Genomic DNA, 70,792 nt, shown 5'->3' with positions numbered 1-70,792 from the left:
AAGGTAGAAGATGATGACGCTCTTCTCGATGAGGCGAAGTAGTTCCCCATTTTCGTTTCGCTTTAAGAAGAGTACGCAGTAACCGTCCTGAATCATGACTAAAGCAAACAAGCACCAGGACAGCATAGCGAAGGCCAGGTATGGGCTCAGAATAGTAGCGGAATATCCAGACTCGCCATTCTGGTTCTTCCAGGAAAAGAAGGAGTAGCCAAGGTATTTGTGGAACCTGCTTATGGTGCTGAAGCCATCCACGAACGAGGCGTAAGTGGAGATCTCACTTCGAATCGATGGGGACCGGAGACTGACCATCACCGGAGCAGGCAAAAAGCGTGCTGCTGGATGACCTCTTCTGCACAAAACGACTGCAGAATGCAAGAATGCTGCGCACGACTGCTTGTATCCGTTGGACAGATAGTACTACCTGCGAGCAACTGCACGGCTTGGGCGTGGTGTCATAGTGTTCCCGTGATCACATGGCCTGGCTCTCTTCAATGTCACCCGCCCTGACAAAGCTGTAGACACGCACCACTGTCCATTAACTTAATTACCACGCAGAGGGTGGAGCTTCAGCCCTAAGCGGGGCCTCAGAATACTACACTTGCGCTTACGAAATTGAGGAAATTTCTAGAGACAAGCGCCAAAGCAACACAATTGTTTGTCTGTACAAGGTACGCTGGCCAATCTCCCACTGTGGGTATGTGCCACCCCAACAGCGCCACAGTGCCACCCCAACAACGACAACAACTTTGCGTTGTTGAAACTGAAAAGTGTGGCCAATATTTCGCACGTTCTTTTTGTATTGGAGTCATTTTAGCGCTTTTGCCTTTTGGTAATATTTATTACAGCTGCTTTTCTAGAGCGAAAGCAGTACTCCTTGGAGGTACAACTTGCGATTTCGATGTGGATGAGACAATGGCCTTTAATGTCTCACAAGGTCGAACCAAACTTAATTGCGTGGTGGTTTGGCCCAAGATTTGGTAGTTTGGCCACGTAATCATATGACTATGACCATTAGGTACCTGACTGTGACCATCACCTTTGACCTTGACATTTGATTCGAGACAGTGGGCACCAAATCGACGACGACCTTCAACGCCTCACAAAGTCAAACCGAAATTAACTTCGTGGTAGTATGGCCCAAGTTATGGTAGAATGACCACGTGATCATATGACTTTGACTACTGAGTGCCTGACCTTGACCTTTTACCTTGCGATTTGATATGAGACAATGGAGACCATGCTTAACAGAGCTGTGCTCGTATAATTAGGATCAAGCCATGTTTAACCCCAGCCATTTTTCAGAGTAGAGGGTCACTTGTCTTTACTGGTGGATAGAAAATTCACGAACATACAAAATATGGTGACCCATTATCCTCATTCATAAATGTTTAACTAATATGTTTTCGTTCCTTTTCGCTGTTTTTTCTTTGTGCTATTAATAAAAGACTTGTGAAAGTATTTGCAGTGACCGTACGAATATCACTACAAGCGCCAAAAAATCAGAAGGTGTTTGATTTTCACTCACACAAAAAATTGTGCTGTTGTGTTGTGTAGGGTTTCGTGGCACATAGAACTGAGACTATCGTGCACCTAACACGAGGTTTCCTCAAGGGAAAAACTAAATGAATTTCCTCAAGGCGAAAACTAAATGAAACGCGCAACGTTGCAAAAATTGAGTTTAAAAAGTTCTTGATTTTAAAAGGAGATTAAGTAAAGAGAGTAAAAAAGTAAGTAAAGAGAAAAATCACGTTTTTGATGCATAAAATTTTTCTGTCTCCAGTTTGATTTCTCAAACAACTTGCCTGAAAGTACTTACCGCGGAAACATAGAACATGAACAGTACCGAAGAGTCGCTAAATTGAGATGTAATTTTATGGCCTATACCCATGCAGAACGGGGCAGTGTGCACTGGCTGACAGAAAATCTCTGCCCATTTGAAGACAACGAGGAAAGGAGAAAATTTTTTTTCAAATCCGAATACTTTATACAGGGTGTTTCACCTAAGATTTTACACAATTTTTTAAAATATGCGTTTTGAGTTAGAAGAGCGCCTCGTTCGGCATCGCATTTTCAGCAGTGCGGTACATTAGAATACAGCTAAGATTTGCTAACTAGCAGGGTGATTAACGAATATTGAATAGTTAAATTTTAACGATTACGTTTAGGCTCCTTAATTATTGAGAGGCGTGTAGCCTATCGTAATTAATATGTATGTCAGTTTCTAGAATTTAAAAAACGTGGTTGCACTCGGCGCTGTGGCTCAATAAATTTTGGTTGTTTCGACCAGTTATGTGCACTAGTGAGGTTGCTTTGTAGGCATGCTCCTCATTGGAGCATGGATTTTGGCGCGATGTAGCCAGAATTTGTTGGGCGACATCGTCGAGGGTAACCGCGTTTTCGTAATTCTGAAAACTCCTCTCGATGTTAAAACATTGGTCTATTTACACGCCTCTGAATAATTAAGGGGCCTAAGAGTAGTAGTCAGGAAGTCAACTACTTAATACTAGTTAACCAGCCTAGTAGTTCCCATGGTTTAGCTATATTCTGGTTCATTACACCACTGACAATGCTATGCTGAGTAAAGTCTCATCTAACTCAAAACACCTCTTTAAAAATTGTGTAAAGCCTTTGGTAAAACAACCTGTATATTGAAAGATATTGGTGTCAACGAGAGTTTTTTTTTTCAGATAGCTGTACGAGAGGTAATTTCATTTTTTTGTCGTGAATGTCTACTTGTCAATGTCGTTTTCAGCAAGGAGACGCGTCGAAATGGATGTTTTTGTACTAATTCGGTGTTTCGCAGTCGTTCAGCGTGAAATCCGACTACCAAGCGTTTATGACTTCCACCTAAATAAAAATGCGGCCATTGTGTACGGGAGGAGTACCCGCGATCTCGTTCTGCATGTAAACGCTGCGCCTATTAAACTAGCAAAGCGAACCATAACGCTTTACTTAGCTGCGGACTACCTGTAGATTGCCCTTGGTTACGAGCTGCTTCACGGTACTGTTCTATTGCCATGAGATACGACTTTGAAGGAGCGACGTGTCTGTCAGATGTGTCTGTGTGCTGGCCTTTCCCAACGGCAGCGATATGCCCTGCATTCCAGTGCAAGTGAGATCACACCCAAATTGCAGCAGTCAGCAAGACTTCGGTTTGAGCGAGTTGGTGAAGAGACGCAGCTAAAGGTTTACAACGGCGAAATAAAAAAAAAATGACGCAGTTAAGGAATGGTTATGGTAGCCACATGGCGACAAACTGTAAAAATAGTCGTTGGTGTCCTAGCTTTGATACAGCATACATAATCAAGCAATGGGGCGCCATCTGCTTGAGTAAGTCGTTACTATCACTAACAGAAAAGAGATTGAATTTTTGTACCATTCAGTGCGCACGTTTTAATCTGTTTGATCTTTTTTTGCGCTAATTATGTTTGTTGTTTTTTATGTGTAATCTAAAATGGTTTAAGCGGTTTTACTTGCGATAAAAAATCGGCGGTTGGCGCCAGTCCTGTCTGTTGTGTGTTCTCGTCCAAGTTTTCTTGCTCGTTGTATTCCTTTAGCTAGGTAGTAACTATTCCGCATGGACCTAAAAACAAGCACGGGGCCGAGAAGCAAGAACACGTGAAACAATTGGAGCATACGAAGTAAATAAACCAATAGACGCTCGCTTTATCCTCCGGTCAGTCTTCCTTAACAAAAAAGCTGCTAATTTTTGTTTTCTAGCAGTTCGTTCAGGTTAATTTGCACAGTCGGCGTCAAAGGTATCTGACCCCCCTCCCATCTCCAATTGCGCCGGTCTCGACACCAGGAATGCATCATCAGGTTTAGTCCGCATGCAGCGCAAGGTGGTTCAAAACATAGAGGTGGGTCAGGCACTTCTGGCCCCAACTGTACCTGAAGGCAGCAAGTCTCACGTAGGAGGCTGCTGGCTAGGCATACCGGCCTCACAGATTCTAATTGCTTGACTAGACTGGTGGAGAAACAAGCAGATAATGTAACAGTGATTGCGCCCCGTTTTCGCGTGTACATCAGTCTACCATGTAATCAGACGGGATTCACCCAATAATTAAGATTTTCTTTGCCTCTCGATGCATCATTCATTTAGTCAGAGAAGAGCATCTCAACTCCTTAGAAACTTCGGATTCATTGAGCGCTGAATACAAGGTTTGCAATAAATTCTATCAAATGAACTCTAGAATGTTTACCTTGGTTTTTGTGTAAAAACGTCTGTCGCCAACTGCATACGAGAAACATTTGCGTTATCAATGCGCAGTAGTGGACTAACGATTACTGGGTGCGAATTCAAGGAGAAAAGTTATTGGTTGGTGGGGAGGAAAGTCCGGTGAATCAAAATACCGAAATAACAGGGGACATATGGGGTTTATCTGCTGAAACGAATACCAGCTTACTGGCCAGCGATGCAACGCTGAACTAATGTTTTCACCGGAAACTCGCTTTCCGCAAATTTTGTTCATGTCAGTAGAAATGAAAATCAAATTTTACTCACGTTGTTATCTAAAAGCACACTTATTCAAACGCCAGTACTGACTGATAAATGATTCTTTAGCTGCCAAGTTCATAGGCATGTCCTGTGCTCATGATTATTCAATGCTCTGGAGACGCTAGGTTAAGGTAAACACATTAAGTGAAGAACTGGAGATATAATTGGACTCACTATGAAGACTGCTACAAAACAAAAACCTTCAATTTTAAATACAGCATCCTTCTTGCATAACTGAACTGACCGGACGGAAGCTCTATGAGCATCACCAAACCAAAGAAACTGCCGTTCATATTTTTGCGTTCTTCTGTCTATTCCTTGCAGCTGTGAACGATTTGGAGTTTTGAACGCATTAAAAATAAGAAAATGCCTTTTAACAGTAGTGCCCTTCTCTGAAGTCATCATCAGCCAGCAAAGAGTTTATTGCTTATTACGTTGCACAACAGTGCTCTATCAAAGAAGCCTTAAGAAACGACATTTGTGGCGATAACCTGAGGAATGGGTTGAGGTGAACAATTAAGCTCTGAATTGTGAACACCAAGCCCAGCGTGATGCAATACTACCACAAGCAGTTGCCCTTTCAAGCGCATTGTCATTTCTCACATCTTACCTCTTCCAGAGCAGCGCTACCGTACGCCCCCAAGACGAAAAGTTCGGCACAGAAGGTGATCAACCCCACGATGTCCGTGGTGACGTTCAGAAACGACTTGTGTGATGTCAAGATAAAGTATCCCCATGGTGAAGCATTCAGGATGTTGAGTGGAATGGTGACCAGAAGTCCAACACTAAATATTTTGTCGCACTGCACGAAAGTGTACCACAGTTCACAGAACCGAGCGTGTTGAGCAGCCAACTCGGAGCGCGACAGCGGGCGGCCGACAGCCAGACTCTCGATGTCTTCATTGATGCACCTCAGAAACGAGGCAAAGGCTCGGCTAAAGTATATAATCCAGCTGAAACCCACCAAGCAGACTGTCTCTGCAAACACCAGGCTGAACACGCCGTAAAGAACTTTCATATGAACCGGCTCCATGTAGCCGTCGAACCCCGCGATGTCGTCGACTATTGAGATGACCGCCGCCACTGAGAAGATGACGTTGAGGTAGACGATTAATTTAGCCGTTGGTCGGAGACGCGTGGGGCGCTGGAACGTCGACTCGATGGCTTCCATGTTCTTCACGACTTCGCACAGCTCGCGCGAGTAGACAACAAGGGTCACGACGTTAGCGACTTGCACACCCACGCAACGGCCAAGGTAGAAGACGATGACGCACTTGTCGATGGCACGAAGAGGATCTCCGTTTTCGTTTCGCGCTAAAAAGACGACGCGGTAGATGTCTTGAATCATGACAAAAGCAAAGAATGCCCACGACAGCACGGCGAAGGCCAGGTAGGGAGTGAGAACTTTAGCCGAAATGCGGGATTCGCCATGCAGGTCCTTCCAGGAGAAGAAGGAGTACCCAAGGTACCTGTGGAACTTGCTGATGGTGCTGAAGCCATTCACGAAGGAGGCGTATCCGAAGATCTCGCTTCGGATGGACGCGGACCGGAGCCTGACCATGTCCGGAGCCAGCAGGAACCTACTACCGGGTAGTCTTCTTTCCAACGAATGGTCGCAGAACGCAAGGAGGCCGTGAACGACTGTTGTCTTCCGCTGGGCAAACGGTGTGTGTTGTATGCAGGCGCACGGCTTGGGCGGGACGTCCCAGTGTTTCACATGCGCTGATGTCCTGCCTCTCTCTATTGCCGCCCACCCTGGGCATGTTGCGGACAGGCCGTTTCGTCCATTAGCTTAATCACCCCAGTGCGGCTTGAGCTGTAGTCATAAGCGCGTCCGCTAGGCGCTTTGTGTCTGTTTGCTAATATGGGAAGGGGGAAGTATTCGGGGGACGACGGTAAAGTAATTTCGTGTATTCATTTATGAAAGCTCGTGGTTTTTGCCTAAAAGACGCGGACAATGTTTGGCTCCGTGTGTTTGCTGTGTGCTCATGATGTGTGCGTCCAGGTCGTTGTTGCCTTCTGTAGGTGTGACCGATTATTCGCATTGCTTTCGCATAACAAATTTCTGCTCGTGCAAAACACAGTAGCGTGGTATCCGTTTTTCGAAATAACTGTGCTCATCGCTACAAGAAATTTAAATATCTGAACTGTTTTTTGCGTCACAACGTTCTGACACATGCAGTCAAAGAAGCTTGTTTAGTTGCCGACGGCTGTTTCGATAGGAGTCCATTAAAAGGGTTTGAACTCCAAAGGGGAACAGAAATAGACAATCTCTTTTTCGATTCATGCAGTATTCTTTTCCGAGTTTCGCGCTTTCAATACAACTGTTCTGTAATTCTGAAAGGTTTCTAGGTGTTAAAGTGTGGCTTGAGGACTAGTAAGACGGTGCAAAAAAGTGGCGCTTGTGTATTGTTTGCATCCCTCTGTGAGCCAGGTGGCGATGTGCAGTGTTTGGATGGCGGCAATGCAAATTTTTTGCATACTGACATGCCCAATGCTCCACATTATTAGTTATTCATTATCTACTGAATTAGCGTCTTCAAAGTTTTTAAGTAGTAAAGCGTAACAAAAAGAGAACACAAGCTAGACACATGGGGCTAAGCGGTAAGAAGAGTTTATTATTTTTTAAGACACGCTATTTATGTATAGGCAGCTAGGCCTGTGATGTGTGTGTCTTGATGTAAACATTGACTTGTGAGTAGAGCATTGTTCCCTGTGTCTCGCTTGTGTTCGTCTTTTGTTTCGCTTAACCCATTAGAAGTAAAAAAATTCACTAACTACACTAGCTAACTAAGGTTACTGTTATATCTTCATTGGTATGTATAAGAAATGTGTTTTCTACTGTTTCCTTCTTCAAACTATTAAAATACTTACTGCTGTGATGTTAGCATGCGGTTTTGAACAATTTACTTGCATGTTTTGTTTTTCATTTACTTTTTAAGTGTATACATTTCACGTCGTTTTCGTAGTCATTGCTTTTCTATATATCTCAGGCTCTTTCAGGTAGTTGCACATATTCAGTTTCAAAATCCCAATTATGTTGAGCCTTTTTTTTTAGGGGGACGGTAGGACCTGGTTCGGTGTGAGGAGGGCCTTAATTCTTGTTTGTGTTGGTTTGCAGTCAACTATTTTCGTTACTTCAATCAAAAACTAAAGGAAAAGAAAAGCAAGAAAAACAAATACCATGGTAAAAATGAAGAAAATATGGATATCAGAGAAAGACGCAAACAAATGTAGAACATTATGCCAAAGTACATCATAGGCAAAGAACATTTTTTCTCCATTCAGCTCCATCTCTGTCCTGCTGGTAACTAAAAAGGTCGGGGCACTCAGACAGATTTCTGGTTGTCAAAACACTGTTTCCGGAAGGGACATGAGACCTTATGCTCGGGTAATGAGGCATGTTGTAGTGGAGGGTTACGGGCAAATTTGGCTACCTGGGGTGCTTTGCGTGCATTAACATCGCACTCCGCAGACACCTCTGCGCTTCTGGTTCTTGGAAAGGTGGTCAGTGTGGGCGCGGTATTACTCACGAGCTTGTTGCATGAGGAAACGCGAGAACCATTGGAGAACCACGACTGATCGGTACGTTTTACCGACCTTTAGGAAACTTCGAGATTACGTTTGCTAAAGAGCTGTTTCAAAGTCAAGGTCCACTGCGAAGATACATGGTGTTTATGTAACACCATGTAAGACTGCGCACTTTCTCTGTACTTTTCTTTGCTTATCCAGCTTCAGAAATGAGAAAGAAGCTCCAGTTCTGAGCTACCGTAATGTATTAGACAAACTTCTTGATTATTTTCGAAACGATGTTCCCGACAAAAATTGCAGTTATAAATGCATGGTAGTAAATTTGTGGTGGCAAACTACGCAAGGATGACGGACGGTGATAAAGACGTAAATAACTGTGTGCTCCTCTTTTCTAGTCATTCGTCTTAAGCGATACCTGCCTACCAACTCCCTTCCCCCTTCGCCCCAAGGAACTGCACGACGAAGGCATAAAGGTCAGCCTGTATTTTTCTTCACTTCCGTCAGGTTAAATTTTTATTCATCTTTGTTAGCCTTCCATATTTGCATGAACACAGGCATGCGAAACGGTTAGTACATGTTCTTAATCAGCGGAATGCAATTCAGAGCTTATTTTCTCTTGTCGTATGTTTGGTGCCTGCAAGAATAAATACCTCTTTTTCATCAAATTCAGATGCGATTCACCAGTTCATGCTTATTTCCGAAATCCGGCTTCAAGGTTCGATGGCAGATAGTTATCCGGCCGCTGTGTCCCAGTAACGTGCCTTACTAAATAATACCAAAAAACTATTATTCGTGATTAAGATGACCCTGATGCTCACAACTTGTCTTAACAAGCAGTAATTGTGTACTGTTCAGACAGAGACGTGCGTATTACCTTTATGTTCTTACCTGCAACTGTGCTGCGCTGGCGTACGCTCCTAGGACAAAGAGCTCGGCGCACATGGTCCCAAAGCCGACGACGTCCATCGAGATGTTTAAGAAAGACCTGTTCGACGTCAGGATATAGTATCCCCAAGGTGAAGCGTTCAGAATGTTGAGTGGTATGCTGACCAGCAGGCACATACTGAAAATCCTGTCGCACCGCACAAAGGCGCTCCACAATTGACAGAACCTAGTATGTTGGGCCTCCAATTCAGATAACAAGATCGGTCGACCAACACCCAAGCTTTCTACGTCTTCGTTGATGCACCTGAGAAAAGAGGCGAACACCCGGCTCAAGTACATCGTCCAGCTAAAGAATACCATACAGACAGTTTCGGCAAACACCAAGCTGAACACAGCGTACGCGACCTTCATGTGAAGAGGTTCCATGTAGCCGTCGAATTCTGCAATCTCGTCGCATATGGAGAACAGCGCTGCCACTGAGAAGATGACGTTCAGCAGGACGATGAACTTGGCCGTTGGCCGAAGTCCTGCGGGTCGCTGAAACGTTGATTCTATGGCTTCCATCTTGTTTACGATTTCACACAGCTCGCGCGAATATCTCACTAGAGTCACTATGTTCGCGAGCTGTATGCCCACGCAGCGGACAAAATAAAACATGAGGATGCACTTGTCTATGGCAGGCAGCGGCTGACCTTCTTCGTCTTGAGCCAGGGTAACGACGTGGTAGCCGTCCTGGATCATTGCGAGTGCGTAAAAGCACCACGATGCGACGGCAAAGACGAGGTATGGGCTGCACATGGTTGCTGACAGCCGTGATTCTCCGTGTACAGTCTTCCAAGAGAAGAAGGAATATCCGAGGTACCTGTGGAAAGTGCTGATCATCTTCACACCATCCATGAAGGAGGCGTAGCCGAAGATCTCGCTGTGGACGGAGGCAGACCTAAGACGAACCATGTTGAAGATGTGGTATACAGCTCGAACGTTCAATTCACTACGAAAGGATGAGACATTGGGATGTGCGGACGTGTCTAGCCTGTGCCGAAGTGCAGGTAGAACACCAACGGCTCCCTGCTCTCGTTCACTACTCGGGTCAGCCAAGACTGTGTTTCGCATGCTCGCTTGCGCTCTTGTTTCTGTTTATTTGCCTTCCATTGCAGCGACACGCTTCGCATTCCATTAGCGTAATGACGGCGCCATGGGCGCGTCCTTAGCGGTAAGCGGGGTCGCCGTAGCTTAGCTAACGTTTGCCTAAGGCGAAGGGTGTGAACTCGAGGTCATGCCTCGCGCCGCAGAATTTTTTTATCCTTATTTTCGTGGAACGCATGTCTGGCGCTTGCGGCAGCAAGGAATGCGTCTGATTCTAATATGTGTCTGTTTAGTTACAGTGGGTCAGGCTAGCTTGCATCATGTCATTAGCAGAGATCTCACTCTGCGAACAGTTGCACGATGTTATTAACAGCGCCTACTTCCGACATCCTAATGCTGATATTTTTTTACTCGGCGACTTTAACTTCCCGAACATTTCCTGGTCTTCCAGTTCGCCTACTCGTAATCCGTTCTCTTCTGTTAGTAACGATTTCTTAAATCTTTGCTCAGTCTTTTCGTTATCTCAGTTAGTCACACAACCTACCAGGTTAACGCAAGCTGCCGCAAACACCTTGGATTTAATACTAACATCACGCCCCGATCTCGTCCCGCATGTAACATACATGCCCGGGTTAAGTGACCATTTAGCAATTGATTTTGAAATATGTGCCCCACCTCCTGAAACTAACATGATAAAAAAGTGATCAGGGACTACAACAAAGCTAATCTCGAGGTCGATAACAATGAGCTGTCTCTATTCCTTGACACCTTCCTTCATGGTTTCGAAAACCGGTCAGTAGAAAATAATTGGAACATCTTCAGTAACAAAATCCAACAAATAATCGACAAGCACTTTCCCCTACGAACCATTTCTTGCAACTCAAACGCACCTTGGTATAACCGTTATCTCAAAATATTATCGAACAAGAAAAAACGCATGTTTCGTGGTGCTTCACGTTCCCCTTCAGACGCCCGGTGGAGCGCCTATACGGCAGCTACCGACGCATATGTAACCGCACTCAAGAACGCCAAAAGTAATTTCCTCAACAACACTTTACCCTCCATGCTTACGAATGATCCCCGAAAATTCTGGCGCACAGTTAACTCAAGAAAAGTTGGCTCAATTCACTTAACAGATCCTGACGGACTCCCTATACCGGATGCCGACTGTCCAGATGTATTAAACAAAACTTTCAGCAATAACTTTGTTATTTGTCTTATCACAGCATTACCACCCTCTCAGTCATATGCGTACCCGATAATGGACCCCGTCTGCATTGATCCTAGCGGCATCATGAAATTAATTGACAACCTTAAAACATCATCTAGCCCCGGCACTGACCTAATTAACAGCAAACTTTTGAAAAGCACCTAAACGTATTTATCACTTATGCTTTGCAAGATTTTTCAGCAGTCCATCGACTCCTGCACTCTTCCTGCTGACTGGAAAGTCGGGAAGGTGGTTCCGGTCCACAAATCAGGTAGCAAAAGTTCTCCTCTCAACTACCGCCCAATTTTATTAACCAGTATTCTCTGCAAATTACTAAAGCACATCCTATAGTCCCATATCGCTAACTTTCTGGAAACTAACTCGTTCTTCAACAGCGCCCAGCACGGTTTCCGAAAATTTCTCTCATGTGAAACGCAATTAGCATCATTCACTCACAATCTTCATATTATCATTGATAAAGGCTCAATAGCTGACTACATATTTCTTGATTTCAAGAAAGCTTTTGAAAAAGTTTGTCATCGACTCCTCCTCTTCAAACTAGCCAAACTAAACCCTGAACCTAACATCCTACTTTGGCTTGAACAATTCCTTTTAAACCGTTCCCAGTTTGTATCATCTAACAATCGCAACTCCTCATTATGTTCCGTTGGTTCTGGCGTGCCTCAGGGCTCTGTGCTAGCTCCTCTGTAGTTCCTAATATACATTACTGACCTACCTGACTGTGTATCCTCTAACATTCATTTATTTGCTGATGATTGTGTTGTCTTTCGGGAAATTAACCGTTCGGACGATACTAATGCCTTGCAACATGATATGGATGCTATTACTAATTGGTGTGACTTGTGGAAAATGGACCTTAATACTTCTAAATGTAAAGCCTTACGTGTCTCTAGAAATTACTGCAGTCCTAGCGTCTATTACCTAAATAACAGTGCGCTCGGATCCGTCACTTCCTATCGTTATCTCGGCATCGAAATCTCTTCTGATCTTACTTGGTCCCTTCACATTAACACCATAATTAACAATGCTAATCGCATGCTTGGTTATCTTCGCCGTAATTTTTCTTCTGCCCCCAGCTCACTTAAAGTCCTCCTGTACAAGACACTAATCCGTAGCAAACTAGAATACGCTGGATCCATTTGGGACCCTAGCTGTGCTAACCTAACCTATGCCCTGAAGCTTGTCCAGAATAACTCAGTTCGTTTCATTCTGCATAACTACCATCGAACTGCTAGCATATCATCAATGAAACGCATGTTAAACCTTCCTTCGTTAGCTACTTGTCGGAAATTTTCTCGAGTTTGCTTATTTCATAAATTTTTTCATATGTGTCCCAAGATTCTTAGCGCACTCATCCCTTCGCCTTCGTACTTCTCATCTCGTCTGGACCACGCACGCAAGGTTGGAATTGCTCCACTCAGGACGAAAACATGCAGCAGCTCCTTCATTCCTCGAACATCCAAAGACTGGAACCACCTTCCCGGATCGATTTCCAGCATTGTAGACATTACTCATTTTAGAACCGCATTAGTCACCAATGTATATGTAGATCATTAATTTGTCTGCTTTGTGTTATCTTTACTGTATTGTATTTATCTCATTCAACCACTCCCCTCTGTAATGTCCCAGGCCTTGAGGGTAAAATAAATAAATAAATAAATAAATAAATAAATAAATAAATAAATAAATAAATAAATAAATAAATAAATAAATAAGAAATCCAGAATGTTGGCATGTTCTAGGTCTTGCGATTAATTAGATTCTACATGTGCTGAAATTTAAAAAGATGAAAAAGCTGCAACTATTAAACAATTTGGTAAGGAATGGCTTCAGTACTGAATCGCTTTGGTACTGAATCGGCTTGAGCACTGAATGAAATCAAGAATTTGAGGAACGTTTGTCTGATGTGGCTACTACATTACAAATGGAGCCTTTTTAGCCTCAATCTCTAAGAATAAAACGCGAAAGCATTTAGGTTGCCTGCTATGCTGTCTGCAATGGGCATATAATATTCTTGCGATTTTCGCGAAAAAAACAGCGCTTGGAATCGGAACACTATGCATGGCTCATCAACTTATAGCATGTTCGAATACCTTCCATTCGATTATAATATGCGAATATAATAATCCAACCTATTATCTACCTTAATCTACCCACTAATCCCTACTAATGCACGTTAGTTTATTTTTGGGGGTGGGCCTTGTTCCGAAATTTTGGGGGTCTTGGAATTTTAGGGTGTGGGCAACCTCCAAGTATTGGGGAACCATCAGAATTTCAAATTTGGGGGTGCCCTACGATTGGTTCACTGGTGGTCACGCGGTGTTAAGACGTCGCAACAGTTTCAGTCGATTTCATAGATAGCGGCGAGTAACGATACCATTTCTGGGGCAATGGTGCAGCTGTCAAGCGATGGGCCACTGCTGTTTCAAACAAATTCACCCACCGGTGGGGCTTGTGAGTCCCAGGTTGCTCTTGCCGAGCTCCCTTAAGGCTAATGCGCAGGGGCATGGCGGGCACGCGATAATGGAATTTTCTTTCACTCCCTCCTTTATCCCTTCCCTTACGGCGCGGTTCAGGTGTCCAAAGATATATGAGACAGATACTGCGCCATTTCCTTTCCCCAAAAACCAATTATTATTATTAGTTGGTAACAGTGGGCAGTTAGATCACAAACCGGTGGGCATATTGCCACCTGCCATGGTGGGCAGGTTGTGATGACGTCACAAGGGCATGTGACCTCTCTCGACCGTTCATGGTATTTCTTGACAGAGAAGCTGCAAATATTTTCTTACACGACCGTCTAAATGCTGTCTCAGTAAAAATAGCCTACAGTGATCGCACGACAAAGCGTGTCAGGTTCAGCATGAAATTCTGAAAATCCTGCTGCATAAAATCCTTCAAACATTAAGCATGATGTAATTATATTAAAATTTTGCTGCTTTACACTAAAAAAACGAATATACACCGCAGGCCATGATCACAGTGACCGTGAGAAAGCAGATTCGAAGATATAAATGCTTGTTTTCATTTCAGTAGTTGCCCGTGTAAAATTTAAATTGCGATAGCAGAGTATGAACGGTTTGTCGTAATTTTCGTTTGCTTGCGGCAACTCTGATAGCGAGATCAGAGTGGCGTACTCTCTTCCTCAAGAGTGCTTCGCGAGGGCTCAGATTTCTGATGCGGTTGGTATCTCAAATAGGGTCTCCCTTTTGTGGCGATAGATACATTTCTGTAGCATTTCGAGCCTTCAGCGTGGCGCGCTGCCACGCTGTGGCTGCGTCCATTCCATTCCATTCCAAAAACTTTTATTTCCATCAGAAATGGAGACCCCCTACTCCCTACCCCTGGCGCGCAGGCCTAGGGGAAGGGGCCGGGGCCTCCGCGACTAGATGCAGGCAAAGAGATGCTGGCTCTTCGCGTCCTCTACCGCCAGATGGATGGCTTTCCTCTGCATGGCGGGGTCCGCACTTTGCAGAAGGGTCTCCCGGGCTTCTCTACTATTTATTCCTTCATTGACCCCTGGGGAGTGTGTGCATTGCCAGATTATGTGGTCGAGGGTCCCCCTCTCCCCGCATTCCTTACATTTATCGTCTATGTCTTCGTCTTTCAGGACGTGTGATGCCCATACCGGATTTATGTAGTTTCCTGGCTGTAATCTGCGCCAAGTTGTTGCCTCTCTGTTTCCGAGGTCTTTGTCCGGTGGAGGGACGTTCTTCGCTGTAATCTGTAGTTTTCTATTATCTCCGTGTATGTCTGTAGTCTCTCGTCAAGCTCCTTGCAATCGGGTGGCTCTGCTCTTGCCCGGAGGTAGAGATCTCGGGCTAAGAGGTGCGCCGCCTCGTTGCCTGGAACTGACGCTGTCACGCTGTGACGTGGTTGGTCACGTGGTGCGGAGCAGCTTTCGGCGGCGCGCGCCGTGGCTGGGCACGTGGTGCGTCACGTGGTTGGTCAAACACTAAATCGGACTTTGGAATTCGATGAACTTGTTCCACTCGGCCAGCTGTAGCTATCGCGTCACTCCCTGTTTAACCAGAGGTAAACCACCGACAATTTTTTACACATTATTAGCGTGTGCAAATGAGGTAGTGAGGCAACTGCCGTTCGAGCTGTGATCTGCAAATGAAGGAAGCTTGAGAAGGACTAGACTGCGTGTAATCGCACCAAGCCATCACGAAGCAGTACGAAATGAAGCGACGCCACTGAATTAAAAGACGCTCAACACAACCCCAACCAAGCATTGTTCCCATAGATATTGATTATCTCGCTCTTTCTGGCATCACCCTAGCAAAAGTGGTCTGTAGACTGTCTGTAGATTTCTTAGACTCTATAGCCTTCCTGTAGATATTTCCTTTTGTCTATTCTTGGTCTATAGAATAAAAGTGTACGGCCATGAATCTATAGGTTGTCTATAGACTTTCGGTGGGGCTTCTATTGCCTATGGACTAGGCTCTAGGATTTGTCAATAGAAAGTCTACAGACTTTATAGACAAGAGTTTATGGACAGTCTATAGACTGTTCAAAGAAGTTTTTTAATGGCAGTGGCGTTTTTTATTGAGGAAAAGACGCATTTATCGCTGAAAAAACTGGTTTTAAAAATATTCGACGCCGTCTAATCGAACTCATGGCGTCTTTATAGAAAAGGAGAGATTGGCGCTGGTTTGCGGTGAATAGCAGTCTAGCGTAGACTCTGGAATCTCTGGGCGAAAATAGGTGACGACGAATGCATTTTACTTTAGAAATCTGCCAGTGATGGAGACACCTGCATTTCGGTTCTTGATCTTTTCTAGGTTATAAGAGGTTCATTTCCGCTGACAGTGTTCTGTTTGTGATCCGAACGGGGTACTCCATCGATACAGACCAACAACTGTTTGTCCGCAACGTCCCTTAAAAGACAATTTTTTGCTTCGAGTTTCCATTTTAACGGGGCGTGGCGTACAAGTGCAAAATTCTGTCTTTAAAGGAAGGCAGCCATGTTGAAAAAGTGGTTAACTTTCTGTGTTTACCTCTGATCTACACAGCACATGACAAAGGAGCATCCGTCAAAACAGTGCACAAAAACAGCAGAGCGACAAAACAGCGCCGGGAAAAAACAGCACAGTTACAAAACAGCATAGCGAAAAACCACACGCGTCAAAACAGCACGTGTGATGAAGCGGCACACCAACAAAACAGCACAGCGAAAAACAGCACAGAGAAAAGCAACACGACGAAAGAAGAGCGCAGGGAAAAACACAGCACGAGGACAAAACAACATGTCGGAGTACGGTGAAGCGCTGCTGGAAGAGTGAACATTCATAGCCATAAACGAACGTTAAATCACAACACATACGGCAGCGACCTTTGGAGGTAGTCAGTGCTCGTTTCACAGACTCAATAAGGAACAGGGTAGGGTACTATTCGCGATCTCAAGTATACACTGTAATGGAATGAATAACGCGGAAGAAGTTGTTCTGGAAGGATCGATTCTTCTCGTTGACCATCATGATGCTGTATTCTGGCAAATAAGCACGAAGAATAGGGCTGTGGGTTTACCAAAAGTTTTTCTTCAGAACTCTCGCTCTTGGCAATTCAATCTTCAGCAATTTCGTTTGGAGGTCGCTATAGGGTTTTCATACACTGAAAATATCCAGCACGCGATGCTTACATTTACCGATGGCAGGACGGCCCGAGCCAAAATTTTCAGATTGGTGTTTAGTTAGGGCGCTGCACAGTGGTTGTCTGAGGCAGACCGGCGGTTATTTAGCGAAATGGGCTGCAGAGCGGACCTGTATAAATCATGCATCAGCGTGCATTTTCTGTGCAATTTCGGAGTGTAATTTTATATTGAAGCTTTTGTTTTTACTTCGAAGAGAATTATCTGAAAACATCAGTTTCCGCAACACTTGACCAAAGATTTTTTTCGCTTAGAAGCCAATTTTATTAAAACATCAGTTTTCGACAAATTTGACCCTTTTGCTCAGGAACTACACGAAACACCTAATACACACCTGACCTAACAAACACAGGTGGGAGTCTACTGAAGCAGAGTTGTAGAATGAATACAGGAAATTTCGTTTCACAGGATGTTTATTGCCCACTCTGGCTTGAAGATTAGGTGCAGATACCTGAGCCATTTTATCTCTCAGTTGCGCATATTCTTCTTCCATAATACAGAAAGAAACTAGATCATTGAAGCCAAGCAAGCAATGAATGCATAACCACTTGTTCTGCCATATGCACCGTTAAAGCAATTCTGTTCCTCAGTGAATGAGCCTGCCCTGTTTCTTAATGAACCAGCGAAATGAGCACATTTGCGGTTATGGCTATGACAGTTCACCCCTCCAGCAGCGCTGCGCCGTACTCCGATGTGCTGTTTTGTCGCTGGGCCGATTTTTCAGGCGTGCTGTTTTGACGCGTGGTGTTTTTTCCCTGTGCTATTTTGTCACCATGCTGTTTTTCTCTTTGCTGTTTTCTCGCTGTTCTATTTTGTGCGCTGTTTTGACGCATACTGTTTTGACGTGTCCTGTTCTTTCGGGTTCCTAGGTATCGGACCACCACATGAGACGTATGGTATTAAAATCAGAAAATAACTACATGAAAATATAGAAAAAAGTCTACAGCATTTCAACGGCAATAAGGTTATACAGTTGGCCTATGATAGAAAGGAAGCAAGAAAATAATTTTATTAAGCCTTATGTGTGCAGAATATAACAGTGTAGCTAACGTGTAGGCGGGTCAGCTCAGTTTCCAAAATTGGATAGACTGACAGTCAGTTTCTGCTCTAACTGTCATTGCAGGAAGAACTACGGTAAAAAAATGCATTGAGTTAACAGAGTTTTAAGTTTAAGTTTCATTAAGTTTCCGTGCCGTCAGAGCTTAAAATACTGAGCAAATAATTCCGGTATGTAAAGCGACTGCGAAGTCATTGTTGCAGTCAGGTCTCTTAAACGTTCAAGTTAAGGCACAATGAGGCCAACTCTTATTTTATTCTAACTTCTTTGCTAACCATAGCGTGAATATCGGCAAAGGAGAGAAAGGCACTTGGGAAAGGCACAAGCCACTCTATATTTGAGGTCATCTAGCTGCTGAATACCGCAAGGTGTAGATATATTGCTTAAAAGCAGTGTTTATAGTTGAAGAAATGAAGTTCTAAGCGGAGTTTTTCAATTTTTCTTAGATATCGAGCGGTGAAATTAGGCGCAAATTGAATTTTTGCATAAATTCAGAGTACTTCATTAACCAAAATGTTTCCGCGTTTTGCAAATTCACGATTCTTTCAAACATTCTCAGAGAAGAAGGCCTAAAATAGGATATTGTTGGCATAAATGAAGGAATTTTAGTTATGGCATGATCATCACAGAGTTGAAATAGGTAAGCGCAGTTATACAGCATCAAAATTGTGTTCAGGGCTCTGTTTTGGAGTGTAGACTGCTAGAAAACATCTCACACCGGCAGACTGAGGTGTATTGTGAGTAAACAAACTTTTAGGTGATTGATATTTATATCTGCGACACTGTATGGGTATAATTGGGTTTCTGATTAATACATTTGAATTTTATATCTATACGCTTGCCGATCATAACAGTCAGCGACAGACGTTGCTTGGTGACGTAACTTTGACGCAATTTTTGACTGCCTCAGTGTTAAATGAAGGGAATGTAGGAGCGTTTCTCCCAAAGCATATAAAATTGTCCTTGCTCCGGCCTTTCATTTTTTTTTGCGTTTGTAAAGAAATCGCTGTATAATCTTGGGGGATTATTGGAAAATCACGCTGCCCAACATCTCTCTACAGTAGCGCGGCTGATCCCTGAGTCTATGATCAAGTTCTTCTTCTCAGTGAAGATGGCACAACATACTCCTGAAGCAAATCTATGAGCTGGCTCATAGAGGGCGCTTATAGTCTAACGCTTGATCGAGGCACACTAACTTACTGCCTAGCCATATGGTAACAGAGTACCCTTGCGAGCCTGGCAATGCGCTCCAAACATATAGAGTGCCGACCGTGTCGACCCTCCTACAACATTCATTTTTTTTATAAAAAAACACATTCATTTCTTTTACATTAATCGCCGTCTTCGTGCACACCTGTTTCTGATTGAGTTCAGTACGTGTCCATGCTTCCGCGTTCGCAGACAAAACGGATTTTAGTGCTACCTCTATTCATCATTTTTGAGCTTCTATGCGACTGCTTGAACCGTAATTTCGGGTTAACGTTTCGCGAAACAAACCGCTTTTGCAGGCCACGAAGTTGGCGCGGACGTTTTTCTCGCGTTGCCTGGTGATAACAATCGATATTTTCTCTGGAACTACACGCAGGGCAGGTTCAGTAGCTAGCTTTGTGAATAGTGTTCGCTGCAATGACACTAGGCCAACGGCGGCCTTGTGGTATGAGCAACCATCTCGTCTGCAGTAGACGTCGTGCATCCATCGGCACTACACTGGGTAAAGGGTACCTCTGGTCAGATGCCCGGTTTGTGTACAGTGAAACGCTTTGAAATTCGAGATTTCATGCCACCTCTATCTAAGTAAACTCTTCGTCATTTCGGTCCTTGCCAATAAGCAGCTCGTACGCCACCAAAATATTCCATCATCAAGAACAGTAATGCTAACTGCTGATTGCACGATGCATAATTTCATCCTTTCAGCAGGAGACCAGATATGCCGCCCAATGACGCCGATAGGCGAAATTTGCACTCTCAATACGAACTGATGAAAAGAACTCTGCAAAAAATTACTGGAGAGTAGCCTTCGCCGCATGAAAGTATTTAGACCACCTAAAAACATGAAGCTTCGGCTATGTTCGCAAATTCTCTTGATATCAAATCGTCCGGCGAAGCTCCGCCAGAAATGGTACCTTTTCGAGGAAACCTCGGCCCGTGGAAATAACAGTTTCTGAAAAGTGAGTTGCTGGCTGACAGGATGAAGGTAGTTATTTTTTTCTTGTTTGCTCTAGTTATTGACCTGCCAGATGTGAACGTTACAACAGTGTTACTGTTTTCTTTTGGTCAAAGGTTAGTACGTAGCTATTAATTTATTTTTCTGGTTACGCTTGTGAAATGTTACGAAATAAGTTTAAAACAACCTTCTCTTACGTTTAGACTATATATTTGAAAAATACATGTGCCAATCTGGCTGGGAAACTAAAAACAACTAGCAAGACCGGTCTCGTCTATTCTGAGAGTACAGAACTTCAATCAACAATTTGCAAGCAACAAGAGACCACAATGATGATACTTGAATCCTTCATCAGAGCGTAACTAATGCATATTTAACTCGTACACTCACCTTGAAACAAATACGATGAGCTCCAGCTTGCATAGCCAGCCATATGAAGGCTGTCACACAAGTGGTGCAATCACATGAAATCTATGGAAAGTACATTCTAAGAGATACACTGCGAATACTACTACTTGAAGAATGCCGTTGCTCAAGAAACAATAGGAAGGCTTCTTGAGCTCAATGATTTAGATGTCACCTGCAATCTTACCTGCAATCGCTGATCGGGGAGCCGCGAGCAGTAGACCGCACCGACAGCGTATGGTGTGGCTGAACCAGAAGGACTTCCTTCCGCATCAGTGCTATTATTTCGTCGATTTAACTTTTTATGTGAAATTGAAGCGGAGGTCCGGCATCGATAAAGTTCGGTTATTCTATCCTGCTTGAAGCTTACAGGCGTTATTCACTAGTACGTCATCAGCGATGCGACAAGCGCTCATGACAAGGCGTTCTGTCTGCCTCCTTTTACCGTCGCCTTGAGGGACCGAAACATACGCTACATATTTGGCAGCTGTGTTAGGCGGGCTTCAAGACAGTTCGATCCGTCCCTGAACCACCTGTTGTTGCAACCATGGTCGCGGCGAAAAACTAACGTGAGTGAGAACATGAAATCAGAAGCGTTGCTATTTAGTAACGAGAGTCATTTGCGGGCAACACAGCAGTACTCAAGAGCTATCGGATAAGCGCTACGACGAATGGGTTTGCCGTCTCCGACGTACTGAGATAAGCACTGAAGTGACGTACACGACAGAATGTGCAGCGGACGTTTTGTCTCCAGTTAGTACAAACTCGTCTTTAAAACAGCAATTGATAAGTCGGTGTTTGGGCCTTTTGGTGATATCTAAACGTGAAGGAAAACAGTGTGTAGAAGTTGGGGTAGTAGTGCTGTAAAAACATTTATTTCAGTAAATTCTTATACCGTAGGGGGTGGGGGGAGGTAGATACAGAGCTTAGGTGGTCGTCTTTCCTTAGTCCAGGATCCCGTTAGCTTCCATCGCCGCCTTCACCTTCGTCAGCAGCATGAGCAGTGTGCTCGGGTCGGAGTCTGTCAGGAGGGCCTCCCACTGCTCTAGACAAGGAATTAATCTTGGGTGATAACGTTTTTTTTAACCCAAGGTAAAGTTGTACGTCGTGGAGCAGCCTCCAAGCCTCACGTACGCTTTCATGTATGTAGTCGGCCACATTTTATTATACGCGACTCTGCTTGGATATGTGCCAGTTTGCAATCGTCTGGGCCTGGTGCCCTGCTCTCTGTTGATATTTTCTGCCGGAGTGGTGTACTTTTTACGCGCTCCGAACACCTTCATTGCCTCTCCGTAAAATTCTGGCGTGCTGAAAGGTTTCCCAGCTGACGGAAAACAGCGCGAAAAAAACGTAGGCAATAGGGAACAGACACGATAGGATGGGCACCGACTCTCGACCGGTAGGTCGTCACGGCAGTGAGGTTACTAAGGTTATGACTGAATCGGGCCTAGCTCGTCGACAACGAGACGAGCCCAGTGTAGCAGAAATAAGTTGAATCAGGAATCTTCTTTGGGCTAGTTGGTGCAATGTGTTTTCCTTCCTGTTGACATTTCTTCATGATGCTATCAGTTTAATTTCTGAAACTGCGAAAACACTGCATGTCTGATAACATGGTGCATGAGAAAAGTTGTCCGGTAGTCTTGGACCACTGCTAGGGAAGAGGCAACACTAGGGAGACTGTTCATGCCTTACAACTGTGTAGCAAGCTACGGAAGAAATAAATGACGGACGGTTTAGCGTGATTAGGCCGAATGCAAATTAGGTGCGCTAGAGGTTGTTTTCAGTTCAGTTTGAGTTTTCGGATCCACTGCGCACAAAGGAAAATTGGTCAGTGACTATATATGTGGAATTGGTCATTACCTACTTTACATTCATTGAATCCTGACAATCCTTATACCGCTAGTGGTACTGCGGTGCAGCAGTTAAGATATGCGCTAGCGCCCTGCGATGGCTGGTGCTGCCACCGGTGGGACTTGTAAGAGGCAAGCAGCCTGTCGGAGCCAATTATCAATTTTACTGTCTCGTTGGCAGTGCGTTCACAATTCGGTGGGCAGATTGTGATGACGTCAGTAAGTAAGCGTGACCGAGGTGGCCGATCCGCCACGTAGTTCAAGAGATTAGTCAGACAGACACTGGACGAATCGGAGAGTGGGGGCCTTAGTGCTAGCGCACTAAAACGGTAGAGGTGATATGACAGGCATGAAAAGAGCAAAAGGCGAACGGAAGAAATGTATTCAAGGTAAAATTATGAGCATGGGCAGGGCATCCCAGCACAAAAGTGGATTCCTGGTAAGGGCAACAGCTGCAGGAAGTGGCGGTAAAGAAATTAGGGGAGGGGGGAGGGGCAGATGAATTTAGGAAGCCTGAATATAAGGTGGCTACTGCTGTTGGTTAAGAGGGTCCACAGAAAGGGTATGACAGATGCTTTTGTGCTGTGATGGACGTAATTCGGGCTATAAGGTAATGTGGAAAAGTTTACAGTGCAAAGGCAATCATGCTAAAATTATGTGCAATCCCACTTTGGTCTTCAAGCAAAACTATGTTTGAAGAAACAAAGCGTACACTGCTACTAACAGTGCAACCACGAATCGTTCGGAGATAAAAGCATGCATAGTCGAAACTTCACACACCATGACCAGGGGCGTAAACTTATTTCTAGGGTTTGCATCTCTTGCGATTCCATGGCTCGGCTTTTGGGGGATGCTTGATGTTTGCATGTGCGAACTGCTATATTTTCTAGAACAGTTTGCTCGCTGCACTTTACCATCTCTCCATATTGAGTGCTATCACAGTGTCAGCATGTTTGCTCAGGTTCATCATCTGCGTGTTCGCCAAGCTCATCATCATATATCGCACAGTAGCAAAAAATAGGTTCTGGCAGGAAACTGCGTTTGAAAACATCTTTGCACTTTTGACCAGAATTGATGTGGACATTGGCACCATTGCAGATCTGTTCAAATGGAAGGTAGTCCATAGTATAAAACTACCGCAGCTCCTCTCGCTAACGAAGAGGAGCACTGGTTTTGTAAAAGTATGCATGCCGTTTTTCAACCGATGCATTAAAGTAGCACATAGCTCCAAACAGCTCCAAACCCTGCACAATAGAAACACTTCATTACGAGCATCCCATCACTGTGGCATGCACAAGATATGAGATCATTTGTGCTAGCTCCAAGTTCAGATGCGCACTGCAGATGTGTAAACCAGAGCTGTCGCACTATAATTAAGTCTGTTCATGCGACATCCCAGCAATGAAGTTTTGCCTGGCTACTCCCTCCTTGTGGCGTCCCCATTCGAAAGCATTACAAAATAATTTGCCGTTTTCGGGGTAACAAAACCTCTTCACGAGGCAGATATATGGGATAGAGGCTTTCTCGACAAGCTGACGTGCTGCCAATATTGTGACCGTCCTTTCGCAGAAGGCGAATAATATTTACGATGCTGAGTGGTGTTTGGTTGCCTACAAAGCTTCGCAAACCTGCATTTTTAAGTCAGTGCGCTCACCTGATATTATCCATCTGTGTTAAGAATAATACGAAGTTGAATGCTTTTGATTCATCTCTAATGCGCGTCTTTCATATTAAGACCTCGAGGAGAGTGGAAATACGGGCTTGTTAGTACACGTTCATAAAGGTGAGTACTGCGCCGACATTATACCTGATATTAAACATCTGTCTTAATAATGATACGAAGTTGAATGCTTTTGATTATTCTCTAATGCGCGTCTTTCATATTAAGACCTCAAGGAGAGCGGAAATACGGGCTAGTTAGTACACGTTTATAAAAGTGAGTACTGCGCTGACAAACTAGTACAAGAAGGGGGAGTATACTGCGCGCTTCTCGTCTACTCCCGTTCTTGTTGTTTGTATCTGTTAGCGTAATACCCCCTTTAACCAAGAAAAGCGTGCGATGTGAACCAGCCCAGTAAATTATGCTTGTTAGCCGTATGGCACTGAGCTTCATGTAACGCTTAATGTAGTGGCCTAATGAAGTAGTAATGCAAGAATATGAAAAAACAGTAAAAAAATCTTCTACACTGGCCGATTTTGCCGTGTCACAGAGCGAGACTGAAAATATTTGGACAAGCTCAACTTTGCCACTAGCATTTTGAACAAAGAAATCAGAGCCGAGCTCAGCTCGAAAAGCGCACGGAAGCGGTTGGTACACAGACTGTTACACTTCTCTAAAGTACATGGGTGGTGGTCCCCAGGCTTCTGTATAAGAAATATGCTTTAATTGTGGTGAAGATCTGATACTAAACAGACTGAGGAAAAAGACAGAGCAAAAGGGCACTTCTGAGGCCCAGGTTGCGGTTCCCGAGCTCCCATACAGCTCATTTTTGTTCAAGTAGTTATTCGGGAGGCAGTCCATCTCTAGACCATTAAGCTGACGAACAGTGGCACGGTGGGGCGGTGGCAGTTTCATTGAATCTACTTTAATCAATTTCTTTGCCACCTGCTTTCTTGTGGCACGGACGGACGCCGGCTTTTATTTTGAATGGGATATCTAATGCCGTCGCGCTAATACGCACGGCGTATCGAAATTGTGAACACAATTTCAAACTGTTCTGCCAAGCGTTCCGGCTAGTACTGGCATAAATTTCATTTTGCTTCAGAAATTTCTTAGTGATTACATTTTTTTTATAAAACAGAATTTAACCGTGTTTTTTCACGGGAGAGCAGGGTGTATTCGGTCGTTCCAGCGACGGTGGCGGCGCCACGCGGCCTCTTCCTGAAGCGGCGAGCCGGTGATCGCTCTGCCCGGCGCGTGCAATCGCCGTGGCTTGGAGCCAAAGATACGCTTCAAAAATTAGCATATTCTGCTATTCTACAATCTGCGGAAATTCCAAATAGCAAACATGTTTCTTCCAATACGTAAAGAGTTTAAAAAGCAGTGATTAAGTTCATTCTGCAGGTTGGTAACGAGTTGAAGCCCAATGACCCGCCTGTTAATCAGCGACATACGCTGTTGACGCCACGACACCGTGTCATCAATTCATTCCTATTCGAAGTTTTGTTCATGCTAACTGCGTAGTCTATTACAGCTGCATGAAAGCAGTGCAGAGCTTAAACACTTAGCTGATATGGAGTATATTGGTTATATTTTAAGGCGGACATTTGCAGCAAACAGATTTTTCATCACGCTTCAGTTCATTCTGGTCTAGATTAAACACGGCTTTCTGGCCACGACGTGATTGCTAAAGAGTGATATCAGTGGCAAGAACTTCACAATTGTACCTTCATTCCTCGGATATAATGCGTAAAGTGGATGAATAATTGCAAACGCTTCTTGGCAACTGTCGTCTGCTCACTCGATCACAGCGTTTTCCCCCGCTAGTCAAAAACAAATTTTGAGCGCTAATTTCGACTGTATTATAAAGCTTGAATGGCCCCCTGGCTGCCACTTCTAGCAACAGCTGCATTGCCTCTTCTATTACTGCATATGTGACCAACGTAGGCCGCAGACGGATTTTAATCGGATGTAATTAAATCTGCAGTAAAGCTACTCCCACATTCAGGACCGTCGAACATAATTCCCAGGTGAGAAAATGTAAGCCACTGGTGAAACGTTTCTGTTCACGTAAACAAGCAGTCAATCACGCGTCGAAATTCTAGGCACAAGAATTTTGACGTTTCTGGCTTGTTTGATGCAGTCCAACATTGAAAAGTTGATTTTGATCACTGTTGTAATTGGTAAGTGTTGTAATATTACGCTGCGAACCATGGTCAATGTTACCAATTGCAGATTTTTTTTCAGTTGTGTTCGTATAAGATGAGCCCGCAATAAATACTCATTCCGGATTTACGCAAGTCAGGGCCGCACTCGTGTAGGCGCGAAATATAGCGTCAGACTGTCTCGGTCATTAAAGTAGTTTATTTGCGCTTTTGGGTGAGTGTCGAAAGAAGAATAAAGTGAACGCGCAAAAAATTACACTTTAAAGTGTTCGTCGCACTTCACCATGCTGAGTTCGCAAGTTTCAACGCCGACGGGGTTTTTGAGCGCGCGGCACTTGTGAAATAGCGATTCTATGCTCATATCGATAAAAATTTATTTTGAGCCTGTAATGCAGCCAAACTCAAACATAGGATCTCATTAATAACGAAGAATCATTTACTGCTGCTTATCCAGACTCTAAAAATCACACCAAAGGTGCCACAACGTCAAGAAGCCGCTTTGCTTCTATAGAGACGCACGCTATGGCATCGGCGCCATCACCGCCTCGTCCGCCATGTCGCACTGCCGCCGCGCCACCTATAGGAGCTGGAATGACCGAATACCCACGAAGAACTATTAACCACACGTGACATTCACTGGTGCAGACGCTGCTTCAGAAGAGCTGCTGTGTGACTGGTAGAAAATGACCGTGTACGTGATGATGGCACCGGCGATCTGCAAAAACAAAAGAACAGGATATGGGTTGCGCGCATCTTCAAGATTTCTGGCTATGAGCTGCAAATAGCGAAAGTGAAAGGATTGCGTCCACTGCTTTTGGTATGGCAGCATGTCTTTAGAAAGAAAGGAAGATCAGTATGTTTTTAACGTACTTTGCAGCGGAAAACAAAAGTGGAAAACATTTTCCCTGTTTAAGAAGACCACACCACATATCCAACATTCTTGTACAAATATTTTGTACACTGAAAGATTGTAAGAAGCTCTTATGCAAATATTGAAGGTAATGGTCCATTCGTAGTGTCAAAATCTTTCTTTTAACGCGTTTCCATCGATGGCTTGAATAAAAAGGTCGCACAAAAAAGACGACCACTGGAGGAAGACACCACAAACACAAAAGCCTTTTGTTCAAGGATGTGTCACCAACTAGCTCAGCAACAAGTTTTATTGATCCATCGATGACATCGAACAGTTAAGAATGTCATAGAAAACTAATGAGAATCGTTTTTGACGATCGCAAAACCGGTAATAGCAATAAAAATTATTCAAGACAGCTCTCGGGGGTCGGCGGATATATTGGTTGTTGTACTGAAATGTCACATTATATGAAAAACTTGCGTTCATAAACTGTTTACCGCTCAAAATTGCTTTCGTCTATGTTTGGTATGAGCGGCTTTTTCACCTAGAGAGCTGCCTTAACCAGGCGCAACAATACCCTTGTAACTACCTTTACGGGGTGATTTGTATAAAATTTCGGTCCGTTTAGTAAAAAATATAAATAAAACGTTGGTCCACTCACCGAGACTATTAGGGGTGGTCCCACTTTGAAGAAGCCGCAAGCGGAAAATGAAAAATCTTGGTTCTGGCAGCTGTAACGAAATTCTTGGATCTGTAAACAGAGAAAGATAGGTTTAATTACGCAGTATCGTATAGAAGTTGAATGGAATTTGCAGCAAAACTTATACAAGACACGGGAAAGGCACACACGCAAAACGAGCGCACCACTTCATCTGTTGGTTTACCGAACTGAACCACTAGAAATATGTATTCACAAACCAGAAGACTGATACTGCCACATCACAAGCACTTGCCCCCGAATTTCGCCTCTCGCTTTCATTTTCCCCGCAAAAAAAGTTTAGAGGAAAGCAGAAGAATTCCTTGGCGCATGCACGTCACATACTGTTCTTTATGAAACGCAACTCTTTGAATGATAAAAATAGTCAAGGAGTGCCAACAAAAAGTTCGCCTTCAATCTGCTTTTCTGAGGCCTCGAAACTGTTTGAGGCCCTAGATATATGTACTTCTGCATATATATTTCTTGTTCTTATAAATAAACCATGAATTTCAGTTCAGCGTTTGTCTGGCGTCCCTTTGGCTTCTAGGTCTTACATAATTTGGCGCTGAAAAAAAAATGCATTCGACCTGTCAAGACCAACAAACGCGTTTTTCTAACGTGGAAATTCGGGCTTGTTGGTTCATATTTCGTGGCAATAGCGCAAACAGGACAAGGGACCAAGACGAGTAGACACACACAGCGCTGTGTGTGTCTACTCGTCTTGGTCCCTTGTCCTGTTTGCGCTATTGCCACGAAATATGAACCAACAAGCCCGAATTTCCACGTTGCTCAAGCATATTTCTAGTTCAACGGGCCCTTTTCAATGTGCTTCCCTGGATCCTTCTATGGCTGTCACGTTTATTGCCGTGGCCACATGCCGTGCCAGGACCCTTTCATTCTGCATTCGGAATCACATCTTGCCGGATGACGTCAAGAGGGTTCTTGGTGGCTTCCTTCCTTCAGCTGGTCACATAGCAGCGCTGTGTGTGTCTACTCGTCTTGGTCCCTTGTCCTGTTTGCGCTATTGCCGCGTCTTTCTACTTTATCACCTGGGTAGAGTGAAAACTTCAACTTTGTGTGCAGCAATCCAAATGCCATAATTTAGTCTCTGCTTCTTGAACCACACAGCCAGAACTGGTTTGTGATAAAAAGCAGACCACGCAGACCACGCTACAAAACTGTATAACGAAGTAGCCCTTATTCATGATTTTTATGCTGAAGAAAGCAACGCAGTGAGCACTACTGTGGTGACTAGAAGTACAGGAAGTCCAAAATAATTGTAAAAAGCGCACACCTTACCTCTTCTCTCACTTCAGGTGTGTGCTCTTGTGAGACGAGGAGTTTTGTAAGCACGTCCCATGTTTTCTTTGTCTGCGAGAAAAAGAGGGTTTTACGTGTTGCCGATAAATGTGGAGATCTCTAATGTGGGCCCCTGTGAACGATGTCATAAGCTCTGGTGCTCTTTTAGTGGCCAGGCATTCAAGATACCAAAGCATGCAATGCACCGTTAATAGTTGCTCTGTAGGGGTTGGAATCGGACAGAACCAGGAGTAGACAACTTTAATTCGGTTTCCTATAAATGTCGTGCAACACCAAAGGAGAGTGCAATGCACCACGGCGCCAACGTGGCCGACAAGCCGAGTTATAAGCAGTAACATTTCAATTTCAACGTCTTCATACATTTTCCCGTCCTGTCGTCACTTTTTGCACGCTGATAGGTAGGCGCTTCTCCTCCGGGTGTTTTGAAACTCTCGCGCTCCTCTGCGTCGGTCGTCTGCGCACACAGGCTAAAAGACGACAATTGGTTAGATTCTTTCTGACCTCACGCCGCTACCATGGCTGCGGCTAGTCAGCCGTGCCACTCTGGTGGGTCAGGAAGTTTCGTCCACCGGGAAATTCCCGCGCTCTTTGAGAGCTGGCGGGGTCGACAGCACGATGCAGTGACTGAGCAAGTTTATGTACTCTACTCAAAATATGTTTCGGGGTTTCTTTAAGCTTTAAAATGTATGAATGCGTCCAGAGGCTCTAAAATTCAATGGGGTGGCAGAGTCTCTGACAATAAAGGGACCAGAGTAAATTTAGCAGTGGGAAATGTTAAACAAATTTCGTATATTCGTTTGCGCAAGCTGGCATTCCTCACCGAAAGACCTGGACTGTTTCGCATTCCGCGTCTGCATTAAAAGCAATAAATACTGTATGCCTTAAACCTGCATGGCGCTATTGTGATTGCCTATCACAACATACCTGACTGAAGATATACAGTGTCCTCAAACGAAAGGATCTGTCCTCTGTTTTTTCATGTTGTTATGTCAATGTCTCATCGTTAGTCACAATTTGACGCATTAATCGCCTTTTCAAGAAAGAAATTAGATTTTAGCAGTCACACATTCCGAATTCATTTGCCATAAGTTCAAAGTCCCCTGCCTTTCACCTTCAGCTGAAACTTTGCATGTACCACACGAGAAACAAACTCTCGCAGTGAAATTGATCGATGTTCTTGTTATCGACGCAGCGTATGTCTACGCAGTTCGAAACTATGTCATATAGCGTATGACATCAGAAACGAACACACTGCGCATATTCAAGAATGCGTTCAGTATGTCTTATGAAGTTCTGAATAATGCATACAAGCCCCTGTTTAACGTAACACCCGTATAAATGGTTACGCAGAGAAAAACATTGTTATTCTCGTCTTACCTCGTTCAGAGCAGCGCCACAGTATGCACCCAGGACAAACAGCTCTGCACAAAAGTTGATTAAGCCCACGACGTCCGTGATTAAGTCCAGAAGAGACCTGTGTGGCATTAGGATACCGTGTCCCCATGGTAAAACATTCAGGATGTTCAGTGGAATGGCGATTAGAAGACCCGCACTGAAGATTTTGTCGCACTGCACAAATGCGTACCAAAGTTCACAAAACCGTGCGTGTTGAGTTGCCAGCTTTGAACGCGACAGCGGCCGACCGACAGCCAGGCTTTCGATGTCTTCGTTGATGCACCTGAGAAATGAGGCGAAGGCACGACTGAAGTACATGACCCAGCTAAAGCCAATCAAGCAGACTGTCTCTGAATACACGAGGCAGATGACACCGTAAATAAGCTTCATATAAACTGGCTCCATGTAGTCGCCTGCCGAAGCAATATCGTCAGAAATTGAGAAGACTGCCACAACCGAGAAGACCACATTCAGGGCGATAATATATCTAGCCGTTTGTCGGAGACGCGTTGGGCGTTGGAACGTCGATTCGATAGCTTGCATCTTCTTTACGACTTCGCAGAGTTCGCGAGAGTAGACAACAAGCGTCACAATGTTAGCCACTTGCACACCCAAATAACGACCGACGAGGATGATGATGATGACCCACTTGTCGAAATTTCCAAATGACACGACGAAGAAGGCGCGGCAGGTGTCATGAATCAAGAGAAGGGCCAAGATGCTCCAGGACAGCACGGCGAAGGCCAAGTAGGGGGTGAGAACGGTTGCTGACACTCGGGATTCTCCACCCAAGTTCTTCCAGGGGAAGAAGGAGTAGCCGATGCACCGGTGGAACCTGCTGATGATGCTGAAGCCATCCACGAATGAGCCGTTGTCGAAGATTCCGATTTCGATAGACACAGACCGGAGCCTGACCATCTCACAATGCAAGAGGAACCTGCTCAAAGGCAGCCTTCTCTGCTCCGAATAACCGCTGAATGCAAGAGTCCTGAGAACGCCTGTTCTCATCTGTTGGAGAAAGGGTGTGACACGACTGCAGCCGCGCGGCAGGGTCGAAACATAGCAGTGTTTACACATGCGCTGATGACCTGCCTCTCTTTATTGTCTAATGCTCTGCCACCGTCCATTAGCCTAATCCTGCCAGCGGGGCTCAGTCTGAAGCCGTAAGCGCGCCCACTGGATGCTTCGGGTGTGTTTACGAATAGAAGAGGGAACTGGCGCATGGATAAGGTGAAAGCAATTTCGGATATTCGTTTACGCGAGCCGACATTCCTTGCTCCAAAGATATCGACTTGCATCTTAGCTGCCCCGTCTAATTATTATGTTGGTTTTGTGTTCCGATTGTTTTCTGTCGGTGACGGGATCATTAAGCATTGATGCGTTAACGGAAACATCCGGAGCGCAATAGAGAATAGTGATGTATGCGCATTCGTTAACCCAACGATTATAAGAGCTTTTAATTTTCTATCTTTACCCGCAGCACAAACATCCATCATGTTTAGGAAAAGAGACCTGTTTAATTGTCTGCGATTGTTTTTGTAAAAAGGTCTCCAAAGGGGCCTTGGAATTAGCTCGAGTCAGATCAAATTAAAAAGTTTAGCTCCTTATTTTAGCTTCGTAACAACAATCATTAAGAAGCGTTAAAGGTTGCTGAACTTTTTCTGAAACACTCCTAAGGAATTTCGAATATGGCATGTTCGCTTTGTTGGGGCCATCCGTGAGCATGAGTTATGTCTTGTCTAGTTGGCTACAGCTGCAACCTTAAGCCGTTTTACGATCATCTCACAAAAGAGGAGAGCAGTGTTGTCACAGTTAACACATGTAATATCACCGCATCAAGTATTTCCTCTCAGCAGCTGAGTTATCATCAGAATGTTTTCTCAATATACTGGTTACTGGGCTCTCCACATGTGTCTGCTGCTCTTTTCTACGTGGAAACTGCTCTTTGCACTTATGCTCGGTAGTATACTCGTGCTTGGTCGAAGCGTAATCGAAGATCTCGCTACGGATGGAGGCAGACCTAAGACCATGTCGAAGACGAAGTGGAGAATTCAGACGCTCACTTCATTTCAAATTGATGAGACATTCGGAGGTGCATACGTGTTCCGTCTGTTCCGAAGTGCAGGTAGAGCACCACCGGTTCCCTGCTCAATTCACAACTAGAGTCGTTGTTGTTGGCGTCTGGAGGAGCGACACACACCCACAGTGGGGTATTGACCAGGGTGCCTTGCACACTCCAACATTAGGAGCACTTAAGATTAACACAGGTGACATTTTGTTATAATGGAAAAGTTGCAGATAATTATAACTAACAAAGGAATCTCCCTTACGCAATGATGTTGGTCACCGCGATGTTTAGCATGCTCGCATGCCTTCTCGTTTCTATTTTTTCTGCCGTTCTTCTGTTGCGCCTGCTTTCCATCGAGGCGACGCACTTCGCTTTTCATAAGCGTAATAGCCTCGCGATGGGTGCCGCCATATCTGGAAGCTGTATGGCGGCACACTCTGCTAACGTTTGTCTAAGGGAATTTTTATCGTTGCTCTTTTCGTGGAACGCATTTCTGCCGCTCTCGACACAAACAATCCGTATAATCGTAATATGTAATTAGTGTAGCTGCGGGATCGGCCTAGCTTGCTCCATCGTTAAAATAGATGTAACCAATTTTGAGAGGAGGTGTTCTGGCGTGTGATTTCTTAGATTATGCGCGTACTGAAAACAAAGATGAGAAGAAGCTGCAAATTTCATATTATTTGGTGAATGTCGGCTTGAGTGCAAAATTAAAATAATGCTTCGAGCACAAGTTGTCTCGAGCGTGTACTACATGATTTAGAATCGAAAACGGAATAATGAAAGGACAAAACTTGCAAGCACCCACTTCAAAGCTGTCTTTTCAGTGAAGAGAAAACGAGAATTTCCAGCCCGCGATGCATTCAGAGTAGACGCCTTGTTTCCTCCATCTTGAGGAATGGTTCCTCTTACTATTTGGAGTTTCGTCTTTTGCTCTGGGTAGCTTATAATTTCTAGTGGGCGTAGTCAGGCTGCTGCTGCTGATGATGAAAAACCTCGCTTATTTCCAGCGATGAAATGTTTTCAATATCGATGTTTAAGGGGCTTTGAAATTCGGTGCACAACTATATAATTTTTACTGTTTGCAAAGTAGTAGAATGAGCCTTAAGACAAGCGTAGTTGTTTCTTGCTTCGGGAATCTTCAGTACAGGACAAGTACTGGACTTAAAGAAACAGCGCATAAGTGATTAAGCTTGCTGTGTGAAATGAAACACAGAACCAAGTAGTTAACGACGAATTTGGCTGAAATTTATTTGTGACGCAAAATTGTGTTTAGGTGCTCAAAATTTTTGATTGGAAGTGAGGCTTTTATCCTTAGAAAATAGATGATGACCGGCGGAAAAGAAAATTGTGCGGCCGAAGGAAAGTAATTGTTACAATGCGTGCTTCCAAGGTAAACATCGCACTGCAGTTACGGGCTAAGCCTGGTTTGGATGGGCTCAAAACTGTTGCTTGTCTTGATTGTGATAGTTTACTCTACAACATATATGCTAGTATAGTGGACTAGTTCATTAAACTCGTTAGCCACAAATACGGAGCAACGCCGCCTGTCAATTGTAATCATGCTATTAAACAGAATGAGAACTTAAAGCCATAGCTTGCATATCTGTTCGCGCTGTTCGCATTCGACCGTACACAAAAGAAAAAGCAAACTTGGTACTTCGGTTCCATTAATCAATGTGCAGGTGGATAAGTCAAATAAACTTTATTTCATAGTACAGATGTACTAATTACAGAAATAACATGTTATTGGAGTGCGGTACATAGCATGCGGTAATAATGCAAGCTATTTTATGTATTACAAAATATTCCAAAGTAGCGAGCAGCCACAGTAAATATCACGGAATGTTATCCAGTTATTAGTGCTGTATGATCTCACTGAACAAGTATGCCTTGTCGACGATGATTACAAGCAGTGCAGAAAAAGACGAACAGAGGATTTGAAGGTATAAATGCTTACTGGCCTTTCGACACTTGCTGGCAACGAACTCGGAAGATGGGTAGCGAAAAAGTAAACGTTTTTTTTTTGCGCAGCTACACTTGTGATCATTTAAGTGCACACAAGGTTTTCAAAGCTGAATACTACATTAGGAAAGAGTGTTTTTGTGTGATAAAGTTCGGTGTGTATTGTGATTAGACACCGCCTACTTACTACTCATTTGTGTGCCTAACACAGCTAGTGAGACAATTGCCTTTTAAAGTGGGCACTGTAAAAGAAGGTAGGTTGATAATTACTGCAGTCCGTATGCCCATACGAATCTTTTACATAAATAATAGAAAATAAAATGACGATACTGCATAAAAGAACAAATACATTTCTTTTCGAGGTTGTTTTGTATAGAGTTTGGCATGGATCTGCGGGCAGTATTAGCGAAAAATTGAGACTTGAGAGATAGTTAACCTTACAGATATCCAGCCTTCCAGCTCTTTATTTTAGCACTGATGCGCATTAGACAAATGGCGAAACATGCGAAAAAGCCACTTAAAGACTGCAAGCTCGGTTCGTTCTTAGGTATCGGACTTCGTGATGCGAGGTTTGGCTTGTAATGTGGCTAAAGTTTGGATGGAGAGAAAGCGTAAAAAAAAAATAGACTGAAAAGCGTAAAATAGCCTGAGATGTATTGCACACGAACGAATATGCCTCTATTTCGCCTCAAGCGTGAAAAATATAATATTGCAGCTAACACGTATACAGGACAGCTTAGTTTTCCGCTGGGGGACTCAAAGCCGTCACCGACAATCGTAGGATAATCGGTGTAGAACATGCACATAGTTGACAGAGTTTTTTATTTCTCTATACCCTGTGCAAAGGACAGTTGCTTCGTTACCTCCCCAGCCGTTTATCTTCAAAAGTTCAAAAACTGAGAAAATAATGCCGGTAATTATGCAGCGACAGTGAAGGAAATAGTGGAAGGTAACGGAAAAACTACCATGCAAATGCATGAAGAGATTAAACCTTCTTTCATTTTAACCTCTCGGCTAAACTTTACCTCAAAATTTAGAAATGGCGACAAAAAAATGGGGTATTTTCAAGCTTTTTTTTTTCATTTTCCTGCTGAATACGTTGGGCTTTCATATTATTTCTCAGCTGTGTGGTATTGAAGCGGGTTAGTCCGCAATATATTCCCTTGCTAGTGCGCTGAACTCCATTTTTAAGTGCATGCTCCAAGAAAACACCGGAGATTTGCAGATGATTGAAATTAGTGCCTGGTGTCCTTTATTCTAACTACTTTATGCCCGATTTATTAATTTATCTTTTATATCGATACGCCTTGCCGTTCCTAACAGTCAGCGACAAACGTTGCTTGCTGACGTTATTCTGACAATTTTTGCCCGCTTCAATTCATATCGCAAGTTAAGAATAGATGGCATTAAGGCTACGTGAAATGTAGTAGAGTTCCTTGTTTAGTACATAAAATCATCCTTGTTCTGGCCCTTTAGTGTTGCGCGATTGTAAAGAAATCACTCTCCAAGCTTGCGAGATCATTCGAAAGCGGCGTGTCTCTATTTCAAAGGCGGGCCACAAATCACCGAGTCCTTGCAGTAGCTCCTTTTTCTCAATGCAGATGGTAGCACATGCTCCAAAGCAGATATCGCAGTTTGCTCTTAGAGGGCGCTGCTCATCTACTTGCTGCCGTTTCATATCTAGCAACATTTCTGATTTCTGACACATTGCCCTTGTCGCCCTGGGGTTGTTCTCCATATCATATGGAGTGAGTGCCGATTATGCCGACTCTCCTGCAGTTTTCATTCCTTTTACAATATTCACGGCTTCGTGCAAACGATACCACGTTTCCAGGAAGGCAGGGAAAACGGATTTCAGTTCTCCCTATAGATTTCACTACGGCGGTTCTGTGCTAATATTGTAAGTTTATTTTTGGCTTAAAGTATTCTGGTATAAACCGTTTTGCTGCCTCGAAAGTATCGGAACCGTTTTTTACTATTAATATCCACAAAAATAGTATCGATCGGCTGAAAGTTCGTCATAGTTAATGCATAAACTGGAATGCGATAGCCCTGAGGGTAAAATAAATTAAATGAAACTTGATACCCTGGCGCCTTTCAACGTGATACCGTCTGATAGCTTTTTTTTTTCCTGCACAGAGCGTGGTAACAAAGTGTAACGAATGAGCATCTTCATACTGCGCGCATGCCTTCAAACTTTCCTGTGCAGTGCCAATCGAGTGGGAGCTGCAGTTGCACTGGTTGTTTGGTGTGTAACGAATCATATGAAATGCATGCGACGGGAACGTTGCTACACTCTCATCGTACGCGGTTAGGGTTGAGCGTCGGTGGATATTGCAGCGACGTTTATGTTGTAATGAAGCCACCTTTTAGCCTCACGCTGCTGTGAAAAGTGTAGTTTTAAGCAAGAGCTCTTAGATCTGCCCAGTTTGGAAACTCCGCTTTGAAAAGTGACTAGTTTTAATAGCCACATTCCAGGTGCTTACGGATGGTGGCGCCATCCGGACCCAAGAGGGAAATAAAAGCTGTTCCCATATGTCGCCATTGCCTAGAAATAATTTAGCTATCGGATTGTTATCTCTATGAATTTTGGTAACTGCAACTGTTTTGTTGATTTTTTTGCAAGGCGGTTGAGCGTTTATCAACAGTCTTGAAGTTTTCATGGTGGGTGCATGAACAGCGCAACAAATGCGGGAAAGAGGCAAGACAAGCGCTGACTAGCAACTGAATTTATTGAAGAATTATAAGTGGTAATATATAGCGAGCGCCAGCAATCAACTATAAAAACAGAAATACCGACAAAAGGGTCAACAACCTATGCCACCTGAAAGTCATGTTATTCAATTTCCTTGTCAATTAAAGTCACAAAAGGATTGCTGACACATTTTTATCCAGTATTATGGATGTGATACGCGTCCATGAATTTTCGTGTCACCTTGATCTTATGGAAGAACAGCACTGCATTTTTTTTTGTACAGCAGTTCGCATTTGCGCTTTTTGCAGCGAAACTTTGGCCCAGCAACCTGGCCATCTTTTTCTGGTTTTCTTTCATGGTCTTTTTCGTTCTTACACTTGTGCCTAGCGCAATGAGGGGCAACATGGCAAAGAGGGTAATTTTTTTTTTGCGCATTCATGCTACATTAACCTCTTATTCTGGCGTCTTCCTGTTTGCCCAACATAGGTGGCACCGCACTTGAAGGGTATCTGGTATACAGCGTTTTCTTTGCAGACAACGGAGGGCGACACATGTCGTACCTGGCAACCAACCTTCATTGTGGCTGTGCCTGCGAAACTTGTATGCTGATGGTACCCAGTTTGCAACGGGCAGAAAATACGACATCGACGTCGTAGTTGCCTGCAACCTTCTTGAGGCCGTGCGAGATGCGATGCTTGTAAGAGACTACAGCCAGTCTTCTTTTTTTCTTTCTCTCATTTGAGTGTCCGCTCTTAACACTTTTAAACAGCGTTTCTGAAACCCTAGATATGACACGATCTGGATAACCCGCCTTTTCTGGGCTGTTCATCCACCACGAATGCTTATCCACTTGCCCAAACCTCAGCTTTACTCAGTATTGAAGTTCGCAACCTGAACGCAGTGTACAGTATTCAAAGAGTGTGGCGCAACATTCCGTAAATACTTGAGTTTTCGCCACGTAAAAATGCCGTTTTTTATACATGGAGCCTATGGTAATCTTCACAACTGGCCATATCACAGAGCTCTGTTTTAATCGACCTAAATTATTCAATAATAACGCGCAGGTTTCCGCTCTGCCATTCTGCAATACTTGCTGCCATGCAAGCCTCTGAACACGTTCTCGTTTAAAAACTGTAAGAAATCTGCTGTGCTTATCGTACGAGACTAATCTTGACTTGGAATCAAGTCTCCGACCTGGAGATGACGCTAAGCACGCAACCTTCTCTGGGAAAAATTATAAGTAGTACATGTGCATTTTCAGCTGTGGTAACTCGTTTACCTGAACTTCAGTTGGAATTTGCACTTGCCTATTATCCGTGATAGGTATTGTGATAAGTGACCTATGAAGAGAAGGACTCCACTAGGAGAAAACCGTTGAGTTTTTCGCTATGATTTGTTTCACGCATGAAGGACTGTACAAGATGGTTTCCTTATCGCGGTTTAGCTGTGTAAAGTAGATAATAGCCTCTTCTTTGAACAGAGTTTAGAGAACAACACCACAGTTCTGAGGACTTCTATTTATTTAATTTGCCACCTGCGTATAAGAAGCATCTTCTGGTTAGACTGATGTGCAGTCGCGGAGGCGTTACCTAGCCAAAGGAAATAGGTGATTAGCGCAGATGAAAATTAGATTTTCTTTTGCTCTAGCACATAAACGCCGGAAATGCTTTTTCCTGTTACACAACACGGCAAAATATATTGAACACCGAAGCGCGGTCCATATTACTGTCAACGACTGCACGCTGAAGCAGTTTATGTGGCTCAGTAATGCCTGGTGTTCAGTACTAATGCTGGTCAGAGCACCCGAGAACCAATTCGCGGTACTACAGGGCGTCCCATGTTTTATGCTATGCATGTCAATGTTGTTAACATGCTATAATTTTTTAATGTACTGAATTGTTGGGAAATGAAATTTTTGTAACTGAACATGTAGCCTTGCCATGTTTACATAAACTCAAACACTGATTTTGTCAGTTTGTTATTTTTGCATTTGTTCAAAGCATTTGCTTCCAGAAATGCCTTAGGAAGCGCCCCCCCCCCCCCCACCCTCCCCTCGCCTCCATTGGCTGCTGCGGAAACACAAGCACATAATACCTGAAATTACAAAACAAAGAAACCCATTGAAGTAGCCAAGTTACGTAACAACGAAGTACAGATACTTGAAAAAGCCGGTAGATTAGAACTTATATCTGACGCGCTAGTCGTAAGTCTATGGTACAGAGAGGTTAGAAAAATCATTCTTCATAATCACAAAGCGAACAAGGCAAGGGAAAGTCTCAGGGTGCTTGCCTGGTTGAGCAGGTGGTTCTTGATAATCAGAAAGTGAGTACGGGAGGCGAAAGCCTCAGGGTGCTTGCCTGCTGGGCAGATGGCTCTTGATAATCAGAAAGGGAAGAAGAGAGGAGAAAGCCTGAGGGTGCTTGCCTGTTGGGCAGATGATAATTCAGAAACAGAAAGTTAACAAGGGAGGCAAAAGCCTCTGGGTGCTTGCCTATTGAGCAGGCGGTTCTTGACAATCACAAAATGAACATGGTGGGGGGGGGGGGGGGGGGGGGAGCGTCAGGGTTGGTGCCTGGTTGGGCACATGTTTGTTGATAATCACAAAATGAACAAGAGAGGGGACAGCCCGAGGGTGCTTTCTTGGTTGGGCAGATCGTTCTTGATAATCACAAAGTGAACAAGGAAAAGAAAGCCTCAGGATGCTTGCCTGTTGGGCAGATGGTTCTTGATAATCACAAAGCTAACAATGGAGGGGAAAACTTCAGGGTTCTTGCCGGCTGGGCAGATGGCTCTTGATAATCAGAAAAGGAACAAGGGAGGAGAAATCTTCAGGTTGGGTGCCTGGTTGGGCAGACGTTTATTGAAAATCACAAAATGAACAAGGGAGGGGACAGCCTGAGGGTGCTTGTCTGGTTGGGCAGATGGGTTTTGATAATCACAAAGTGAACAAGAGAGGGGAAAGCCTCTGTGTGCTTTCCGGTTGGGCAGATGGTTCTTAATAGTCAGAAAGTGAAAATTGGAGGGGAACCTTCAGGGTGGCTGCGCGTTGGGCAGTTGTCTCTTGATAATAACAAAATGAACAAGGGAGAGAAATGAGTCAGGGTTGGTGCCTGGTTGGCAGATGTTTATTGATAATCGTCAAATGAACACATGGGAGGGGATAGCCTGAGGGTGCTTTCCTGGTTGGGAACATGGTTCTTGATAATCACAAAGGAAACAAGGGAGGGGAAAGACTCAGGGGGCTTGCTGCTTGGGCAGATGGTTCTTGATAATCAGAAAGTGAACAAGGGAGTGGAAAGCCTCAGGTTGGCTGCGTGTTGGGCAGATGTTTATTGATTATAACAAAATTAACAACGGAGAGGAAAGCATCAGGGTGGGTGTCTGGTTGGGCAGATGTTTATTGATAATCACCAAATGAACAAGGGGGTGGGGGCAGCCTGTTGGTGCTTTCCAGGTTGGGCAGATGGTTCTTGATAATCCCAAAGTGAAGCGAGGGGAAAGCCTCAGGGTGGCTGCGTGTTGGGCAGGTGTTTCTTGATAATTACAAAACCAACAAGGGAGAGGAAAGCCTCAGGGTGCTTGCTTGATGGGCAGATGGCTCTTGATAATTACAAAGTGAACAAGGGAGGAGAAACCTCATGGTGCTTGCTTGGCTGGGCAGATGGTTCTTGATAATCACAAAGTGAACAAGGGAGGAGAACCCTCATGGTGCTTGCTTGGCTGGGCAGATGGTTCTTGATAATCACAAAGTGAACAAGGGAGGAGAACCCTCAGGGTGCTTGCCGGTTGGGCAGATGGTTCTTGATAATCACAAAGTGAACAAGGGAGGAGAAACCTCATGGTGCTTGCTTGGCTGGGCAGATGGTTCTTGATAATCACAAAGTGAACAAGGGAGGAGAACCCTCAGGGTGCTTGCCGGTTGGGCAGATGGTTCTTGATAATCACAAAGTGAACAAGGGAGGAGAACCCTCAGGGTGCTTGCCGGTTGGGCAGATGGTTCTTGATAATCAGAAAGTGAACAAGGGAGGAGAACCCTCAGGGTGCTTGCCGGTTGGGCAGATGGTTCTTGATAATCACAAAGTGAACAAGGGAGGAGAACCCTCAGGGTGCTTGCCGGTTGGGCAGATGGTTCTTGATAATCAGAAAGTGAACAAGGCATAGGAAAGCCTCAGGGGAAAACCTCCTCTATGGCTCATTTTTGCTTAACTAGATTTTCGGGAGGCAGTCCATCTCTCGACCCAAAACCTTATGAACAGTGGCGCGGTTGGCAGGTGGCAGTTCCATTGAATTAATTTGAATGAATTTCTTTGCCACCTGCTTTTTCGTGGCATGGACGGACGCCAGCTTTTCAATTCAATTCAATTTCCAATTTTCAATTCAATTCAATTTTCATTTTATTTACTCTGAAACATACCTATATAAAACAGGGGTGATCGGGATATCTAATGTCATTGCGCTAATGCGCAGGGCGTATCTAAATTGAGAACACAATTGGAGCCCGTTATGCCAAGCCCTTCGGCTAGTACCGGTATCGTTTTCGGTTTTCTTCGGATTATTCTTAGTGAATGAATTTTTCTTACAAAATGGAATTTAACAGCGTTTTGTCATGGGAGTGCAAGGTGTGCAGCACGATGAAACCGTTAACCCCACGTGACATTCATTGGAGCAGACGCTGCGTATGAGGAGCTATTGTCTGACTGGTAGAAAATGACCGTGTATGTGATGATGGCACTGGCGATCTGCAAAAAACAAAGGAAAAGGAAATGAGTTGCGGCCATACCCTAGGTTATTGACAAAAAGCTGCAACAAGCGAAAGTGAAAGGATTCCGCACACTGCTGTTTTTATTGCGGCTTGTCTTTAGAAAGAAATGAATATCAGTATCTTTTAAGCGTACTTCGTAGTTGAAAACAAAAGCGGAAAAAGTGTTCTTCGCTTGAGAGGACCACACTTCATGTCCGACATTATTGGACGAAAATTTTGAACATTAAAGAATTATATGATGCTTTCAGAGAAATATTGAAAGTAATGGCCTATGCTGCTGATGAGTATTAAAATGTCTTAACGTGTTTCCATCGATGGCATCGAACAGTTAAGAGTGTCATCGAAAACCAACGAGGAATGCTTTTGACGATAGCAAAAACGGTAACTGCAAAAAAATTCATGACTGCTGTGGGGGGGTCGTGCGATATATATTAGTTGTTCTACTGAAATCTTACATTATATGAAAAAATTGCGTTCATAACGGTTTCGTGCTTAAAAATGGTTTGGTTCAGAATTTCTGGCTTTGAGCGGCAGTTTAGCCTGGAGAACTGGCTAAACCAGGCGCTATAATATCTTTTGAACACCCGTAATTTGGCGATTTGTTGAAAATTTTACTCTCTTGAACAAAGATATGATTAAAATTTTATTTCACTGACCGAAACTATTAGGGGTGGTCCCACTTTGAAGAAACCGCAAGCGGAAAAGGAAAAATCTTGGTTCTGACAGGTGTGACGAAATTCTTGGATCTGTAAAAAGAGAACGATATGTATATTTACGCAGTATCATATATGAGTGGAATGCATTTTGCAGGAGAAAATTATGCAGGACACAGTTATGGAACATGTGCAAAACGAGCGCGCGAACTTCAAATGATGTTTTATCGACCTGAACCACCAGAAGTACATATGCACAAGCCAGAAGACTGATACCACCACATCACTAGCACTTGCCCCAGAATTTCGCCTCCCTCTTTCACCTTCCCCGCATAAGAACATTTGAGAAATGCAGGAGAATTCTCTTGACGCACATCACATACTGTTTTTTTTAGGAAACGCAACAATTTGGATGATAAAAATGCTAATGCAATGCCGACAAAAACTTCGCCTTAATTCTGTGTCTCTAAGGCTTCTGAAATTTTCGAGGCCCTATATGTACTGTGCTTCTGCATATATATTTCTCGTTCATATCAAGAAACAATAAATTTTAGTTGAGTGTTTGGCTTGCATGCGTTTGATTCCTAAGGCTCACATAAATTTACGCAGAAAAAAAATGCATTCCACTTATCAAGGCCAACAGACCCATCTAACCACTTCATCATTTTGGTAGAGATCTGTCGGAAGACGTCCACTTTGTGTACAGGAAGGCCAATTCCAAAATTTATTCTTCACTACTAGAACCACACAGCGAAAGCTGTGTATGATAAAAACCCGACAACACAGACCTCAGCACAAAACCGAATAGCGAAGTAACCATTGTTCACAACTTTTATGCGGAAGAAAGCAGCGCAGTGATCACTACTGTGAGGACAGAAGTAGATGAAATACAAAAGAAGTGCAAAAGTGTAATATGACGTGCACCTCACCTGTTCCCTCACTTCAGGTGTGTGCTCTTGTGAGACGAGGAGCTTGGTAAGCACGTCCCATGTTTTCTTTGCCTGCAAGAAAACGAGGCGTTTTTACGTGCGGCCGATAAATGTGGCCATGTCCGATGTCGGCCACTGTGAACGCTGTCATAAGCACTGGCGTTCTTGTAGTGGCCAGGTATTCAATGTACCGAAGCGTGCAATGCACCGTGATGTACCCTGTAGGGGTTGGGATCGGACAGAATCAGGAGTAGATGACTTCGTTTCGGTTTTGTTATTAATATCGTGCAACACGAAAAGAGAGTGCAATGCGCTCTGAAGACGTCAAGGAAGACGTCAAGCGCGGTTGAAGATAGACCTCGGTCACTCTTGCATCCGTCAATTCAACCACACGCGTTTCCTGGGCGTCATTATTGACTCCCGTCTACAGTGGCGAAAAGCTGTAGACGCGGTTGTTTCATCTATATCTTCCCGTCTCAATGTTAGCCGTAGAACTGCACGTCAGCAATGGGGAAACCATCCTTCTTCGATGGTCAAACTTCATGGCGCTGGTGGTCAGTCGCATAATGTATCAATTACCTTTAATTTCACCCTCGGCATCACAACTTGAACGTCTCGAAGTTGTCCACAGAAAGGGCCTAAGAAGAGCCATTGGAGTTCCCCAGGCGGCTGCGAATAAGGCAGTACTTCATTAGTCCCTATCGAAACCTCTTAGCCTTATCGCTTCTCAGAGACTACTAATGCATCCTGACCGCCTAGGAGAGACGGTAGCTGGGCGATCCATTCTCCAGCGGCTCTGCAAGAGATATGAGTCGAAGGCTTACTTGGCACTCAATACTCTTAGTTCTTTAGGCATTAATGTCCGAAGGCAAAGGAAACGGTTGAAACCCCCCTGGTCTTTTCCGACCCTCGACTGTAAGGTCACAATTCCCCATGTGAGCGCAAAGCGCAGCTCTCCTTTGGCAGCAACGCTTTCGCTTGTACTTGAACAACTTGGAAACAGAGTATGCCTGCCATCTTCAAATTTTCACGGATGGTTCTGTGGACAAGGTCATACAAGCTAGTGTAGCGGCTTTTTACATTCCTCCTTTGGACTGTAAGTGGTCCGTACCCTTCACTGCTGTCGTATCCTCCACAACGGTTGAAAGTGTTGCTGTTGAGGCAGCTTTATGGAAGTTAGGGTCTTGTCCGGCTCAACCGGTTGTCATCCTATTTTATTCAAAATCTTCCCTTCAAAGGTTAGAGCGCGGATTCCCTACTGATGTTTTGTCTATAAGCTCTCTGCGCTTGGTGCAGAATCAGCACAGCAAAGGCTTTACTCTACATATCCAATGGGTGCCCTCTCACATAGGAGTCAACGGTAATGAGGTGGCAGACAATCTCGCCCATAAAACTTTCTCAAGGATCCCATCAAAGAAAGCACCTCAAGATGGAAAAAGTCTATACAGGAAAACGGTGCTCGATCATTTCAGTACCCTGTGGAGTGCGTCCCACAAGCCATGTGTGACCAAGGGACTGGGAAGATCTCAGGCGACCCTTCTACATCGAATTCGCACGGCCTCTGCTCGCACTCCTGCATAAATTCATAAGACGGGCATAACATCGTCTCCTCTTTGCTCTTTATGTAGTGCGTGCGGGGATATCAAACATTATATTATGTACTGCCCAGAATACAACGCGGAAAGGTATGGGATGTTCGCTTCCTTCAAGAAGACAGGAACCCGTCACAGTACAGTTCAGGACGTTGTCTACCCGAGTGGAAACCAGGCATGCAGAAGGGAGGCTGCACGCCTTCTTTTAACATTTCTGCAGGACACGAATCTTGTTTTTAAATGGTGACAGCAGGAACGGACTATGGCGTACTGTGATTGAATATGTGCGTAGATGGTGTCTTCCGGAGTGGACTACGTTATACTGTGAGTGAATGTGTGTATGGATTGTAGCACTACAATGGCCTATGTTCTACTGTGACTGAATATGTGCATAGATGGTGACTTCTGGAGTGGACTTGGATGTGAACTGTGTGGATTGATTGTGTGCATAGATGGTGACTGTGGGAGAGAATGTGTGTTATTACAAGAGACTGTGTGCATAGCGGGGTAGATGCGACAGGCTTTAGGACATTGTTAATATACAAGAGACGCTACGGTGGAGCAACTGCCAGCAGATAAAGCAAGGCTAACCCCACCTGTAGCATTTAACACCTCAACTTAACTCAACTGCAATGCACAACGGTGCTAACGTTACCCTTCCAAAGTCAATGTTCGGTACTTGTTTTTGGTGCGCACCACTGCTGACTGTTTTGCACATATCTCGGTTTTCGAAGAGGTGGCAACACTGGGTTTGATTGCGGCGTCAGGCATGATAAAGAAAGCAAGTTATGCACTGCAAAAGTACTCAGAAGTCTGCCTTGTCGTAACTATGTTGCTATGAATTAATTCAGCCCAAGCAGAAAGAAAACACAAGAAGACCAAGGCCACAACAAGCAGTGAGAAATGATTGTTTATTTTGGGTTGATATATCATATGTGTTTACTTTTTGCGCGGAATTCCCCAAGGAAAAAAGGTCAAGCTATGCTGCATCGACCATGGTTTAGAAGAATAATACAAAAGAGCAAACTTGGACTGCAGTGTAGGAAAAAGACGATGTCCGCGACCTTTTAAACTGAACGTCAAAGCGCAGTTTTTCATTATATAGATATACCGGCCGCTTCAGCGAACTTTCCAAAATTTTCTAAAAGAAGCTTTTTGGGGTAAAATATGGGTTTCGCAGAGTAGCATTGCCAGCGTTGGCGGACACCAGAAAGCCGGTAAAGTGTCTTAAGTAGTAAGCTGGTTAAGTAATTTTTAATAATTAACTTTTCAACTCGTAGAGTTAGACTCCTAGATGCAATCAGAGATTTGGAGCCGGTCGTTAGTGATTGCAATATCAGTTTTTAGAATTTTGAAAACACGATTACCCTTTGCGCTGTGGATAGACAAAATTAGGCTTTTTCGACTAGTTGCGTGAACTGCAGGGTTGCTTTGCCTGCATGCTTTCAAAAGCGCATGTATTTTCGCACAATGCAGCCACATTTTGTCGAGCGACAAAGTCTTTGAATTTAAAATAATTTTGTTATCTAATATGTTCCGTAAACCTTACTGGTGGTATACGCAGAATGTTAAAGCATGGCGCTTCACGAATGTTCCACAGCAACTATTTTTTTAATTCGTTGGGTACAAGCTGAGTTATCTGTAGTCAAGCGTCAGTGTCAGCGTCTTTGCGCATTTGCTCGTCCTCTCGTCACTTTTCGCACGCTGATAGGTAGGCGCTTCTCCGCCGGGTGTTTTGAAACTCTCGCGCTCCACTGTGTCGGTTGTCTGCGCATGCAGGTTTAAAACACAGCAGTTGGTTAGACTCTATCAGGGGTCACGCAACTACCATGGCTGCGGCTAGTCAGCCGCATCACTCTGGTGGGTCAGGAAGTTTCGTCCACCGAATTCCCGCGCGCGTTGGTAGCCGGTGGTGGCGACAACACAATGCAGTGACAGCTGGTTTGTGTACTCCCCTCAAAATATGTTTCAGGGTGCCTTTGCGCTTAAAAGTGTGTGGATGCGTCCAGAGGCTCAAAAATTCAATGTTGTGGAAGAGACTCTGACAATCTAGAGACCAGAGTAAATGAAGCATTAGAGAACGTTAAACAAATTTCTTATATTCGTTTACGCAAGCAGGCATTCCCTGCCGAAAGACCTGGACTGTGTTTCGCATTTTGGGATTGAATTAAAAGCAATAAATAGTGAATACCTTAAACCTGCATTGGGCAATTCTGATTGCCCATTACAAAAGACCGGAGTGAAGGTACACGACGTCCTAAAAGGAAAGGATCATTCTTTTGTGTTTTCAAGTTGTTATTTCAGTGCCTCACCATTAAGCACCATTTGACGCATTCATCGAATTTTCCAAGAAAGACATTAAATTTTAGCAGTAATGCAATCTGAATTCATTTGTCATAACTTCGGAGCACACTGCCTCGCACCTTCAGTATGAATTTCGTATGCACCACACCAAAAGCAAACTTTCAAAGTTAAATCTATCGACATTTTTTTTATCGACGCAGCCTATGTTAATGCGGTGCGAAGCTATGTTATATACCGTATGTCGTCAAAAACGAACACACTACTCATACTCAAGAATGCGTTTTGTATGTGCAATGGTTTTCTGAATATCACGTACAAACCACTGTATAACTTAACACCAATATAAGCAGTTACGTGTGAAAAGCATTGTTTTTCTATTCATCTTACCTCGTTCAGAGCAGCGCCACAGTATGCGCCCAGGACAAACAGCTCTGCACAAAAGGTGATCAAGCCCACAATGTCCGTTATTAAGTCCAGAAAAGACCTGCGTGGCGTTAGGATACCATGCCCCCATGGTAAAACGTTCAGGATGTCAAGTGGAATGGCGATTAGAAGACCCACACTGAAGATTTTGTCGCACTGCACAAAGGTGTACCAAAGTTCACAAAACCGTGCGTGTTGAGTTGCCAGCTTGGAACGCGACAGCGGCTGATCGAAACCAAGGCTTTCGATGTCTTCGTTGATGCACCGGAGAAAGGAGGCGAAGGCGCGACTGAAGTACATGACCCAGCTAAAGCCAATCAAGCAGACTGTCTCTGAATACACGAGGCCGATCACACCGTAAATAACTTTCATATGAACCGGTTCCATGTAGCCATCGAGCAAAGCGATATCATCGGAAATCGAGAATAGTGCCACCACCGAGAAGACCACGTTCAGGGCGATAATACACTTAGCCGTTTGTCGGAGACGCGTTGGGCGCTGGAACGTCGATTCGATAGCTTGCATCTTCTTTACGACTTCGCAGAGTTCGCGAGAGTAGACAACAAGCGTCACAATGTTAGCCACTTGCACACCCAAATAACGACCGACGAGGATGATGATGATGACCCATTTTTCGAAATCGCGATATGGCTTTCCCTCCTCATCGTGTTCCGATAAGTAGACGAGGCAGGTGTCATGAATCAAGAAGAAAGCAAACAAGCTCCAGGACAGCACGGCGAAGGCCAAGTAGGGGGTGAGGATGGTAGCTGACACTCCGGCTTCGCCATTCAGGTTCTTCCAGGGGACGAAGGAGTAGCCGATGCACCGGTGGAACCTGCTGATGATGCTGAAGCCATCCACGAATGAGCCGTTGTCGAAGATTCCGATTTCGATAGACACAGACCGGAGCCTGACCATGTCACAATGCAAGAGGAACCTGCTCAAAGGCAGCCTTCTCTGCTCCGAATATCCGCTGAATGCAAGAGTCCTGAGAACGCCTGTTCTCATCTGTTGGAGAAAGGGTGTGACACGACTGCAGCCGCCAGGCAGGGTCGAAACATAGCAGTGTTTACACATGCGCTGATGACGTGCTTCTCTTTATTTTCTAATTCTCTGCCAACGTCCATTAGCCTAATCATTCCAGCGGGACACAGTCTGCAGGCCTAAGCGCGCCCTCGGGTTACTTGGCGTGTGTTTATGAATAGAAGAAGATAGAAGTGGCCCATGGGTAACGGGAAAGAAATTTCGTATATTCGTTTACGCAAGCAGACATTCCCTGCCCCAAAAGACCTGGGCTTCCGTCTTGCGTGCGCTGTCTAATTAACAGGTTGGTTTTGCGTTCCAGTTGTTTCTTTTGTGCAGGCATCATTCATCATTGATGCGATAAAGAAAACTTCCGAAGCGCTACAGAAAAGAGCGTTGTATGCGCATTCGTTAGCCTAACAATTATAACAGCTTTTAATTTCCTATCATTGCCTCCAGCACGAAGGTCCCTCATGTTTAGGAAAAGAAAATTGTTCAATTGCCGGCGGTTGTTTTTTAAAAGGCTGTCCAAAAGGACCTTGGATAAAACTCGGATGAGATGAAATTAAAGTTTTCTGGTTATTGTTGCTTTGAAGCAAAAATTTTCAAGAAGCATTAAGTATTGGTGAACTTTTTTTTCTGAAACACTCCTCAGGAATTTCAAATATGTGGCGCGTTCGCTTTGTTAGGGCCATCCGTGCGCATGCGTGCTGCTCTTTTCTACGTGGAAACTGCTCTTTGCACTCATGCTTGGAAGTAAACTGATGCTTGTTACAGGCGTAATCAAAGATCTCGCTACGGATGGAGGCAGATCTAAGACGGACCATGTCGAAGGCGAGGTGGAGAATTCAGCCGCTCACATCATTCCAAGTTGATGAGACATTCGGAGCTGCATATGTGTTCTGCCTGTTCCGAAGTGCAGGTAAGACACCACCGGTTCCCTGCTCAATTCAGTACTAGAGTCATTGTTGTTGGCGTCTGGAGGAACGACACACACCCACAGTGGGGTATTGACCAGGGTGCCTTGCACACTCCAACATTAGGAGCAGTTAAGATTAACACAGGTGAAATTTTGTTGTAGTGGAAAAGTTGAAGATAATTATAACTAACAAAGGAATCTACCTTACGCAATGATGTTGGTCACCGCGATGTTTAGCATGCTCGCATGCCCTCTCGTTTCTTCTTTTTTTTCTGCCGTTCTTCTGTTGCGCCTGCTTTCCATCGCGGCGATGCGCTTCGCTTTTCATAAGCGTAATAGCCCCGCGATGGGTGCCGCCATATCTGGAAGCTGTATGGCGGCACACTCTGTTAACGTTTGTCTGAGGGAATTTTTATCGTTGCTATTTTCGTGGAACGCATTTCTGCCGCTCTCGACACAAACAATCCGTATAATCTAATATGTAATTAGTGTAGCTGCAGGATCGGCCTAGCTTGCTACATCGTTAAAAGAGATGTAACCAATTTTGAGAGGAGGTGTTCCGGCGTGTGATTCCTTAGATTATGCGTGTACTGAAAACAAAGATGAGAAGAAGCTGCAAAGTTCAGATTATTTGGTGAATAACGGCTTGAGTGCAAAATTAAAATAATACTTTGAGGAGAAGTTGTCTCGGGCATATACTACACGACTTAGAATCGAAAACGGAATAATGAAAGGGGAAAACTTGCCAGCACCCACTTCGAAGCTGTCTTTTCAGTGAAGAGAAAACGAGAATTTCTTGCCCGCGATGCAATCAGAGTAGACGACTTCTTTCCCCCCATCTTGAGGAACGGTTCCTCTTGGTATTTGGAGTTTCATCTTTCGCTCTGGGTAGCTTATAATTTCTAGTGGGCGTAGTCAGGCTGCTGATGATGATGAGGGAAAACTCGGTTATTTCCAGCGATGAAATGTTTTCAAAACCGATGTTATACAGGCCTTTGAAATTCAGTGCACAATTATATAATTTTTACGGTTTGAAAAGTAGTAGAATGAGCCTTAAGACAACTGTATTTTTTTCTTGCTTCGGGAATCTTCAGTACAGGACAAATGCTGGACTTAAAGAAACAGCGCATAAGTGACTAAGGCTGCTATATGAAATAAAGCACAGAATCAAGTAGTTAACGACGAATTTGGCAGAAATTTATATGTAACGCAAAATTGTGTTTAGGTGCCTAAAAATTAGTAATTGGAAGTGAGGCTTCTATCATTAGAGAATAGATGATGAGAGGTGGAAAAAAAAATTGCACGGCCGAAGGAAAGTAATTTTACAATGCGTGCTTTGAAGGTAAACATTGTACTGTTGTTGTGGGCTAAGCCTGTGGGCTCAAAATTGTTGCTTGTCTTGATTGTACTAGTTTACTATACACTATATATGCTAGTATAATGAACTAGTTCATTAAACTCGCATGCCACGAATACGGAGCAACGCCGACTGTCAATTGTAATCATGCTGTTAAACAGAAAGAGAACTTAAAGCCATAGCTAGAGCATATCTGTTCGCGCTGTTAGCATTCGGCCGTGCACAAAAGAAAAAAACAAACTTGGTACTTCGGTTCCATTAATCAATGTGCAGGTGGATAAGTCAAATAAACTTTATTTCATAGTATTGATGTACTAGTTAAAGTAATCGCGTATGCCAGGAAATGCCGGAAAGTCAGGTACTGTAGGAGAGCCTTTTAAAACAACTATTAAAAAAAACCTAAGGTAGTAATTTCCAAATACTTATATAATAATGAACATGTTATTCGAGTGCGGTACATAGCATGCCGTAATAATGCAAGCTATTTAACTATTACAGAACATTCCAAAGTAGCGAGCAGCCGCAGTAAATATCACGGAATGTTATCCAGTTATTAGTGCTGTATGATCCCGCTGAAGAAGTATGCCTTGTCGACGGTGATTACAAGCAGTGCAGAAATAGACGAAGAGTGGATTTGAAGGTATAAATGCTTACTGGCCTTTCGACACTTGCTGGTAACGAACTCGGAAGGGCGATAGCGAAAAAGTAAACGTTTTTTTTTTCGCAGTTAAACTTCTGATCATTCAAGTGCATACAAGGTTTTCAAAGTTGAATACTATATTAGGAAATAGTGTTTCATTGGGATGAAGTTCGGTGTATATTGTCATTAGGCTCCCGCTACTTACTACTCATTAGGGTGCTTAACACAGCTAGCGCGACAATTGCCTTTTAAACTGCGCACTGTAAAAGAAGGTGGGTTGACAATTACTGTAGTCCGTATGCCCACACGAAGCTTTGACATTAATAATAGAAAATAAAATGACGATACTGCATAAAAGAATAAATGCATTTTTTTTCGAGGTTGTTTTGTATATAGTTTGGCATGGATCTGCGGGCAGTATTAGTGAAAAAGTGAGCCTTGAGAGATAGTTAACCTTATTGATATTCAGCCTTACTGCTCTTTTTTTTACCCCTGATGGCATTAGATATGTGGCGAAACATGTGACAAAGCCACTTAAAGACTGCAAGCTCGGTTCTTTCTTAGGTATCGGACTCCAAGATGCGAGGTTTGGTTTGTAATGCGGCTAAAGTTTGGATGGAAAGAAAGCGTAAAAAAATAGACTGAAAAGCGTAAAATAGCCTGAGATGTATTGCACACGAACGAATAGGCCTCTATTTCGCCTCAAGCGTGAAAAATATAATATTTAAGCTAACACGTATACAGGACAGCTTAGTTTTCTGCTGGGGGACTCAAAGCCGTCACTGACAATCGTAGGATAATCGCCGTAGAACATGCACATAGCTGACAGAGTTTTTTATTTGTCTATACCCTGTGCAAAGAACAGTTGCTTCGTTACCTCCCCACTCGTTTACCTCCAAAAGTTCAAAAACTGAGAAAATAATGCCGGTAATTACACAGCGACAGTGAAGGAAATAGTGGAAGGTAACTAAAAAAACTACCATGCAAATGCATAAAGAGGTCAAACCTTCTTTCATTTTAACCTTACGGCTAACCTTTACCTCAAAATTTAGAAAGTGCGACCGACAAATGGGTTATTTTCTAGTTTATTTTCCTTTTTTTCATTTTTTCATTTTCCTGCTGAAAACGTTGGGCTTTCATATTATGTCTCGCCGTGTGGGATTGAAACAGGTTAGCCCGCAATATTTTTCCAAGGTCGTGCGCTGAACTCCATTTTTAAGTGCACGCTTGAAGAAAACACCGGGGATTTGCAGATGATTTAAATTAGTGCCTGGTGCCCTATATTCTAACGACTTTATTCCCGATTTATACATTTATCTTTTACATCGATAAGCCTTGCCGTTCCTAACAGTCAGCGACAAACGTTCGTTGCTGACGTTATTCTGACAATTTTTGCCGGCTTCCGTTCATATAGGCAGCTCAGAATAGATAGCGTTAAAGCTATGCGAAATGTAGTATAGTTCCTTGTTTAGTAGATAATATCATCCTTGTTCTGGGCCTTTAGTGTTGCGCGATTGTAAAGAAATCGCCCTCCAAACTGGCGAGATAATTGGGAAGCTGAGTGTCTCTCTTTCAAAGGGGGCCACAAATCACCGAGTCCTTGCTGTACCTTTGTTTTCTCAGTGCAGATGGCAGCACATGTTCCAGAGAAAGTATCGCAGTTTGCTCTTAGAGGGCGCTGCTCGTCTACTTGCTGCCGCCTGATTTCTAGCCATATGCTGACACAGTGACCTTGTCGCCCTAGGGCTGTTCTCCATATCATATAGAGTGAGTGCCGATTATGTCGACTCTCGTGCTGTATTCACACCTTTTACATTTATCACGGCTTCGTGCAAACGATACCATGTTTCCGGGAACGCACTAAAAGCGGATTATAGTGCTCCATATAGTATTCACCACGGCTGTTCTTGCTACTATTGTAATTTTATTTTCAGCATAAAGTATTCTGTTATTAACCGTTTTGCTGCCCCGAAGGCATCGGAACCATTTTTAACTCTTAATATCTATAAAAAAGTAGAGATAAGCGGACAGTTTGTCACAGTTAATGCATAAACTGTAATGCGAAAGCGCTGAGGGTAAAATAAATGAAATGAAATGAAACTTGATACCTTGGCGCATTTTAAGCGCGGTACCGTCGGATCGCTTTTCTCCCTGCACAGAACGTGGTTACAAAATGTAACTTATGAGCGTCTTCAGACCTCGCGGATGCCTTGAAACTTTCCTGTGCAGTGCCAATCGAGTGGGAGCTGCAGTGACACTGGTTGTTTGGTGTTGAGCGAATTCAAATGAAATGCATGCGACGAGAACGTTACTCCACTCTCATCGTACGCGGTTAGGGTTGAGCGTCGGTCAGTATTGCAGCGACGTTTATGTTCTAAAGAAGCCAGCTTTTAGCCTCACGCTGCTGGGAAAATTGTTGGTTTAAGCAAGAGCTCTTAGATCTATCCAGTTGCGTAACTCTACTTTGAAAAGTGGCTAGCTTTAATAGCCACTTTCCAGGTGCTTACGGATGGTGACGCCATCTGGACCCAAGAGTTAAATAAAAGCTGTTCCCACATGTCGCCATTGCCTACTGAAAAGCTTTTTCGTTCTTTTATTTCTTAGTTTAGCTATCCGATTGTTATATCTACGGATTTTTGTAACTGCAACTGTTTCATCGATTTTTTCTGCAAGACGGTTGTGCGTTTATCAACAGTCTAAGTTTTCATGGTGGGTGAATGAACAGCGTAGCAAATGCGGGAAAAAGTAAGACAAGTGCAGACTAGCCACTGAGTTTATTGAAGAACGAGAAGTGTTAATATATAGTGAGCGCCAGCAATCAACTATAAAAACAGAAAAACCGACAGAAAGGTCAACAACCTATGCCTTGTGAAAGTCAAGTTATTGAATATCCTTGTCACTTAAAGTCACGGAAAGATTGCTGACGTATTTTTTTCCAAGGTTGTGGATGTGATACGCGTCCATGATTTTTCGCGTCACCTTGTTCTTATGGAAGAACAGCACGCCATTCTTTTTGTACAGTGGTTCGCATTTGCGTTTTTTGCAGCGAAACTTTGGCCCAGGAACCTGGCCATCTTTTTCTGGTTTTCTATCATGTTCTTTTTCGTGCTTACACTTGTACCTAGCACAATGAGGGGCAACGTGACAGAGAACGTAATTTTTTTGCGCATTCATGCTACCATAACCCCTTATTCTGGCGTCTGCCTGTTTGCCCAACATAGGTGGCACCGCACTTGAAGGGTATCTGGTATACAGCGTTTTCTTTGCAGACAACGGAGGGCGACACATGTTGTACCTGGCAACCAACCTTCATTGTGGTTGTGCCTGCGAAGCTTGTTTGCTCATGATACCCAGTTTGCAACGGGAAGAAATACGACTTCGACCTCGTACCTGCCTGCAACCTTCTTGAGGCCGTGCGACATGTCATGCTTGTAAGCGACTACAGCCAGACTTCTTTCTTTCTCTTATTTGAGTGTCCGCTCTTAACACTTTTAAGCAGCTTTTCTGAAACCCTAGAGATGACGCGATCTGAGTAACCCGCCTTTGTTACGCTGTTCATCCACTATGAATGCTTATCCACTTGCCCAAATCTCAGCTTTACTCAGTCTTGAAGTTCGCAACCTGAACGCAGTGTACAGTATTCAAAGAGAGCGGCGCAGTATTCCGTAAATACCGGAGTTTTGGCCACGTAAAAATGACGTTTTTTATACATGGACTCTATGGGAAGCTTCGCAACTGGCCATACCACAGAGCTGTGCTTTAATCGACCTAAATTATTCAATAATAACGTGCAGGTTGCCGCTCTGCAATCCTGCAATACTTGCTGCCATGCTAGCCTCTGAACACGTTCTCGTTTAAAATCTGCAAGAAATCTGCTGTGCTTATCGTACGAGACTAATCTTGACTTGGCTATGACGCAGAGCACGCAACCCTGCCTGGGAAAAAGTATAAGCACATGTGCATTTTCAGCTGTGGTAACTCGTTTACCTGAACTTCAGTTGAAATTTGCACTTGGCTATTATCCGTGATAGGTATTGTGATAAGTGACCTATGAAGAGAAGGACACCACTAGGAGAACACCGCTGAGTTTTTCGCTATGATTTGTTTCACGCATGAATGACTGTATAAGATGGTTTTCTTATCACGGTTTAGCTGTGGAAAGTGGATAATAGCTTCTTCTTTGAACAGCTTTTAGAGAACAATACCACAATTTTGAGGACCTCTGTGTATTTAATTTGCCACCTGCGTAAAAGGTGCATCTTCTGGTTAGACTGATGTGCAATCGCGGAGGTAAGTAAATACACCACGCTTCGGCAGTCAAATTTTTCTGAGGCGTTACCTAACGAAATGCAATAGATTGTTAGCGCATATGCAAATTAGATTTACTTTTGCTCGAGCACATAAGCGCAGGAAATGTCTTTTCCCGTTACAAGAAGCGACAAAGATATTGAACACAGAAGCGTGGTCCATATTACTGTCAACGACTTCACGCGCAAGTAGTTTTTGTGGCCCAGTAAAGACTGATGATCACCACTAATGCCTGTCTCAGAGCACCTGAGAACCAAGTCCCGGTACTACAGGCGTTCTGATGTTTTATGCTATGCGTGTATGTGTTCTTAACATTGTACTGAAGTGTTGGTAAATGAAATTTTGTTAACTAAATATGTAGCCTCGCTATTTTTACATAAACTGCAACATTGACTTTGTGCAAGGGAACTCTCCAAGCTGCTGTACAGACATTCGAGTAAACTTAAGTGTGTTATTTTTTTTATTTGTTCAAAGCATTTGCTTCCAGAAATGCCTTAGAAGCGCCCCGCCCCCCCCCCCCCGCCCCCCGCCTCCCATGGCTGCTGCGGACCCACAACCACATAATACTGCAAATAGCAAAACAAAGAAACCCATTAAAGTAGCAAAGTAATGTAACTATGAAGTACAGATACTTGAAAAGGCAGGTAGAATAGAAGTTAAAACCGACACGCTAGTCATGAGTCTATGGTAGAGAGAGGTTAAACAGATGGTTCTTCATAATCACAAAGTGAACAAGGAAGGGGAAAGCCTCAGGGAGTTTGCCTGGTTGAGCAGATGGTTCTTGACAATCACAAAGTGAACAAGGGAGGCGAAAGCCTCAGGTTGCTTGCCTGTTGGGAAGATGGTTCTTGATAGGCAGAAAGTGAACAAGGGAGGGTAGAGCTGCAGGGTTCTTTGCTGCTCGGCAGATGGCTCTTGATAATCAGAAAGTGAACAAGGGAGGAGAAAGCCTGAGTGTGCTTGCCTATTTAGCAGGCGGTTCTTGACAATCACAAAATGAACAAGGGCGGGGATAGCCTCAGGGTGCTTGCCTGCTGGGCAGATGGTTCTTGATAATCAGAAAGTGAACAAAAGAGGGAAAAGCTGCAGGGTTCTTGTCTGATGGGCAGATGGCTCTTGATAATCAGAACGTGAACAAAGGAGGAGAAAGCCTGAGGGTGCTTGCCTATTGAGCAGGCGGTTCTTGACAATCACAAAACGAACAAGGGCGGGGAAAGCCTCAGGGTGGGTGTCTGGTTGGGCAGATGTTTATTGATAATCACAAAATGAGGAAGGGAGCGGACAGCCGGAGTGTGCTTGCCTGGCTGGGAAGATACTTGTTGATTATCACATAGTGAATAAGGGAGGGGAAAGCCTCAGGGTGCTTGCCTGTTGGGCCGGTGGTTTCTGACAATCACATAATGAATAAGGGCGGGGAAAGCCTCAGGGTGGGTGCGTGGTTGGTCAGATGTTTCTTGATAATAATAAAATGAACAAGGGCGAGGAAAGCCTCAGGGTCACTTTGAGACTGCGCCGCTACTGGCGGAGTGGTTCAGCAGTTAAGCGATGCACCTTTGCCTCGGCAGATGGCTGTTTCAAGCATAGCCATTGGTGCTGCTTGTTAGACCCAGATTGCTCTTCCAGAGCTCTCGTAAGGCTAATTTTTTCTCAGACAATCCTTTGGGACGCTATCTCGCAGCCAATGAGCTGCTGCCTAGTTCCAATGTAAGCAGGTGGAAATTATACTTAATTTATCTGAATTAATGTCATTGCCTGTTGTTTTCAGGCTTAAGCTTTACTTGCTTCATTGAGAGAAAACTCGTGTGTGCGTGTGTGTGTGGTAACACTCGCTGGTAGCCATGAAAGATGGCGTTCTCGTGCTACCTGCCAGGTGGCATGTAAAATAACGGTTGGTCGCACGAGGTTGTTGAGGGCAACCTGGATCCCATAAGTGCCCCCGGTGGCAGCACCCGCCATCCCAGGGCAGTGGCGCACCACTTAACCGCAGTACCACTGCGCAGGCACCGCAGCGGTGGCCTAATGGTCTGAGCATCCGCCTCGCGCACGGGAGGTGCGGGGTTCGAGCCCCCTGCCGCAGGCTACACACCGGTGATAGAATGGGTACAATCTCGCCTCTGGTCTGGGGCTTGGCTTATTTAGGGTGAAAAGTTTGGGAAATGGGTCTTTGACTCCACCTCAAGTAGATGAAAATGGCTTGTGCCATGGCGCTCTTTGGTCACAGATGTCCTTGCGCCATAAAAATCCATCAACATCATCACCACTGCGCTGGAAAAGGTATGAGGACTCCCAGGGATCTATGAATGTCAAGTAGCGAAAGAGTAATTTGACAGATATCGCCATTAACCCATTAGGTATCGGGTCATACCATTAAGGCGCAGCGCAGGTCGCGGTGCGGGGGTGGTGGTGAAGAGAGAGGGTTTATTGACGGGAAAGGCAGAGAGGTTGGCCCGAAAAATAAATATCTGGCCTGCTACTCTGCATAAGGGAACGGGAAGAGGGCAAAAAAGAGGGTCACGATGGGGGATGGTGATGATGGGAGGTGGTGGTGCGAATATTTATTGGCTATACACGGGACAGGAGACATGCTTGGACCCGCCCGTTAGGGACCGGTCCTTACAAGCACTAGGTGGAGGTCCGTAGCTTTGGTGCCCGACAAGGTCTTGTTGGGCCTGCAGGTCCTGGCAGCCGAGCAGGGTCGCCTGCCAGTGCTCCCGGGTTGGGTTGGGAATGTGGGGAATAGCTGGGTTGGAGGGGCAGGCCCACACCATGTGATAGGTGTCCCAGGACACCGCTCTATAGTGGGGGCAGCTGCCGTTAAAGGAGGGTTCAAAATGTCTGAGGGCTGTATTGGTGAGAAGGCAATATAATGGTGAGAAGGCGGAGAAGGAACCGCTCATCCACCTACTTGCGGCCTTTATATGGGCGAGGGTAGAGGCGATGACTATCTTGATAGTATGTTGTAATGTCTTTGAAGGTGTAGACTGGATTAAAACCGGGTTCCTGATCGGGTGGGCAGAAGAAAACAGTCGCGGCTGCCTTCGTGAAGTTAGCGCATTAATCAGAAGGTGTGCGGCGGCGGTTACGTAGATCCATGCAGAGGTAGAACTGCCAGTTGCGGGGCGTCGGACTACATCACGCCGCAGCACGTGGCGACTCAGTTCACAAAGTGTACGGGCGGGTTTTCGCCTTCTCACAAGCAATGAGTGTTAAATGTCTCTGCTGCATTTTTTACTTTTTTTTGTTGCATGGACGCACGGACGCCGGCTTTTTTCGTCAATGGGATATCTTGTACTACCGCATTATTACGCATGGCGTATCCGAAGTTAGACCTCAATTTCTGACCTTTGAGTACAGCGTTTCGACTAGTGCCATCAACTTTTGCATTTCAATTCTTTTGCACCGCACACCGCGCTTTTGTCACGGGACTGCAGGATGTAAGCGCGCGTAGAATCTTTAACGATAGGTTTCATTCGCTGGCGCAGACGCAGCGTCGGGGGAACTGCTGTCTGACTGGTAGAGGATGACCGTGTACGTGATGATGGCGCTGGTGATCTGTAAAAACAAAGGGAAAGAAAATGGGTTGTGTGAGTCTCCGTCATGGTAGGCAAAGCACTGCTACGAGCTAAAATGGAAGATTCTCGGCCATTGTTCCCCCTAATGCAGCCGTGTCTTTACAAAGAAACTGATATCAGTGCTGTTTGTGTGTACTCTGGAATTAAAAAGGCAAAAAAACGAAAACTATTTTCTCGTATTGAGAGGAGCACACCTAACGGCTTTTGCCCGAATGGCTGTCTAGACCAGGAGCAGCGATATCCTTCTAACTCCCTTTACGTGGTGATTTGTATGAAATTTCGCTCAGTTGAATAAAAAATACAATTAAAACTTTGGTCCACTCACCGAGACTATTAGGGGCGGTCCCACTTTGAAGAAGCCGCAAGCGGAAAAGCAAAAATCTTGGTTCTGGCAAGTATGACGAAATTCTTGGATCTGTAACAAGAGAAAGACAGGTTTAGGCAGTCCGTATCTGAGAGCAGCATAATTAATTTTTTCAGCGCAAATTTATGCTTTATAAAGAAAAGAGACACACGCAGCACGAACGCTGATCTTAAAGTGATGGCTTATTGACATGAACCAGGAATAAATTTGCACAAGCAAGAAGAATGATATGGCCAGATCACAAGTGCTTGTATAAGTTCGCCTCCCCTCGAAAAAAAAAGAGAAAACAAGTAGAAACCTGGCCGCACAGGTAATGCTGTTCTATGGTAAAGGGAACTTTTTGAATGTTAAAAATAGTGAGGTAGTGCCAACAAATTTTAATGCGAGAGTATTACTTGGCTCGTTGTGCAAAAACTCTGCCGTAGCCAAAAAGCTGTGGCAAGCACTTTTTTTTTATTCGAGAAGTGTGCCATGAGGCATAAGTTGAAAAAAGGAAAAGGGGGGGGGGGGAAAGGAATGCACGGGATTGAAAGTTAAAAGAAGGAGTGAAGAACCGTTGCGCTGAGGTAGTCGCAGAGGCACGCGTGGCAGAAACGCTTGGCCTAGACGCGGCACGCGACTTAAGTCATCACCATCAATGCGACTCTCTCCCCTTCGGGAAAGGCAAGGCGACTTCCGCGTCGAATGGAAACAGGTTTGAGGACAGCCCTCCTCCTCCTCCTTGAGGTCGCTATACAATACTGCCTCAGTTGGATAACAAAGCGTACCACGCTCAAAATGGGAGCGGCTGGCACCCTCCTCTCATGCAGTGGTCGAGATGCCACCATACCTCCTGACTTGACGTGGTACATGCAAATAGTCGCGTGTCGCATCCGCGAGGTGCGCTAGGAAATACGATGCGCTTCTGTCGTATTCATGTAAACGTGGTTTGAGATTACACAAAAGTGAAAGTCCCCGCCACCGCCGTCAGTAGTACTTCAGGTTTCGGAGAATGAGGTTGCAGCGCTATGGAGTCGTCATCGTCCAAGTTGAATAACTCCCGTCTACATCATCCGGTGAGATAGCAAAGCTTGGCTGGAGGCGACAGTTTACTGCCGATCAAGTACGCGACCATCGCAACGGCGCAAAACGTGCAATGAGAGCTGCTGCAGCGAGACAACGTTCACCCCCCCCCCCCCCCCCCCCTCCAAGTCTCCGACAACTCATATGAGATCTGTCGGATGACTATACTTTGTGTAAATGAAGGTCAGTGCTAAAATTTAATATTTACTATAACAACCTTACAGAGAAACGTGGTTTATGATAAAAAAGTAGCAGTAAAGCACGCTACCAAACTGCACAGCTAATGAAGAAGCCCTTATTTTTGCTTTTATGCTCAAGAAAGCACAGAAGTGAACAGTACCGTGATGACGAGAACTAGAGGAAAACCAAAGAAATTGAAAAAGTCTAAAATGACTTGCACCTCACCTGTTCTCTCACTTCAGGTGTGTGCTCTTGTGAGACGAGAAGTTTAGTAAGCGCGTCCCATGTTTTCTTTTCCTGCAAAGAAAACACCAGTGTTTTTCTCGCCGCCAATAAATGCGCCCACGTGCTATGTCGGACACTTGCCGCGTATATAGCTGTTCTTTTAACACCCACACCCAAGTATTCAATGTACCGAGGAGTTCAATATACCTTTAACACTCACCCTTGGGATTTGCGATCTCAATTCTGGAATGGGAGTGAATTAGGTTTGGTTTTGGCTTGCTTTTATGGGGTTGAACGTCCCAAAGCAACTAAAGCTATGAGGCACGCCGGACGCCGCAATGAAGGGCTCCTGAAATTTAGACCACCTGGGGTTCTTTAACGTGCACTGACGTCGCATACTACACGAGCCTCTAGAATTTCGCCTTCATCGAAATGCGACCGCCGCGGCCGGAATCGAACCCGCTCCTTTCGGGTCAGGAGCCGAGCACCATAACCGCTGAGCCACCGTTGCGGCCTGGGACTGAAATGGGAACAGGACAGCTCCTCATAGCTACACTATACGCAGCGAAATTAGGGTCTTATTACATAACCTGCGTTCAGCCAATGAGCGGAGTTTATGAGCGATGGCAGATTTTTTATTTCAATAAGGCTTTTAATGCTATGGCAACAAACATGAAAATTTGTCACTGTTAGCGGCAGCAAGTGGACGCAAAGATTGTCGCAGTATTGGACACTAGCACTGGATCTGTTGGTGACATCCCGCCAAAGAAATGTACAGTGCCGACTTTCGAACAATCAACGGCTGTCTTTAGGTTCTGTCGGGGCTAGATAATAAAAAACTCAGCAATCAAGACCCATACAAAAAGCACTAACGTACAATGCGCCATTTTCCGCGCGCTAAGCGTCAGTCGATGCATATTCGTAAACGCTTTTATAAGCGCAGTCGAATATGAAACAGAAAAAAAAAACTGAGCTGAAAGCATATAAATTTAGCTACTGTGTGCGTGTTTGACGACACAGCAGTAAGTGCGTCATATACCTAGAATCTAACAAACAGAAAAATTGAGTAAAAATTGTGAACCAGTTTGGTGACTATTGACATTAATCCAAAACATTTCCCCATGCGCAGCAAGGTCCCCGTATTGAACAAACAGGGGCCTTAATGCGCAGACATTGTTATCGCCACCTACAAGTTCTTGCACACAGTATTTTCTCAAGGTGCCGCAAAGTGGTGCCACAGTATTTATCGACGCTTTCAGCACATTGCGTTATTGTACAACACTGCTAGTCACGCCGTAAGGGCAGGGATAAAGGAGGGAGTGAAGGAAGAAAGGAAGGAGGAGAACAAGGGAAATGAACTGCAGTCTAGGCCACACGACTCTCAACAGCACTCAGTTGGTTTCACTTGTTTAGGGCGGTCCGCATTAAAAAAAATATTTATTGCATTCATCTGGGACACCTAGTGCACGTGATTTACGTTCGACGTGTAAAAACTTCAAAAGAGAACAATTTATAATAATTTTTTTACTGAATGACACGGTTATATCATAGGCGTACTTTAAAATAAATAAATATGCCTGGAATGTTAAAGGCCGCCATTAAAAGGCGCCATGGATATCGTACAGCAAGAATTTTTCTAATGCGTTTGTGATTTGAGAGGTTCTGTGTAGTCAAAATTTAAATTTTAGCGTGTTCACGCCTTTCCTCTCCTGTAGTCAATTTTTGCATGGCCTAAGCTCGGCGCGTCTCCGCCGGACGTTTTGAAACTCTCGCTCTCCTCTCTGTCGTCGTCTGCGTATGCATGTTAAGAACCCGGGAACTCCGGCTATTGCTTGTATTCCGTCAGACGTCGGGCTGCTACCATGGCCGCGGCTAGTCAGCCGCGTTGCACGTGTGGTCGAGGAAGTTACGATCGCATGGCCGGGGGGGGGGGGGGGGGGGGAAGCAGTACATTCGCTTAGCACCAGCTTACCCTCTTCTCTTGGCTATTCACAATGAACACTGGCCAGTGCCCCATCGTGGGTATGTGCCATGCCACTAAGGCAGCAACAACAATTCCAGCGCGCGTCGGCAGCTGGCGGTGCCGATAAAACAACGTAGTGATTAAGCGAGCTTACCTACACTACTCAAAAAGTGTTTCATTTCTCTTTTAATCTTCGAAATGCGTGGGTGAGTCCAGGGATTCTAAAATGCATTGCGGTGTCAGCGGCTCTGAACATAAAGGGACCATAGTACGTGAAGCTGTAGAGATACAATTGGCCGTTCTCTGAACAGCATTAGAAACTGGACATCATAAATCTAGGTGGCGCTATTCTGATTGCCCATCTCAACAGACCGGACGGTAGATATACAGCGCCATCGAACGAAAGGAACTGCCTTTCGTGTTTTCGCGTTATCTCCTTTCCTTGCCATTAATGACCACCTGGCGCATTGGTCGCATTTTGCATGAAAGAAATTTTCTTCTAGCAGTTCCACATTTTTAATTCATATGCAAAAATCTCGGAGTCCACTGCCTATCATCTTCAGCTGATATTTCGCATTCACCACACGAAAAACAGACTGTACCTGTTAATTATATCAGTGCTTTCGTTATGAAGGCAGCCTATGTTGATGCGGTGTGAAACGATGTCATATTGTGGATGTCATCAGAAACGACCACACGCACATGCTCAGGAATATGTTCCGTATCTTCAGTTAGTTCCTAAATTATGCACACAAAGCCACGTGCAACGTCACCCCTATATAAACAGTTACACTGAGAAAAAGCATTGTTATTCTCGTCATCTTACCTCTGATAGAGCAGTACCACTGTATGCACCCAGAGCGAGCAGCTCTGCACAGGAGGTGATGAACCCCACTATGTCGGTCATGATGTCCAGAAAAGACTTGTGTGACGTCAGGATAGAATATCCCCATGGTGAAGCGTTCAGGATGCTCAGTGGAATGGTGACAAGAAGACCTCTACCGAAGATTTTATCGCACTGCAGAAAGACGCACCAAAGTTCACAGAACCGAGTATGTAGAGTTGCCAGGTCTGCAGGCGACAGCGTCGGACCAACAGCCAAGTTTTCGATGTCTTCGTTGATGCACCTAAGAAACGATGCAAAGGCTTGACTGAAGTACATGATCCAGCTAACCCCTATCAAGCAGACTGTCTCTGCATACACGAGGCGGACCAAACCGTAAATAACTTTCATATGAACTGGTTCCATGTAACCGTCGAGCAAAGCGATCTCATCGCAAATTGAGTATACCGCCGCCATCGAGAAGAGCACGTTCAGGAAGACAATAAATTTTGCCGTTGGTCGGAGACGCGTGGGACGCTGGAATGTTGATTCGATAGCTTCCATCTTCTTTACGACTTCGCAGAGCTCGTGCGAGTAGACAACAAGCATCACGACATTAGCCACTTGCACACCGAAACAGCGACAGATGCCAAAGATGATAACCCACTTGTCGAAGGCTCCGAGTGGTTCTCCATCTTCGTCTCGCACCAAAAAGACGACGCGGTAGGTGTCGTGAATCAAGAAAAACGCAAAGAAGCCCCACAACAGCACGGCGAAGGCCAGGTAAGGGCTCAGAATGGTTGCCGAAACTCGGGGTTCGCCATGCGGGTTCTTCCAGGAGAAGAAGGAGTAGCCAATGCACCTGTGGAACCTGCTGATGATGATGAAGCCATCCACGAACGAGGCGTTGTCGAAGATTTCGACTCGGATAGATACAGACTGAAGCCTGACCATGTCAGAATCCATCAAAAGCCTGCTTGTGGGCTGCCTTCTCTGCTGCGAACAAGCGCTGAACGGAAGCATACTGCGAACGACCGTTTGCATCTGTTGGAGAATGGGTGCGACATGTCTGCAGCCATGCCGCTTGGTAGCAGCACTGCAGTGTTTCTCCTGCGCTAGTGTCCTGGCTCTCTCTATTGTCTGATGTTCTCCCAAAGTAGTGGACTGTCCCTTTCATCCATTAAGCTAATCACCACAGCGGGGCCTAGTCTGGAGCCGCAAGCGCGCCCCCTGGACGATTAGCGTGCGTTTACGAAGAGGAGAGAGAACTGGTCTGGAGGTAGCGTCAAAGCAATTTCGCATATTCGTTTACGCAAGCAGGCATTCTCTGGACGAAAGTCGTGGACACTGTTCCGCATCTTGCATCTGCTGTCTAATTATTATGTTGGGTTTGCGTTTTGGTCGCGATTTTTTTTTCTCTAATTGCCGGGATCAAGGGCTTTAGTAGCATATCGGCAATGTCCGAAGCGCTGAAGAGAGTAGAGCTGTATCCGCACTCATTAACATATGACCTAACCATTACTAGAGTGTTTAAGTTCCTATGTTAATCTTCGGCAAAATTTTCGCACCTATTCAGCAAAAGAAAAACGTCTAATGTCTGGCGATTGTTTTCATAAAAGGCTATTCATAGAGGCCTTGAAATAGATTTTTTTTTCGATCGAATTTTGTTGTAGTTGTAGGGCTCTCAAATTTCTATCTTTCAAACAGGAAATCGAGAAGAAGAGGTAAATGCTGCTGAACTCTTTCAGCCCTTCTAAGAAATTGTAAATATGTGGCAACTGCGCATTGCTTTGCCTGATCGTGAGAATGCGTTGTTGAATGTCTGGGTGGCTGCAGCTGTAACATTATTCCGTTTTACGATCATGTCAGAAAAAATAGAGAAGTTCAGAGATGTCACAGTTGATATATGTAATAGTACGGAATTAAAGATTTGCTCTCACGAGCCGAATTATGATCAGCATATATTCCGTATATACCTATTGGTTACTGGCATCTTTAGTAAAACAGCGCGAACAACGTAGGACAAGATGAAGGCGGACACAGGACGGGCTCTGACTCTCAACTAAAGTTTATTAGGCAACCCCTGGTGTTTATAAAGAAAAAATCGCATAGACAAAGTACATGACATGTCACACTAAAAGCGATAAAACAAGAGGCAGAGATGCATACGACGCTCAAATGCCACCAAGAAAGGCTATCTCTTTGTCACTAAGAATGACTGACGGTTTGCTGACACAACTGGCCTCTTGACTGATAAAAAAGGCTTCCATTAATTCCCGCGTGGTCTGTTCACTGTGCGTATAAAGCACCTTCGTGCTACGCCAGATGGCCGTGCATTTTTTCTTTTTCTTTTTCATTACCTCACACTTTTTGCAGTGGCTGACCAAGTAAGAAAGTTCCTTGTCATTTTCCAGATTATTTATGTGCTCCTGTAATCTTTTATTTAGGCATCGTCCTGTCTGCCCAATGTACTGGGCTCCGCAGGAGAGTGGAATTTTGTACACAACTCCTTTGCGACAGGCGACGACAGGTTGCGACAGGTTACTGGGTAGTGCGCGTGTCACTGCTAATCTTCTTTGTCGGCAATTCTTTTCAATGCGGGCTGCTCTCATGCTTGATTATGCAGCTTTTTTCCCGCGGTTGTAATTCGGTTCAGTGTCTCTTGATTTGTACATTTCGGTGCTTTATTTCCGGTCTCACCGTTCGTTTATGGTCAAAGTTTCTTGAGCTGCTAGTTTAAAGATAACCAGGGCTACCGAATGCTTTTTTCTTCCCACCGCTGGAAATTCTGAACAAGAGCATTTTGCAACCGGAATATGTTTGTGATTGCAATTTTTTTTATATATTGTAAGATTCAACCACAACAATCAATATGTCGACAGATCTCCTCTCGACAGGTTTGCGTTTGTTTGCTATTAATATTCTTACTAGCGACGAAAACGTTCAATTTAGTTTTCTATAGCATGCCTAACTTCTCGATGCGAGTGATGGAAAGCTTTAAAAGAAATCTTTTTACGCATCGGAAGAATTTTCATAACACCACGTCAAAATATTTCACAGTTACCTTACAAATAAAACTGATTTCTTAGAATCCTGAACTTTCTTGAAGCCATGGACAGGCCCTGGTAATGTGTGCCCTAAGCTCTTATATTACCACCCAGAGATAGTGGTCGAAGAAACTGGTAAATCAGGTTTACTATGGAAATTAGAAAAAGTGCACAACGAAAAGAGGATGAATGGAAGACTTAAATCATAAAGAAAGTAGAAATGACAGTTAGGGAAGGATAAATGAAAGCCAAGTGCTGATGCATAAGAAAAATTGGCCGCCACATTGATAAAACTTGACTCATATTTGTCTCCCGATAACTAGAGGGCTTTTGATTATCCACCAGAAATTTTCTTTGCTGTCGTTCTTAAAAAGCAGTACGATTAGAGAGACAGGCCTGTGGCTCTTCCTCAGGTGGATACCAATGAATATTTCATCTGTTCAATGAAATGTACTTTACCTTTGGAGGTGCCCTTGAGCGCAATTATTGAATGGGAATCTTAGTAAGGCTGCTGTTTCTGCTGCGAGTTCTGCTTCTAATGTTCTGGTGAAAAGCGCTGCTGAGCCCAGAGTCTTTGTGGTACCCTGGCAAAAGCTACACGACGTCCTGAGTGCACTGTTGGGTGGTTAGGCCGAAATGTCTTGCCTATAAAAGGACGATAAAAATAAAAACAAAAGGCGGAGGATTTAGAAAAGTGATTGAATTTGCTTTATAATGCACAATTTTAGCACTGGTTTAGCCTTACCTGTTTAGCAGATAATACACCACTTTCACTTTTGTTTGCTGCCTTGAAAGCTGATAGTTTTAAGTGATGTCACGAATGGTTTCTGTGAAGAAACGCGGAGCAATCGACTGCAAATTCAACGCATGATTATTTACTCAGCTGAAATGTGTTGGATATGTGCCTGTGAGTGATAAAAAATTTAAGGTCAGGAAGGGTGGAGAGGGCGGCTGAGTAAAGCTCTAACCAATTTGGGGGAGGGCATGAACAGCAAGATGTGCAGGACGGAGATGGATGGTGACATCATATGGCGTGAGGAGCTTTGCGTTGCTTTAACCGAATTAGTTGAGACAAAATAAGGTTGCGGTCCATAATGACAGTCTTAAATAGGTATTGGCAGGCACTGGCTTCACTTGACATCCACAGAATTTAATTCTCGTTCATCTAGGATGGCGTTTCGTCTTTGATATGATGACATGCAGGTCTGACGATCAGGGCCAGCAAGGACATGTTTGTTCTAAGTGAAATGTTGCTCAAAATTGAATTCATGTACTCCTTTGTTTGGCATTTGCATGAGCAATCTGTTTTGTTGACAGAAATTTGATGTCATCGATGAGCTCAAACTTAGTTTTGAAATTCAGGTTTTTATGTTGAATGACACTCTGAGATTCTGACATCTTTAGCTCAAATACATGCGTAAAAAAACTTGGAAAAAAATTCCTGTTGTCTACCATGGGTATGATGTTCGCGGCCAACGTTCGCATGCACTTGCATGTGGACAAGACAGCTGGGAGGATGACCCATTTGCTCTTACCTCCAATTGCACTCCGCTGCCGTAAGCACCCAGAACAGATAGCTCGGCGCACATGGTCCCAAATCCGATGATGTCCATCGAGACGTTGAGAACAGACCTCTTAGACGTCAAGATGTAGTATCCCCAGGGCGAAGCGTTTAAAACGTTGAGCGGTATGCTCACCAGAAGGCAAGCGCCGAAGACCTTGTCACACTGCACAAAGGCGTTCCACAGTTGACAGAACGTCGTGTGTTCTGCCTCTAACTCAGACAACAAAATCGGTTGACCTATACGCAAGCTTTCCACGTCTTCGTGAATGAACCTCAAGAAGGATGCGAACGCTTGGCTCAAGCACACTGTCCAGCTGAAGGAGACCATACAGACAGTTTCAGCAAACATCAGGCTGAACACGGCGTACAAGACTTTGATGTGAAGAGGTTGCATGTTGCCGTCTAATTCTGCAATCTCGTCGCATATGGAGAACAGCGCCGCCACAGAGAAGATGACGTTCAGCAGGACGGTGAACTTGGCTGTGGGCCGAAGTGGTGTGGGGCGCTGGAACGTCGATTCTATGGCATCTTGTTCACGGTTTGGCACAGCTCCTGCGAGTAGGTGACTAAAGTCAGGATGTTCGCAAGCTGTATGCCCACACAGCGGACGAAGTAGAACATGAGGACGCACTTGTCTATGACACGTATCCTCTCGCCACCTTCGTCTTGCTTCAGGGCGGCGACGTGGTAGGCGGCCTGGACCATTACGAGTGCGTACAGGCACCACAATGCGACGGTGAAGGCGAAGTATGGGCTACATATGGTTGCTGACAACCGTGATTCTCCGTGCACAGTCTTCCAAGTGAAGAAGGAATATCCGTGGTACCTGTGGAAAGTGCTGATTATCTTCACAACTTCCATGAAGGAGGCGTACCCGAAGATCTCGCTGCGGATGGAGGCAGACCTATGACGGACCATGTCGACTCCGAGGTGCCGTATTAAAACGCTCACTTCATTCCAAAGGGATGAGACATTTGGATGTGCAAATGTGTCCGGCCTCTTCCGAAGTGCAGGTAGAAAACCAACGGCTCCCTGCTCTCGTTCACCACTCGGGTCGGTCATCGTGGTATGTCGCATGCCCTCTCGTTTCCCTTTAATGCCGTTTTTCTGTAATGCCTGCTTTCCATCACGGTGACAGGCTTCGCATTCGATTAGCGTAATGGCCCCGCCATGGGCGCCGCCATATCTGCAAGCGGTGTCGCGGAATGGTTGACTAACCTTCACCTAAGGATATATTTATTGTTGCTGCTTTGTAGAACACATTTCTCCTGATTTGGGCACAAAGAGACCGTCTCATTTTACTATGTAATCAATGTAGTTTCAAGACCGAACTAGCTTGCTCCGTCGTTGACAGAGATGGCACCAAGTGCGAAAATTAGTGTGTTGTCATGTTCTAAGCCTCTTGATTGCTTAAAATCTGCGGGTACTGAAATAAAACAAAAGTGGAGAGAAACTCCCACGTGGATGCATTCTTTTCAATGAAGAGAAAACGAGCATTACCAGCCCTCGGTGCAATTAAAGCGGGGCGACTTCATATTTCTGATTTCGAGCAATGGCTTCTCTTGGTAATCGGCGTTTCGACTTTTGGTCGTCTTTTGGAGAAATGAGTTATTCCAGCGATGAAATATTTTCCGAATCTATTATTACAAGGCTTGGAAATTGAACACATAACTGTAATTTATACGGCTTGAAATGGAGGAAAGTAAGCCTTAAGGACAGTGTAGTTGTTTCTTGGCTCTTAAGTCTTTAGTAGAGGACAAATAAAGCTCTTAAAGACTCTGTGCACAAATGATTAAGTTTACTGCACGAAATAAAGCACGAAATTAAATAGTTAACGATGGATGTCGCTGAAATTTATCAGTTGCACAAAAACTGTTGTTCTCTGCTTCTAGATTTTTAATTGG

At 44.4% G+C, this 70,792-nt stretch overlaps 5 protein-coding genes and 2 pseudogenes across 5 annotated transcripts; all 7 read right to left on the bottom strand.

The window, feature by feature from the left end:
• Positions 1-309, bottom strand: part of LOC144103642 (uncharacterized) — a 960-nt pseudogene extending 651 nt beyond the window's left edge.
• Positions 310-5,090: 4,781 nt separating this feature from the next.
• On the bottom strand, positions 5,091-6,059 carry LOC144103641 (uncharacterized). Its single transcript, XM_077636306.1, has one exon. The coding sequence runs from the start codon at positions 6,057-6,059 to the stop codon at positions 5,091-5,093; it is 969 nt and encodes a 322-aa protein (XP_077492432.1).
• Positions 6,060-8,905: 2,846 nt separating this feature from the next.
• Positions 8,906-9,868, bottom strand: LOC144103640 (uncharacterized). Its single transcript, XM_077636305.1, has one exon. The coding sequence runs from the start codon at positions 9,866-9,868 to the stop codon at positions 8,906-8,908; it is 963 nt and encodes a 320-aa protein (XP_077492431.1).
• Positions 9,869-26,801: 16,933 nt separating this feature from the next.
• LOC144103639 (uncharacterized) lies at positions 26,802-31,368 on the bottom strand. Its single transcript, XM_077636304.1, has 4 exons — positions 30,433-31,368; positions 29,035-29,106; positions 27,700-27,789; positions 26,802-26,900 (listed from the first exon to the last, which is right to left on the bottom strand). Exons 1-4 carry the CDS (start codon positions 31,366-31,368, stop codon positions 26,802-26,804), a joined length of 1,197 nt encoding a protein of 398 aa, XP_077492430.1.
• Positions 31,369-41,818: 10,450 nt separating this feature from the next.
• LOC144103638 (uncharacterized) lies at positions 41,819-48,759 on the bottom strand. Its single transcript, XM_077636302.1, has 4 exons — positions 47,806-48,759; positions 43,523-43,594; positions 42,597-42,686; positions 41,819-41,917 (listed from the first exon to the last, which is right to left on the bottom strand). Exons 1-4 carry the CDS (start codon positions 48,757-48,759, stop codon positions 41,819-41,821), a joined length of 1,215 nt encoding a protein of 404 aa, XP_077492428.1.
• Positions 48,760-59,486: 10,727 nt separating this feature from the next.
• Positions 59,487-65,231, bottom strand: LOC144104294 (uncharacterized). The gene is made up of 4 exons (XM_077637194.1): positions 64,281-65,231; positions 61,492-61,563; positions 59,986-60,075; positions 59,487-59,640 (listed from the first exon to the last, which is right to left on the bottom strand). The coding sequence occupies exons 1-4, from the start codon at positions 65,229-65,231 to the stop codon at positions 59,542-59,544; spliced, it is 1,212 nt and encodes a 403-aa protein (XP_077493320.1). The 3' UTR covers positions 59,487-59,541.
• A 3,223-nt stretch (positions 65,232-68,454) lies between these two features.
• On the bottom strand, positions 68,455-69,806 carry LOC144103637 (uncharacterized; annotated as a pseudogene).
• Positions 69,807-70,792: the final 986 nt, after the last annotated feature.

This window comes from Amblyomma americanum, chromosome 9 (genome assembly GCF_052857255.1).
Source record: "Amblyomma americanum isolate KBUSLIRL-KWMA chromosome 9, ASM5285725v1, whole genome shotgun sequence".
In the NCBI taxonomy this organism is placed as follows: Eukaryota; Metazoa; Arthropoda; class Arachnida; order Ixodida; family Ixodidae; genus Amblyomma; species Amblyomma americanum.
The sequence above is the reverse complement of the archived record's forward strand: the minus strand, read 5'-3'. Positions and strand labels throughout refer to the sequence as shown.

What these genes read in the sequence shown, in the direction of transcription:
- LOC144103641 (XM_077636306.1), bottom strand. Translation starts at nt 6,059, where the DNA reads ATGGTCAGGCTCCGGTCCGCGTCCATCCGAAGCGAGATCTTCGGATAC.
- LOC144103640 (XM_077636305.1), bottom strand. Translation starts at nt 9,868, where the DNA reads ATGGTTCGTCTTAGGTCTGCCTCCGTCCACAGCGAGATCTTCGGCTAC.
- LOC144103639 (XM_077636304.1), bottom strand. Translation starts at nt 31,368, where the DNA reads ATGGTCAGGCTCCGGTCTGTGTCTATCGAAATCGGAATCTTCGACAAC. An exon ending in GTGGCGCTGCTCTGAACGAG is followed by an intron (nt 29,107 to 30,432) that starts GTAAGACGAGAA and finishes TTTTTCTCGCAG; the next exon opens with ACAAAGAAAACATGGGACGT. An exon ending in CACCTGAAGTGAGAGAAGAG is followed by an intron (nt 27,790 to 29,034) that starts GTAAGGTGTGCG and finishes CTCTGTTTACAG; the next exon opens with ATCCAAGAATTTCGTTACAG.
- LOC144103638 (XM_077636302.1), bottom strand. Translation starts at nt 48,759, where the DNA reads ATGGTCAGGCTCCGGTCTGTGTCTATCGAAATCGGAATCTTCGACAAC. An exon ending in GTGGCGCTGCTCTGAACGAG is followed by an intron (nt 43,595 to 47,805) that starts GTAAGATGAATA and finishes GTTTTCTTGCAG; the next exon opens with GCAAAGAAAACATGGGACGT. An exon ending in CACCTGAAGTGAGGGAACAG is followed by an intron (nt 42,687 to 43,522) that starts GTGAGGTGCACG and finishes CTCTTTTTACAG; the next exon opens with ATCCAAGAATTTCGTCACAC.
- LOC144104294 (XM_077637194.1), bottom strand. Translation starts at nt 65,231, where the DNA reads ATGGTCAGGCTTCAGTCTGTATCTATCCGAGTCGAAATCTTCGACAAC. An exon ending in GTGGTACTGCTCTATCAGAG is followed by an intron (nt 61,564 to 64,280) that starts GTAAGATGACGA and finishes TTTTCTTTGCAG; the next exon opens with GAAAAGAAAACATGGGACGC. An exon ending in CACCTGAAGTGAGAGAACAG is followed by an intron (nt 60,076 to 61,491) that starts GTGAGGTGCAAG and finishes CTCTTGTTACAG; the next exon opens with ATCCAAGAATTTCGTCATAC.